Raw genomic sequence first — 72089 nt, forward strand, 5'->3', positions numbered from 1 at the left:
AACGGAGCTTCAAAGGAGTTATGGAAATACTGGGTTCAGTATAAAAATTTTTTCTCATAAAAGGGATTTTGTATCAAAAACACCAAACAGAATCTAACTTTGAAACTGTTTACCAAATGCTGGTACCCTGGTGTAGAGTGTCCAACGTTCTTGAGCTGTTGCATGATTCGCCTAGCGCAGGAAACTTTGGTATGGAGAAAAAGTACAAAAGAGCTTGCGAAAGGTTTTATTGGCCGTGCATGAGAAGGGACGTAAGAAACTGGATAGAACGCTGTGATGTTTGCCTAAAAAGGAAGGCACTAAGCAGAAACATTGGCATTCACTCACAAAATGGAAACCTAGTCATCCATTTTGGCAAGTATCTCTTGATATCATGGGTCCACTTCCCAAGTCTCAGGGAAAAAAGTACATTTTGCTTATCGGTGATCAATTCAGTAAGTGGTACAAAGCCGTAGCGTTACCCAATCAGAAGGCAAAAACTGTGGCAAAAGCGTTTGTTGAACACTGGATAGTAAGATTCGACTGTCCAGTCAACCTACACAGTGACCAAGGGTGAAACTTTATGTCTAAATTGTTTCGTAGTCTTAGCAGTGAACAAGGAATTCAGAGGACATCAACCACATCCTACCACCCACAAGGGAACCCGATGATCGGACGAACAAATCGAACAAAAGAAGAATGCCTCTCCAAATATATAGGACAATACCAACACGAGTGGTCTAATTCTCTACCTTTAGCGATGATGGCATATCGATCATCAATTCATAGTGTAACAAGATACAGCCCAGCGTTTGTGTTACTGGGTTTTCCACTTTCGCTACCTATAGACTGCATCTATAGCAGACCACAGACCACAATATATGCAACACCAAGTGACTATGTTTTCACGATGAAACAGAAATTACAGGAAACGCACCAGTTGAAGCGAGAGTATAAGGATGTAGAACAAGAACGCCAGAAGTCGTATTATGATCGCAGTAAGTGTGGTCCGAGCTATAAAGTTGGCGAAGAAGTGTTAGTTTTCAACCCAACGGTTAAAAAAGGAGAAACAAGAAAACTTACTTCTTTCTATAGAGGACCATACATAATTATTAAAATTATAAACGATTTGAATTTCAAGGTAGAAGATAAAAAAGACGAGGAAAGCTATCAAGGTCCATTATGACCGACTGAAGAAATATAAAATACGAGAAAAACCTTTCACGCCTGAGCCTCAGGCGAAACGAAAAACAACCATTAAGGAGCAGAAGAATAGCGATTGAACAGCTCAGACGATGGCGATATAATTGAAATAGAATGATCAACAGACAGTGAAAGCAATTTAAACACAGAAAATCAATTCGAAGCTGAGGATGCAAACGATTCACTAAATGTTACAAATGAAACGTCTGAGAATGAAGCTAAAGAATCAGAGCAAGAAACCTCTGAAGGGCAAGAGAAGGTACAAAATGTTCCCCATGGAGGAGGTGCGACTTCCACAAAAGCTGCCGAGTACACTGAAAAAAAACCAGCAGAAACAAAAATTTCAAAACCAGAAAAAAACAACAGGAATCTAGTAGTAAAACAAAAAGTACTGAACAAACGATTAATAGTAATCCCAAGGCACCAAAAATGGCTGCAATGTCTAGCAGTTGAATAAAGTCGTTGCCTGAGAGATTAAAAAATTATTTCACTGAGCAAGTTGAGGAGTTCTTTAGCAGCCAGGAAACTGATGATGTTTTGGTTTCAGGAAAATCTAGAAAAAAATAATGGAATCGAAATGAAAGACGAGTTCTTCTGGAGCATCGTGTGATGGAAAATCACCATGTTTGTATCTGGCATTGCTAGCCATTTTTGCTTCTCCTTCACTTTGTATTAAATTATACGGCTATGATTTTGACAATATCGTATCAACAAAAATATATTCTCTGGATCACAGTACAAACTGTGATAACAAAATTCGAGTATTGAAAACAATAGAAGAAGGTAGTTTGATATATGCTGAGGTTCAGCCCGAGATAAAATTAAGATTTTGCATGTATGAAGCGGCATATACTGCGTCTGCACTTAGAAAGTGCAATGTTTATGGCGATGTTGTCTTTATTACCAAAAACTCAAGACTCCTAAATCCATATAACCTTTGAATGAGGGAACCTGTAGGAGCGTTTGGCAAAACAAAAACTTTGCTTTACCAGGTTTTTGAGATAAAACCTTTAAAGTCAACAATTCAGTAACGTGAAAGATTTAACAACGAGCAAGTGAAACTACTTACGCCGAGGAGCATAGCCAGAGCTTCAAGAAAAAAAAATAATTGTGAAGGTGCTTTGTATGCTGAGCATGTAGAGTGGGTTTCACCTACAGGAATTAAATTTATTGGAAATGTGATGATCAATGCAAAACTTTACATCGGAACAATTTGGGGAAAGCTGATACAAAGATACCTCTTAAGCTTTACGGATCCCCCAGGTGAAAACAACCAGAGTTCCAGTTGTTTTTTACACCGAGGAAAGTTCAAAACTGAAAACTGGTAATCTTAAAATAACCATAGAAATGTTTCTTTCCAGCGTTGTTGACACCTTATATTTCGAACTTCTCAAGGAGAGAGAATTTTTTTATGAGAATTAGAACGCTCCAATGCGAGATTCAACGACTAAAAATTCAAACTATGATAGAAATATCAAAAAACATTGTTAGTCCATCGGTAACGCTCTTCGAGAAAGGAACTAACGTCGAAAGAGAAGGATCTGTGTTATTTGTTCATAAATGTGCAAAGATGGTAGCAACAATAACTGAACTTCCTTTTTGCACAGAAGAAGTTCCTGTTTTAGTAGAGGTTCAGAATTTTTCTTCTATTAGATATATGAACCCTATTACAAAAATTTTGTATCATAATTATACAATCGCTGCATGCAACCCGCTGTACCCAAATGTTGTAAAATTAGAAGACGGCAGTTTTCAAAAATATGAAGAAACGCTGAAGAAATTCAATCGTGAGATATATCAATGGTCGATGAATAATAACTTAAATATAAGTGATGAAAACCTGCATCGCAGGCTTTTCTCCATATCAGAGGTAAAACAGAGTCAAATTGCTCGAACAATTCGCCATAATAGTAAAAGAATTATCAGTCGGGAAGCATTCTGAGATTCGGATGGAAAATACGGTCATGAAAATTTTATTCATTGGAACGCTCAGTTCCAAAAACAATTTTTTCTAACAAATGAAATAACAATTTTTTGGTAACTTAAAAACTGGAAACTTATACGTTTTGTTAAAAGCTAAGGACATTGCTGTGTCAGTCTTAACAGTCTACCCCATATTCCAAGTTGTGAAAATTTTGCATCTATTTAGGATTAGTCATTTATGGAGCCTCCTGGCAACAACTGTTGCGGAATCTCGACCCTGTAACGGGAACACGTATGTATAATCAACTAATCAAATTATTTAATGAGCGTCGAAAACAAAAGAAAATGATTGAAGGAGTCCTTGAAAGAGTCGGTTGTGTAAAAAAACGAAAATTAGTTGTCTTGAGTTCAAGACCAAAAAAAATGAAAATGAGTTGTCTTGAGTTCAAGACCAAAAAAAATGAAAATGACTTGTCTTGAGGTCAGGACCAAAAAAAATTAATGAAAATGACTTGTCTGGAGTTCAGGACGGAAAAAAAAGAAAATGACTTGTCTTGAGTTCAAGACCGAAAAAAATTAAAATGAGTTGTCTTGAGTTCAAGACAAAAAAAAATGAAAAAGTGTTGTCTTGAGGTCAAGACCAATAAAAATAAGGGAAAATTCTTTAAATCACGACTGAAAATGTTGAGAAACTTTAGAAGCAAAAATGGTTTCTATTAAACATAGCAGGCAGCGAGACCCCACAAATTGGTGAATATGTGTACTATATGCCAGAAATGTGGAAACTTATTTCGGAGAATTCCCCGAGAGTGTACCGAGTGGAATCTTGTCTGTCACGGACTTGGAAAGTGTCTACACTAGAACTTCTGGCACCCGCCAATATTCGGTCCCAAGCACAGCAGACTGAAGTGGAACTGCAAAACCAGTGCGCGCAGTTAGAGAAATTGAAGAGTACAAACTCTTTACTCCAAAAAGATCTTGTCGAGCTTCGACAAAGACTAGACAAACATTGCGACAGAGCCAAAGAGGCAACAAGAGAAGCATTGGAAAAACTGAGCGCTGAGTGTGAGGCGCTAAGAGATAACCTAAAGGCGGCGGCAGCTAGAAATGCCGAACAAGAGCAGTCAATCGACTTACTTAAGAAGGAGTTGGCCAATCTAAAAGTCAATACCGATAAAAAAAGAGCGAAGCCATGGGTCAAATGGGAAAGAGAATGACCAATTGAGGTCAGAACTTCAGCAGTTGGAAAACTATGACCAGTACTTGGCGAGTGAGTGCCGAAGGAAAGACACTATAATTGATGGCCAAAAGCATTCTTTGAAGAACGAGAAAGCCAAAACGAAGGCCACAGATAAGTGTTTTTTTCGATATTCGGAATAAAAATGTATTGAATCGGCTTGCGAAAAAGATCAGATCAAAAAACACTACCACAAAATGAGCTTGTTGACGCACCCTGATGCTGGTGGAGATGAGGAGTTTTTCAAGAGCATTAACCGAGCATACCAAATACTGATGAACGATGGGGCGCGAGAGGCGTACAAAAATTTCGGGCTGGAAGAGGCAGAGAAAGTCATGAATGACGAAAACTGATACCTAAACTTTTTATATGAAAAGTACAAACTTTTTGTATTTTAAGACAGTCATGCATCAAGAGCTGTAAAATTTTTTTGATTTTATGTGAGTGAGTGGGGCAGTGTGAGTGTCACACGTATGTAAAAAAAAGGGTGTACTAAAAACCTTGGGTTTCAAGGTCAAAGATTTAGTTTAAATTTTAATTTATTACTTGAATAATGACTGACACAATCTTGATAGGTGTCGACAGATTGAAATAGACAAAGCTCGGGCTTCGAGCAATACTAAGAATTGTGACATATCAGTATTTACTTGGTTAATTTACCACGGTGATAGAACCGATATTGGGTACGGACAAAACTGAGGATAAAAATCATTCATTGAACAATAAACCTACCTTCAGAGTTAATAACTCAATTAGATCTTCATTTATTTGAAACCATTCTCTTCTGCATTTATCTACTTATTAATTAAACTTCAATCCTTGTATTTTAACCAAGTACCACGCTCAATTACAAAAGATAATACATATTGCGCACGGGCGGCTGCTATAATACGATTAATGATATGTGAAAATTCGTTTTAAATTTCCTTGAATGATTGATTTTAGTGATTTGCAATTTATTTTCTGGCTTTTCATTTTAGCATTTTGTATTGTTTATAACCTGACGATGAACTCAGAGATCGAAAACGTTCGTAAGAAAGTTTTAAATTGACAATCCTTTTTTAAATCTTGAACAAATTTTAAGGACGACCATTAGGTAAGACTCAAAAGTATTCGAAATGCATCTGGAAAACTCCATTACAACCATCAACTGTGACATTTGAAAAACTTGAAAGAACAAATGACACCAAAAAAGCTGAGTTCTCTACCAAGATACCTAGATAAGCCCGAATCTATAGCATGTGAAATTGAGTTTGCGGAAGTTAATACAATGAAATGCGTTGAAATTAAAGTAAGCAGAATTCTTTACAGTCCAGATCCCTATAAGTCCAGAAGTCCATAATATGAAACTCGCACCAGTATCCCAATTTGAGGTTTAATTGTCCAAAAAAACCTCTCATGAAATGAAAACTGTCAAAACTATCTAAAAAGGCAGTCTGCCTCTCGAGTTTGAAAAATTGCAGCATCGTGCAACGAAATGGATTACAGCACCGAACGTCACTTTTCAGAACCTATGCACAAAATCTCAAGAACTCATCCCTTTTGAATTAAACTACCCTGCCTGTCGTTCGGGAGCAATTTGTCCGGCGTCGTTCGGTATATGTTTCTTCCTGTAAATCTCAATAGGGTTTTTTGCTCGCTATTCCAGATGATATGCCGCTTGCAACAAGAAGAATTAGTCCTGAGAATCTTTCCATCACAGATGCTAACAGTTGGGAAGATTTTTCAAATGCATCATTCACGCAAGTCATCAGACAGTTGGGTGATCTGAGCCATTTGGCTCAAGATATTTTCAAGGAATTAATTGTAAAGGCTGACAATGTCAATCAGAGAACGAATGCACTGCGCAATAGACTCGATGATGTTCAGGCCCAAGTGCTCAAATTGAATCCGTCGGACGAAACCCGTTAGTGAACAAGTTTCTGTTTGGTTAAAACTAGTAAAGTTACGTTTTAGTTGACGTCAGGAATAGTTTTAGCAACTGTACTATTAAAAAGCTTTGTTTTGTTATAATCCTGATACTGATGGTCTGCTCTTGCTGCAATTCAGTGATCCGTGATAATATTCTATGATAAACTTGGTTATTAATTGCTCTCAAACAAAGTTATTTCAATTTTAGTCCGGCTGGCGTTGTTCTGCAACTTTTCATACTGCCAATTTTTCGTTTAGTAGTTTTGTCGTCTGACCTCCGAATTTATGTGACTTTTCATCTCGATAAATGAGATAAACTGGTAAAGGTCGCAAGCATTAAGTTGCCCTCAACCTCGTTTTTCTGTAAGTATGCGATTCACCGAAACTGTTGGAAGGGCGGTTCTAACAGTTTGACCACCCCGCCCCCTCCCTAACTGTTTAGGCGTAAATTTACGACGTGAAGAGGGAATTATTGGTGGTTTGAATATACCACTCCATTCCCCTACCCCACCAATTGAAGAGATAAGCTATCTAAGCGTCAGCGAGGGACTACTAAAGTGATTCAGTCGCCAGGTGTTTGTGATCAATTCGTCCGACGGGCGATACTCTGATAATAATGATAATAGTAAAAGAAAAATTAAGTTTCATGGTAGCCCAAGTAAATTGTCTTATAAAAGTGTAGTGTAAGTGGGTACAGTTCATAATTCATAAGTTAGTCATTGGAGAACAAACTACATTACTCAACAAAAACAAAGCGGGACAAAAATTTGTCGGCTGTTAACAAAATTTTGAAACTCTTTGCTGAAAAGGCAAAATGTGCAGGCGTATCATTTGAGGTCGCAGCAATTTTCCGCGCTTAATAATCGAAGCCCTACAAAACAAACTTCCTAAAAGAAATTCTAGCGAAAAGCAGGTTGACCTGAAACAATTTCAGAAGTTCATGATAAAAGGAAAAATATCGAACGCAATCAAATGCCTAGCAGGAGAGCTCTCATAGGGATCCTATCACCGAAGGATGCAATCAATAGAAAAACTGTACTTGAACTACTCCATGAAAGAGACCCACAACCTTCTCTAGCCAATCGAATTTATTTTGTTGACCTCAAACCATTCCATACCACTCCTCTTTATTTCGAAAAAAACCATCAGCGCAACGGCAGTTAAAAAAGCGGCCATGAAAACCATGGCAGTCATGGTCGGTCGGGTTTAGACGCTAACGATTTCTGACTTGCTTCAAAGAGGACTCAGCAATATTGCAAAAACCTTACCCAAAATTGCCATCAGATTAGCCGCGGAAAAATTCCTGATAAACATTTGGCAGCATATAACGTTTTCCGCCTCATGTAGTTCAATAAAGGTCCTGGCGTTAGAAAACAAAAACCATTTGGCGTCGGAGACGTCTTGCGCTGTATTTTTGGGAAGTGTATCATAATGAGCATTGAAAATGACTTGCAGTTTCCTGGATGCAACAGCCAGCTCTTCGTATGCCAAAAGTGCGGGATTGAATACGCTATACATTCAATGCATTCTGCTTATAATGTGCCTCGAAATGAAGCAGGGCATCCTAATAGATGCCATAAATGTATTCATTTACCTCAATCAACAATTAGCTCTTGAAAATATCAACAGAATTGGTCCTTCTGTATGTTGTGTTGCCCAAAATTCATTCACTGCGTCATTCGACCTGTTTTTAACTGGCACTCGCTTGCAGTCCCGAGAAGGCAGCTCCCAGGGATATCCTTTTGCCATGGAAATGTATGGTGTAGCCATTCTGCCATTGATTGTCCTTATGTGCAGCTCGAGGGTAACGGAAAATTGTACGCGGACGATGGCAGTGCGGTAGGAAGCTTGGAGAGCCTGCTAAAGTTTTCCCGGTTTTACCCGATCATGGCAAGCATTTTGAGTACCTAGTATTTCCTTCAAAAGGCCTGTTGAGTGTAAAAGAGAACGCAAACTCCCGAGCTCGTAAAATTTTCAGAGGAACTGGTGTCGATATTTTAGATGGCTGCCGTGCTTTGAGATCAGTCTTTGGCAGTGTAGTTATCTGAGGCTGTCGCGGTACGAAACGTGAAACTGAGGTTGATAATACCTGGAGTTTTTGTGGGAGAGGCGATGCTAGGCACCTTGATAATGTAGTCATATCAACCTTTTGACTCGGCTGTTAGGTCCTAGCATATTGCTGTAACTTTAATATATAATGCGTTTTTGCTATAAATTGAAATAAGCTGCTGTTATTTATCATAGTGAGCTCAGTTCCGTGCAGTGGGAGGATTATACCCCTTTGTCGCTTGAAGTAAATTTTTGATGCCTTGGGTTGATTTGATCAGGCGCTTTGTAAGATTTTTAAAATATGGTTTTGCAATAAGTACCCAGTTGAATTGTTGTCAAAAATTGCGATTAAGATTTTAAAGGAAATTTTTCCAAGTTATATAGGCCAAAAAACAAAACACCATCGTCGAAAGAACAACGAGCAGAAAGGTGGAGCGAGCAGAAACCAAAATTTGCGCTTTGTAAGATTTTTAAAATATGGGTTTGCAATAAGTACCCAGTTGAATTGTTGTCAACAATTGCGATGTTAAAGGAAATGCTTACAAGTTATATAGGCCAAAAAACAAAACACCATCGTCGAAAGAACAACGAGCAGAAAGGTGGAGCGAGCAGAAACCAAAATTTTTGTATAATACAGGGAAAACTTACGCATTTTATTCTGGCAGACAAAAACCTAAAATGTTGGTTTATCACAGTTTTGAATGAGATCTACTTAACGTTTGTAGCCGAGTTGATAAATTGACTACTATTAAATTATATATAGCAGAAAATCGACGCCAAAATTAAACACGAGTTACGAATTCTGTTCACATTAAACTTTTACTTATATAAAAAGTGAATGTTAGTTCGAATAATATTTTAACACCGGCAAACATTTTTTTAAAAAGTTTTTCGACTCTGAAGCTAGCATGAAAATGAGAAAACTATGATATTATTGCAAATCGAAATTTTGAAGAAAATCTGGTAGAAAAATTATAATATCCGTAGATTAAAAAACCGGAATTTTTAGAGCTGGAATTAATGGAACTTTATTGCAAATAGCAAGTTGTAAATGAGATCTAAACTGTATAAATGTAAAATATCAATGTTAACGCAATTAGTAAAATTGATAAAATTTGGTTAAAGATACATTTTAGTTGATTCTATCCAATTTCATATCAATTTTAACATATGAAGATGAACGCGTCGTAAGAAAAGGTTTGTTTTAGTAGTTAAACCGATTGATTGAATTTGCAAAATTCAAATTAGTTAGTATGTTTGCGGGCTCCGTTTTGTCTAACACTCATTTTTCGTTTAACATTTTCACGGGGCTCATCTCTAAGGGAAATTTTTTGTTCGTGGTTGTGCGGCTCTTCAGTTTTGTGCTTGGTGCCATCTATTGCATTGATTAGCTGTTTAATTGCTTTAAAACGAATTTTGAAGCAATTATCGTAAACGTGGCTCACTTTTTCATGAAAAATTTGTGCTTGACCGTTTTAATGATCATTCTTTCGATTTCACTTCTTAAAGCTTGAGTTCTTGGTTTTTTCGTAACCTGAATTGCGCTTATTCAGAAATTACAATCTTGCTAAAACAAGCGATTGCATCACGAAGTAGCAGATTGCCACGGTAGTGGATTGACTAATGCTGCAGTCGATTTCTACGTAGATCGTGGGTTCGAACCCCTTTTTTGCCTGTTTTTTGCACCCATTAAAAGTTTTCTAGGCTAAAGCCACCTTTGAATTAAATTGCCCCTTCTGGCGTGAGCAATTTTTCCGATAATAGTGAGTTTGTTTAAAATTACCCATAAACGAAGTTCGCTTCAATTATATTAATCCTGTTTGTCTTTTTTGTGATTTTCGTACCTCCAATTTTTCATCTGATCTTTTGTCTGATATTTCTTTTTTCGTCCTCGAAAACGAGATAAACAGGTAAAACCGAGAGGGCATTAAGTTCTCTGAAAGCCTTAAAACTCACCATTTTGTGAGCATGCTATTCACTGAAGTTTTTCATGGTTTAATGAGCTGTTCTAAGAGTTTGACCACATCTAATTTAACCCCCCCCCCCCCCCCTCTATAATGACCCCTCCCACTCCATCTCATTCCACTCGTAACACCGCATGCTAGTTCCCAGTCGAGCTCAACCTTCACCCCCAACCTGCATGCTCACCACTCCACCCCCTCATTGAAGCTAAAGGTAGCCTCTCTAAGCAGCAGCTAGCTACTGACGTAGTCGCTCGCCAGTCGTTTGAGAGTTATTCGCCCGACGTTAATATTAAGCTAAGTGAGTGCTTAGTTTTTTAATTAATCGATTTACATCACTACCTGGATAGCTGCCCAATGAAGAGCCCTAGGCTTTGAGAGTGAACGAAGCGAGAAATTTCAATTTTAGACAGAACTTTTTTGAGTTTTTATAAAAAGATCGGCAACTCCCATCAATTGAGTTCAATATCCGTTGGCTATGCATCGGCTACGTTGCATAATTGGTCCCCATATAAGCCTTAGTGCTGCTACTTGGCATCATTCGACAAGGACCACAAGAACGACCTAGCAACTGGGTTGTTTTTCTGCTGTAGCTTGCGTAGTTTCAGTATTGCTCATAACCTACTTGAAAGCATTTTCAATATTTTTATGGATCCTTTGGCAACTCTTTCGGCAATAATTGATATTTCTGTTGTTTCTGTTGATGTGTCTGTTGTGAAAAAAATTGATTTTGTAATCAAGGAAATGCTATTTTTTATTTCAATTTTCTAACATGTTTTAGTTTCCCGATAGTTTGGTCGCATGATCATCTGGTCGGGGTAACAGAAATTAAGACAGCTTGTCAGTAATCAAAGTATTTAGTTTTCATCCCTTTTTTAAGGCTTAAATGTCTCAAAATACACGAAAACTTTACCGCGGACAAACCTTTTAGTGGCGCGATCCGGGATTATCCAGCTAAGTTTTTTTCTGTTTGTGTGTTAATCAATCGAAGTATCCGTTGCTGGCATATAATAACTATATTTGATTAAATTGTAGTGTGGTGTTTTCTTTAGCTTGAATGAAAATGTATCGCAATTGCTTATTGGCAAAGAAATCATGTTGCTGTTTTTATTTGTCATTATTCTTACAAGTAACTGATATTGTTTTTCAGTGAACTTGTCAGATGTGAACAAGAAGCAGCAATTCAAGGTGATCCAAACTGAACAACTGAGTTTTCTGGTGACTAAGACCAGACCGGAATCGATCAAGGCTATGTACCAATCATGTGAACCTCCACCTGACATTGACAGATGGACTATGTTAGTATAAATGTAAAGTTTCCCAGCTGATATTGACCGTTCCATGTATTTCACGACAAATATTATTTCCTCTCAAACGAAGTCCGGCTGATTTTTATGAACCATGAAATTACGTAGACTGAATTACTTATGGGCTACATGGTGGAGCAACATGATGGATTTCTTTATTTTCAAATCTGAGAGAATTATTCCCTGACATGTCGGAGGGTTCAATTTCAGCCAAACTGCTTACAATTCGCATTCATTTTTTATCAATGTAAAGCTTTTTTGTAAACTTTTTCGGAGCAAAAAAAAGAAAATAGGGGTCACAGTCCTAAAACCAAATAGTAATTTTGAGATATGTCGAAGATAATCGGTTCAAAAACTTCTATAATTTGAAGCAACGAAATTGGCCCGAAATTTGATGGGTCATATTTATTGCAACTTTCGGAGAAAGGTAGAACCTCTGCAATTTTCAGAAAATCAGTACTGTCCAGTTTTTTATGCTTCTGTTAAACAGCATTTGTTACGGACTTGTTAAATAATGATTAATTGCTCGCAAACGAAGTTTGTAGCAATTATATTAGTCCTGTCGGTCTTTTTTATGCGATTTTTCGCTTGACCGATTTTTCGTCTGACGCTTTTGACTTTTCGTCCTCAAAAACGGGATAAACAAGTAGTGCCCAGCGGGCATTAAGTGCTCTTAGAGCCTTTCAGCTCTGTTTCAGCTCAAACTGTTTTGGAGACTTATACTTATGATATGACGGGCGCTTCTTAGAGATTGAAGGAAGACACCCCCACTGTTGACCCTCCCCACCCCCGGTGCACCCCCCCTGTGGCTACCGACGGACAACCCATCTCTAAAAACACGCAATTTTGTACTAATTTTCACAATTTTTTCAAGCTTATTGAAAATTTGTCATTTTTTGAGTTTTTTCAGCCCTAGGTGTCAAGGAACCTTCTCTAGGGTTTTATAATAAATCACTGCATATTTTCTAGTGGTAGTCTTAGAGACCTCCAAGGTTTGATGATAAGTTGTTGCATAGCTTCTATAGTTAATGGTATGGTTAGCAATATTTTAATGTCTCCAGTTTTAACAATTTTTTGATAAATTTTAATTCAAATTTTCGGAAAATTATCATGTTCGGTTTTATGAATCTTTGAGCCGGTGAAACTATTTGAAGCTTGAAATATCGATACTGGATAGTCTCTTGAGACAATGAAATGGTAATGAAGATTTTAATATCTTGAATTTTAGCAAGATTTTGTTAAAATTTACTACTGTTTTCAAAGTTTTTGAATATTTTTGTCCTTTTGTCAGTTTAACGATCATTACTGGCCAACGAAGCTTTTCAAGTCTTGCAGATTGGTTTTTGACATAACTCCAGAGACAAAAAATAGTTTTGAACGTTTTCACTGCGAAATCTGGAAGCTTTTCTTTTAAATTTTGTAATATTTTTCAATAATTTTAATGTTTTAAAATATCAGATTTTATTCGATTTATTTCCTTACAAGGCGAGAAAGCTAAAAGTAGCAGAGTCGAATCAAGCTTAAGGCAGCCTCACTGAACCGTGGCTAGCTACTGACGAAGCCAACTGCTCACCATTCGTTTGAGAATAATTCGCCCGACGTTAGTTGGTTATGTTTATTTTTTCAAGTATTATCAGTTCAAGATATAGCAATCAAGGCTACATTTGTACTTGCAATCAAGGCTTTTTCACTCGTGTTACCGGTCTTATTAGTTCCATAAATCACAAATCGGCAATAAGCAACCCGCGGAAGTCACAAGCAGAGTGTAGAAACATTTCTTTAACTTTTTGTTGTTGCTGTTGAGTCGCTCTGATCCAAAAAAGAAAAATAATGTTTTGAACTGTTTCAATAGAAATTTGATTAAAAAAATGATTTCAAAAGGGCAAAAAAGTTGATCAAATTGTTACGCATAGGAGGTTTTTCTGAAAGTTTCTTTCACAAATCTTCAGTTGTCCATATTATAAGCATTGAAAGAATCAATAATCACATGACTTTCCAAATCCTCGATCTCTTTTAAAACCTCTCTACAGTATCAATGCGCAGACCGCACAGCTGTTTCTTAATATGATTGTCTTGCGTTTAATCGACTCATGGTCCATCTGAGCTTCACTCCCTAAAATGTTTCGTTAATATAATTTTTGTGTTTATCCTGTCTTTTTTTTTGTCACCTTTCTGGAACACTTTATCTGCAAAATAATTGAACTGGCATATAACTGTTGACAGTTGGTGCTCGTTCCCTGAATTGAGAATGAAGCACCGACAATACTCTCCTCTATGTTTCGCGCGACGTGTATCGTTTATCCTGGGTTTTTTGAGACTTGTAATTCGCATTCATTTTTTGTCAATGTAAAGCTTTTTTGTAAACTTCTTGAACAAAAAACAGTACTAAAACCAAATAGTAATTTTGAGATTTGTTGAAAAAATAGTCTGCAATTTTCAGAAACTCAGTGCTGTCCAGTTTTTTATGCTTCTGTTAAACAGCAGTTTTAAAATATCAGATTTTATTCTGTTAAACAGATATGTTTTAAGATATCAGATTTTATTCGATTTATTTACTTACAAGGCGAGAAAACATAAAGTAGCTGAGTCGAATCAAGCTAAAGGCAGTTTCACTGAGCCGTGGCTAGCTACTGACTAAGCCAACTGCTCACTATTCGTTTGAGAGCAATTAGCCCGACGTTAGTCGGTTATGTTTATTTTTTCAAATAATATCAGTTCAAGATATAGCAATCAAGGCTACATTTGTACTTGCAATCAAGGCTTTTTCACTCGTGTTACCGGTCTTATTAGTTCCATAAATCACAAATCGACAATAAGCAACCCGCGGAAGTCACAAGCAGAGTGTAGAAACAGTTCTTTAACTTTTTGTTGTTGCTGTTGAGTCGCTCTGATCCAAAAAAGAAAAATAATGTTTTGAACTGTTTCAATAGAAATTTGATTAAAAAAATAATTTCAAAAGGGCGAAAAAAGTTGATCAAATTGTTACGCATAGGAGGTTTTTCTGAAAGTTTCTTTCCCAAATCTTCGGTTGTCCATATTATAAGCATTGAAAGAATCAATAATCACATGACTGTCCAAATCCTCGATCTCTTTTAAAACCTCTCTACAGTATCAATGCGCAGACTGCACAGCTGTGTCTCAAAATGATTGTCTTGAGTTTAATCGACTCATGGTCCATCTGAGCTTCACTCCCTAAAATGTTTCGTTAATATAATTTTTGTGTTTATCCTGTCTTTTATTTTGTCACCTTTCTGGAACACTTTATCTGCAAAATAATTGAACTTGCATATAACTGTTGACAGTTGGTGCTCGTTCCCTGAATTGAGAATGAAGCACCGACAATACTCTCCTCTATGTTTCGCGCGACGTGTATCGTTTATCCTGGGTTTTTGAGACTTGCAATTCGCATTCATTTTTTGTCAATGAAAAGCTTTTTTGTAAACTTCTTGAACAAAAAAACGGTTCTAAAACCAAATAGTAATTTTGAGATATGTTGAAAAATAATCTGCAATTTTCAGAAACTCAGTGCTGTCCAGTTTTTTATGCTTCTGTTAAACAGCAGTTTTAAAATATCAGATTTTATTCTGTTAAACAGATATGTTTTAAAATATCAGATTTTACTCGATTTATTTACTTACAAGGCGAGAAAACATGAAGTAGCTGAGTCGAATCAAGCTGAAGGCAGCCTCACTGAACCGTGGCTAGCTACTGACTAAGCCAACTGCTCACCATTCGTTTGAGAGCAATTAGCCCGACGTTAGTCGGTTATGTTTATTTTTTCAAGTAATATCAGTTCAAGATATAGCAATCAAGGCTACATTTGTACTCGCAGTTTCTGATGAGCTTTTTGCAAGATGTTGGTTTGAAAAATATACTTTGACTAGTATTCTCGATCCTGATGACATTATTTTTTCTGAATTGTTCATTTAATTTTTTCATTTTTTTTTTTGTTTCTTTTTATTTGTTTCTTGTGGTTATCACCAGCAACAAATGAAAATCAACCGCTTTTTCACTCGTGTTACCGCTCCTTTTAGTTCCCTAAATCACAAATCGACAATAAGCAACCCGCGGAAGTCACAAGCAGAGTGTAGAAACAGTTCTTTAACTTTTGTAGTTGCTGTTGAGTCGCTCTGATCCAAAAAAGAAAAATAATGTTTTGAACTGTTTCAATAGAAATTTGATTAAAAAAATGATTTCAAAAGGGCAAAAAAGTTGATCAATTTGTTACGCATAGGAGGTTTTTCTGAAAGTTTCTTTCACAAATCTTCAGTTGTCCATATTATAAGCATTGAAAGAATCAATAATCACATGACTGTCCAAATCCTCGATATCTTTTAAAACCTCTCTACAGTATCAATGCGCAGACCGCACAGCTGTTTCTTAATATGATTGTCTTGCGTTTAATCGACTGATGGTCCATCTGAGCTTCACTCCGTAAAATGTTTCGTCAATATAATTTTTGTGTTTATCCTGTCTTTTTTTTACCTTTCTTGAACACTTTATTTATCTGCAAAATAATTGAACTTGCATTTAACTGTTGACAGTTGGTGCTCTTTCCCTGAATTGAGAATGAAGCACCGAAAATACTCTCCTCTATATTTCGCGCGACGTGTATCGTTTATCCTGGGTTTTTGAGACTTGCAATTCGCATTCATTTTTTGTCAATGAAAAGCTTTTTTGTAAACTTCTTGAACAAAAAAACGGTTCTAAAACCAAATAGTAATTTTGAGATATGTTGAAAAATAATCTGCAATTTTCAGAAACTCAGCGCTGTCCAGTTTTTTATGCTTCTGTTAAACAGCATTTGTAAGGACTTTTTAAATAATGATTAATTTTTTCACGTAATATCAGTTCAAGATAAAGCAATCAAGGCTACATTTTTTCTCCCAGTTTCTGATTGAGCATTTTAAAGATGTTGGTCTGAAAAACACTTTGACTATTATTCTCGATCGTGATGACATTATTTGTTCTGAATTGTTCATGTAATTTTTTCCCCATGTATGAGAAGAGATATTTTATAGTTGAACAAATCTCCTTTAACAGCTTGAGATTTATACAGCTGAAGAAAAGTTCTCTTTTTTTTCTACTGGCTCAGTGTTGAGTCGGTCTGGATGTTTGTTTTGCAGTCTTAGTAAGCGATTTTAGATTTTTGCAAGCTTTTTGATAATGCTTTTTCTGGACATCCAGTAGTAGCTGACAATTTTTTCAAACGACATTTTTGTCTTTGTCTATACGTTTTGACCTCTAATTATTATCTGAGATAATCTGTGAGATCTTCCTTTGTGAGAGGATTATCTAGTTTTTTGCCAATTTCGGTTTTTTGATGCTATTGAATTGTTTTCTGGACTGACGTTGAGGTCAAGACGCTTCTGCTGTATTTTGATCTATTATAGAGTTGTTTTAGCTTTGGCGTCTATTAAAACAAAGTTGGAGAAAACTGCATCAACTTCCTCTTCTGTTTGTCTTTCTTGGTTCCACTGTCTTGTTTGATATTCAGAGGTCATCACAGGCGAAAAATTTTCAATTGCTCTTAAACGGAGTAAAGCAACCATATTAGTCCTCTGGTTTTTATGCGCCCCATTGGACTTTTTTGGATGCAAAATAGGATGAACAGATAACGATCGGAGGGCATTAAGGGCTCTTAGATCCCTACGCCTTACCAGTCTCGAATAACCGGTCCAACAAAACTTTGAGATAATTTCCTGGTGTGAAGGGCGTTTCTTAAACTTTGGTGTGAAGTTTAAGCTTAAACCCCCCTCAGTCATCCCACCCCCACTCCGGCACCAAAGCTCAACTAGTTGACTACCATGTCGGTTTGGACCCGCCTTTCATCCAGCCCTCCCAACCCTAACCCACCGACGCTTGACCCCTGCCCCACTCCGCGCCCTATGCCGGCGTCTCTAAACGCCAGGTGGATACTGCAGAATTTATCGCTCGCAGGTTATTAGAGATCAATCCACTCGACTTTGGTCAGTTTTGTTTGTTATTTTGAGCTTTTTATTTAGAGTTTTTTAAAATCAAAATCGCCTCAACGTATGTTTTGTCTCTACATCGAAGATTAGACTGTCGAGATATCAAGTTACAAGAATTAGTCTGTCTATATAAATGCAAGAAAACCAAATGATTTCTCGTAAATTTTCAGTGACAACTGATAGCAATTCAACGGAATTCGTTTCTTGTTAATAGCCGCACAGCGATAGCTGGGGCTATTATTGGCCTTCTCTTGGTTTTTTTATTTCGTCGTCTCGATTTTTGTTACTACCATATGACGTCACAACCACTTCAAATCTGCTTTTTGTTCATTCGTTCATTCGTAATTTCAATTGAAGTGCGTGCGTGATGTCATTTTTAGCTCTAAGTGGAACGAGTTTTTATAGCTGCGAAGCTGTAAGCTGAGCGTAGCTATATTGCGGTGCTCTTGGTTTTTTTTGTTACGCCGTCTGACGCTCTTTTTTCGTTTTACATTTGTTCACACAGCAAAGCTGAAAAAGTCAAATTTTCTGAATGACTTCTTCCTCTCACTAACGGCATTTGCGCGCGTGACGTCATTTCTCACTCGCTTTAGCGAAAGTTTTTTGGTTATTTGCGTGATTAGATTATGATCATACGTGACTTACCTCACTCAATAAAATGACTTTTGCACTTTAAAACTTAAGTTTAATTTGAATTTGTTTAAGGTCAAAGGAACTCATATGTGTAATAACGGTTCCTAATGAGAGGCTTCTGTGGAATGAATTTTAACAACCTTTATTGATTTATCGCTGAATGTTTTTTAGCCCAATTTTTTAAACGGCGTCGATTTTTTTTTTTCAATTTAGATCTGTATCTGTTTCTATCTCTATTATATGGCACGCAGGTCTATTCTTTCGCAGCTATTCCGGCAATCTGCCGGATATGTTTTTTATTCATTTGCGTGATTAAATTGTTGGTCACACTTGACTTACCTCACAAAAATGACTTCCTAACTTTGAAATTGCCTTTTATTTACTTCAATTCAAAGAGATAAGGTCAAATGGGTGTGTGTCACTCTAAATGAAGGTTATTAGATAGCAACTAATAGAGACACAAAAACTTATACAGATTTTTATTTAAAGTATAACATCAGCCTTCAATGAGAAGAGTGAATTTTTTTGGTCTGTCTTTTTTACCGTCATTTTGAGACTGCAGATCTACGCAGCTATTGCGGCTATTTTCTGGCAATCTGCCAGCTATGTTTTTTTTAATTATCTGACAATTTACTGTTTTTAAAAGAAAGCAACACCTCCAATTTTTTTTTGATGACTAGCCAAAAAATTTTTGATAATTGAATTTGGAAACCAGTCCCTTAAATTATCAAGATTGAGCCATGTTTCCTCAGAGTTTTTAATCATGCTGGAATATAAACTTTATAGTCGTCTGACTTTTGAGAGATTGATCCAATATTTTGACATGCAGTTTTTTTTGGTTACGATATTGTTTTATTTATCTTTGTTGACGTAGAAATAAGTGCGTTATCAGTTTCTTGCGGTTTTATGCAGTTTCGTTTGTTTTCATTAATATTTTTTACAACTAGTTTGTATTGTAATCTGTATGTTTTTATTTGTTTCTTGTGGATATGACCAGCAACAATATAAACCGTTTTTTCACTCGTGCTACTGGTCTTTTTAGTTCTGTAAATCACAAACCGACAAGAATCAACCTGCAGAAGTCACAAGCAGAGTGTAGAAACAGTTCCTTGACTTTTTGTAGTTGATGTTGAGTCTGTGATAAAAATATAATGATTTGAACCATTTTTTTAGTAGAAGTTTGATAAAGAAAACTTTTGAAAGGTACGAAAAACTGATCGAATTCTTGGGCATAGGAGGATTTTCTGAAAGTTTCGTTCCCAAATTTTCACTTTTCCATGTTATCAGCATTGAAGGAATTAACAATCACGTGATTGTCCATATCCTCGATCTTTTTTAAAACCTCTCTATTGTATCAATACGGAGACTGCACAGTTGTGCCTTGAAATGATCATCCTGCGTTTAATCGACTTATGGTCTATCTGAGCTTCACTCCCTAAAGTGTTTCGTTAATATAATTTTTGTGTTTATCCTGTCTTTTATTTTGTCACCTTTCTTGAACACTTTCTATATCTGCAAAATAATTGAACTTGCATTCAACTGTTGACAGCTGTTGCTGGTTCCTGGAATTTAGAATGTAGTACCGACAATTCTGTCTTCTATATTTTGCGCGATGTGTGTCGGTTATCGTCGGTTTTTTGCGACTTTCATTTTAATAAGAAACTTGTATTAAATTCTCCGCAACGTATAACAAAGTATGTGACTCCGCAGCCGGCATCGAATCAAAATAAACCGCTTCCTCACTCCTGCTACCGGCCTTATTAGTTGCGTAAATCAGAACCGACAATCAGCAACCTGTGAAAGTCACAAGCAGAGTATAGAAATTTTATAGTGGATGCTGAGGTTCTCTGTTAACCGGAAAATTAAAAAAATGTTGATTTTCGAAAGGTTGCATTTTAAAAACAAGGAAAATTATGATAAAATTCTTACGCATAGAAGGTTTCGCTCAAATTTCCTTTCCAAAAACTTTGGTTGGTCATATTATAAACATTATAAACCTCTCTACTTTATTATACCAATGCGGAGACTGCGTCGTTGTGCGTTGCAGTGATCATATCGTGTTTGTTCGATTCGTTTTATATCTGAGCGTCACTCTAAAAATCTTAATTCCTAGCTTTTTAACTATCTGACAGTTGTTGTTTTTAAAGAGAATGCAATAACTCCAACTTCTTTTCGATAGCTAGAAATAGTTTTTTGATAACCAACTTCTGAAGCCAGCTGTTGTAGTTTTGAGCCATGTCTCCTCCGGTTTTTGTGTCCTCCGATTTTTGTATCATGCTGGTAATGTAAACTTATACACCCTCATTTTAGTTTATCCTGTTTTTTGTTTTTCCTCTTTTTGTCTGCAAAATAAATGAAATTGCAGTTTACTGCTGGCAGTTACCTGAATTGAGAATAAGGTGGCACCGATAACACTGTACCCTGGAGTTTAACCGCTTGGAATTTTTCAAACTTTTGCGTAACATCAAAAACTTTGCGACCGTGGATTGACATCTAGAAAAGAATCGTTACGCGTAAGTTTTCCCTGCTCTCGAAATCGAGCTTTGGTAGGAATATAATAAACATTAAGTTTTTCTTTGCGTTAAGACCGTAACAACAAAGGAAGCGTCCGTAACCAAAGGTTTAAAGATCTCTCAAGGTCGAACGCCTGTGTTTCAGTTTTCAGATATTTCAGATATTACAAATTTTTTCAAATGAGCCGGGTAATCAAGTTCCCATCTTTTGAAAATATTTGTTTTGAGCAGGCAAAAAAGAACGGATAAAAATAAAGTGTAAAAATAGTTCGATAGATAAGTGATAAAATCTTAAGATTAGCCCTCTAATAAACACTTGTCTCCTTTAACTGTTACCACCCCATCCAGTTAGCATTTTTGTATTGTGACCTCAATAGGGCCTATTTTTCAGAATTGTTAGAGGAAATATTTGTTGTTCCTATTAAATGTTTGGAATTCCTTAGTTTTTACGAGGAGCTTGTTCTTGTTGTCAACGCAAAGCTGCAATTTGTGAAGCAAAAACATTTTAACTGTGTTTTCTGGTCTTATGTAGCAAAATATTTTAAAAATGAAACGTTAACTTAGCATTGCTCTTTTCTTTTTGAGTGGTTGTAATTTTTTTTTACTTTATTTGGCTCGTTAGTTGCAATTGATTTTCCTTTCAGATATCAAATTAATAGTTTCTGATGGGCAATGACAGAATCTTAATACTTGTTGTGCATGTATAGTTGCATAAGAACTCGAGGCTGATTCTCTTGATTCTCCAAATTGTTGCGGACAGAGAAGTCAGAACGATTCCTTCAATATTATTAGCTTTCTTGGGTGCATTCAGCATGCTATATGTCTCTCTGAATTTAGAAACGGGGAAGTGTCGAGGTTGAAGAAGTACACGGACCCCTCATTCTTCTTCAACATTTGGGCGGCTGAGCTTATGAAGAAAATTGACAAGGCTAATGAACAGATTGACAATAAAAAGGTAAGCAAATCAGTTTCAGTTCCAGTTTATTTTTAGCGGTTGTTATTTTTAAGAATCTGAAGCTATGTCTTTGGTTTTATGACGTCTGTCAGTTATTGCTTCAGTTTGGTCTCCTAGATGGTCGAAACATGCTAAAATTGTACGTTGAAAACTTCGTCGCATCCAACTTAGAATATATATATATATATATATATATATATATATATATATATATATATATATATATATATATATATGTATATGTAAACTTTATATATTCGAATAGCAAAAAATGTGAACTATGTTCAAATGAATGCTGTTTTTAAGGAACAAAAACGGAAAGAATTCAATCGACAGCAGCCAGGCAAAGCGAGAACACTTGCAGAGGAGACTCGGAGACAGTTTGAGCCTAATAGAAAAGCACCAGAGCCCCCATCTGCAAACGACAACTACATTAACATTACCCCCAAGAAAGAATCGGCAGGTGATAAAAATTCGCCCAACACTCCCGAGTTGTTCCCGGCACCACCACCCTCTATTGCAAATCGAGCTGCAGTGTCAAATCCTATTGGAGCTTCTCCAGAGCTGAAACCGAAAAACCAATCTGGACCTCCAAGTGGACCGGCTCCACCGCCTCCGCCTATTCCACCGCCAGTCGGAGCAGCGCCGGCGCCACCTCCCCCTCCACCACCATTGGGACCGGCACCTCCCAAAGCGCCACCTCCAGTTGCAGGAAATGCTCCCCCACCTCCACCGCCGCCGCCTATTGGAGCACCGGTCGGAGGACCGCCTCCACCACCGCCACCTCCTGGTGGACCCCCACCCCCGGGTGGACCTCCTCCACCGCCTCCTCCACCTGCACCTGGAGCTGCTGCTCCCCGACCTCCAGCACCACCAGCTGCCGGAGCTGGTCCTCCTCCTCCCCCTCCGCCACCCCCTCCCCCGGGTGTTGGTGCTCCAGCTGCACCGAGACCTCCACCGCCGCCTGGCCCGGGTGCTACTGGAGCTCCAAAACCACCATCAACGCCTGCAGCACCGCCGCCACCACCCGCTGCAGCGCCATCCGGCGACAGATCTAATTTGTTGGAGCAGATTCAGAGTGGTGTGAAGTTGAGGTCGAGAGAACAACAGAAACCAATAGCACAGAAAGCACCCTCGGCAGCTGACAACCACTCCAATCTCCTGGGCGCCATCAAAAACTGTAAGTGCTTTTATAAAGCTGTGCATTTGATTTGGGTTTGGGGCTTTCGAATTATAGACACCCCCTTCACGAAAAGAAGGTCTTCGTGACCTGATCAGAGTAATGTAATACATCGTGTTTTGTTATAGTTAGCAAAGATAACTTGAAGAAGGTACCTCCGAAAGAGCAAACTAAGCCGAAGGGACCCTCGGCTGGCCCAACGATGGGAGGAACGACAGTGGAGGAGTTGATGCAGAGCTTCAGGACTGCAATCCGATTCACGGAGGATGACGACGACGATGACGAGGATGAAGATCACTGGAATTAGTGACTTTGTTGATCACTCAATTGATTACCTGGTGAGTTCAAATTAAAGCAAAATGTTCGGAAAAAAGTGCTCTTTATCTCCAATTAAAATAAATTTTACAATTCAAAGAATTGCATTGTATTGGGGCGCTGTTTTTTTTAATTTTCTCTCGAATTAAGTTTGAAGCAATTATTGTTTTTCCTGTGTGTGTCTTCAATGGAAAATTACTGCTTGAATAATTTTGCTCTTCTTGTTCTGGAACATTCTCTGACTTCTTGAGTGTCTTTTTCGCGATTGAGGCGGCTATTATTGGGGACATCGTGATTTTTTTTTAATTCGTCTCCATCGATGGTTCCTGCGACCTGACTTCTTGAAATTGACCTTTGCAATTGCAGTGACTTCTAATGCTTTGCAGTTAAAATTTGTGTAAGTGACGTCATTTGATCTGCTTTTAGGTCAATTGCGTGACTTACCTCACTCAAAAAAATTACTTCTGAACTCACTTAATGAACTTTAATTTATTAACATTTGTTAGTAAAGGTCAATAGTGTGTATCTAAGTAGTGTAAAAGGTATATGCCCTAATTCTTGAGTATTGGAGTCTTGAGTTTTTGATTTTGAAAAAGCTCCATTAGGACTTTTTTTACTTATAGATGGTATGTGTCATGAAAATGACAGTCCGAATCTAACCAAAAAGAGTAGTGGTCTTTTAAAGGACTGGTGGTCAATCTGTCTTCCTTATTTCTTTAGTTCTTTCAATTCATGGAGGGCCACAAGCGTCCATCACGGCTATTTTTCGGCGATCTGCCGGGTATGTTCCACAATCCATTCATAGTCCATATTAGCTCTAGTTTATATTTTCTCGAATGAAAGATTCAAATGTGAGTTTTTGCTATTTCGAGAGTGTGATTAAGTAGGATAAGAAACTGACATAATTGCGCTGTTGAAACATGTTTATATAGTGTACGTGTTTTCAAGGTTGATTCCTAAGACTTAATCACAAATTGATTGACTAAGTTCAGCTGCCTCGAAGTTTTGGTGCCTGACATTTTTTGATTGCTCTCGAACAAAGTTTGAAGCAAATGTTTGACGTGTCTTTTTTAATGCAAGCTTTTCGCGTGACCGTTTTTGCGCTTTTGTTATAGACCATTCTTTGGCTTCTGGGTTGAATTTCTGAAGCTTATTTTCTTCTATTTAGGGTCAGTTTTCTTGTATTAAAGTTTATTTCTAAAATGAAAGTGATTGTAAGAGGAAGTCACAAGAGCTTGATAGCCGAATGGTGAATGCTTCTCTCGAGAACTCAGGAGGTCGGGGTCCGAATCGATCCCTGGTCGGATTTCTTGCACCCTTAAAGAGAAATTTATCCAGGCTACACCCCCTGAGTTAAATTGCCCCGCTTGTCGTTCTGTAGCAGTTTGTTGTCGGTTTATTTTTCATCTTTAGTTCTCTAGTAGTTATTGGCATTAATGCTACTCCTTTCTTCTTCTCATTACGAATCAAAAATAATTCCAACTACCGAATGAAATCAAATTAACGTGGGTCATTTATGTGTTTATTTAGGGCTCTGTCAATTGCCGAGGGAAAGCGGTTACATAGGTTGGCTCAGTTCTGCAGTTCAGCTCAAGTAACCAATTTATGCCATCACTTTGTAAGACGTACTGTTAGCTTCAAAACATCTTCAAGCAGGAGATTTGTTTAGCTTAGAAGAATTCATCTGCAATCGTGTCGAACACTGCGAACTGTTTAGAAGCAAGCTTATATGACAATTTTGTAATGTGACAGTCAGAATTTGTATGAACAAATAGAATCAGAAAATAAACCTCGGGTCCTTTAAATTGTTTGAATTGTCATGAATCCTTTAAATCAGAACCAAGAATAGCTCTTAAATTTCTGTGAGATGATTTAGTTTAAGTTTCTTAACTTTTCGTAACATGTTTGCTTTTATCATTTCGTGTATCTGTTGACATCAATCGAGATGGAAAATCAAAACTGAGTAGTGTCTTGATTCAAATTTAAAGAACTAGCAATATCATTTACTTCATAACAAACTTTTGGTTAAAGCCATGAGCGTTTGTAAAGCCATGAGCGTGGAATCATGCTACCTAGTCCAAACTTCCAAAGTTGAAAATGTTGCTGGTAAATATTCCATTTGCTGTTGTGTTCTCTGTACAAAGACTAAGCTGCAGTTGGTCACAGAAGTACCAGCGCTGACCCAGTGCAAAATTAAGTATTAGAAAGCTGAAAATAGGATGTAGGAAACGTTTTTGTTTGCCTATAAACGCTAGTCAGACCAGGCTAAAATTTGATGAATCAATTTATGATTGATAACTGATTGGAATTAGAAGTTTGGTTATCGAGTACTGATTTAAAATTTTCACTCGAGAACGTGCAGTTTTGTAATAACACAATGGGTTGAATCTGTTCTTTCTCAATATCAGAAATTTTTGTTTTCTCTAGAATTAGTATACCATTGCGTATTAAGGTACTTATAAATGGACGTATTCTACCCTCGAAAAGAAACAGATCGAATGATTTCACAGCATGCTAATTTGAATCTGGTTTCATTCCTAGTTTGCAGTATTGGAATTTACCCTCAAATTTGTATTCGTTTACTGATACAATTGATGTTTAATATGTACAAATTGAGAGAAGGAAACTTTGAATTTGAACACATTTGTCGAACTCTTTATTGGCTAAGCAAACAATTTAATGCACATGTTTAATTCTGTTAAGTGTTGTTTAATGTTTAAAGTTCATGTTAGTGTTTGAAGCATGTGAATGTATTTGAAATCTAGGTCAAAATCTAGGAAAACGGTAGTTTGGTCAGATATGGTGTAATAATTTAATGTAACATTACTGAGGTCGAATTAGATGAATTAATTTATTTTTCTGTCTACCTAAATTGAATAATTTGATACATCGGACAAATGTTTTGCCTCTTCAAATTGAAAAATTAATTTATTTGGATGTCTTAGTATGATCCAATTAATTTTTACACACATTCCGTTTTAAGGAAGCAAGGTGAACATCGTAGGTGAATTTTTGAGAATTGAATTCAGTGAGTCCGGAATGAAACGTGTATAGATAATCTTTAAATGCTAGCTCGAACGAAGTTTGAAGCAAATATTGTAAACATTCTTCCGGTTTCACTTATAGTAAATTTGTCACGCTTGACTTCTTGATTTTTAATTGCTCCTGAACGAAGTTCATAGCAATTATTGTAAACGTGTCTTTTTTTATGCAAAATTTTCGCTTTTCGAGTGACTTTTACGCCCTTGACTTTTTGTATTTCGCGTGATCTAAAATTCTCTCTCAATCACAATTTCAAGCAGCTGAACTCATTTGGCGGCAATTTAATACTAAAAGTAAAATGAAAACTGCGCTGAATTTGGTGCCATTTTTACTTTAAATCTTAATTGTGGTATATGTTGACCTCTAATTATAAAACCAACGATCTTGGCACCAAATTTTCCTCTCTAATTTCAAGAGTATAACGGACTGGACTTTTTTACAAGGGTAATTAAATGTTGATGCCACAATTGTAGCGCTCCAGATCTACAAAAAGTCTGAAGAACTTGGCATGAAACAGCGTAAAAATACCAAGTGATGGGGCATTTCAAAGTTTAAGTTCAATATTTCTGTTGCAAGTAGTGTACAGCTTTCCATACTATGCTTATTTTTCCTTTAATCTAAAAGCTAATGGCTAAATGATTGGCAGTATTAGACTAATACACCTCCAGATTTTCATTTAACCAAAATTTTTCTTGATAAATTTTTGAGGTGGCTTTCAAAGAAAAAAAATCTTGAAATTGACAGCCTCATGACGCGCAAGATATACGAAATATTTAAATTTCGATAAAATTACGATGTTGATTGTATATGCAAAACTTCTTCAACAAAATTCAGATAAGCTGAAAATTCTGATTCAACTTGAAATTCACATCATCACAGTTAAACTGAACGTATTAAACGTATTAAGAACATCCATAGATAATCCCACATATCAGTGTTCCATTTTGCCGATATCTTCTGAGAAAAATTGTACATCGTTTTGAAAAATTCCTTCGTTTTGAAAAAATACACCTGTAAACGATTTAACGGCGGAAAATGTTGGAAAAGATGGCTTTTTTACCGTTATTTAATTTGTTTTTGTCATAGTTTTTCCTTATTATTATTTTGGTTTTTTTTTCACGGCGCTAGCGTGATTAAGATTATGATTCTTCTATCTAAAAATAAGCACATTGGGAAAACATTTGACCTAGAAAAGTATTAATCATGGTTACCGAAACAGCATCATTCAAATTTGCTTGCAACCGCTAGAAAAAAAGACACTTCTAATTGAGAAAGATGTTATCCGTGCTGCGCAAATTCCGGTCGCGGCCTTTATGAAAGTAAAAACACATTACAAGTCTTAATTGAGTGTTTCGTACTTTTTTAAATCGAAATCTAATTGCTAGGCAGTAATTGAATTTGAAATAGTATCAGTTTACCACTAGTACTAATTACTTTTTGCTGCGATGATTAATTTGGGACAACAAAAGTTTCCGATATAGTTAGCAAATTTCAATCATTTCATTCTTAAAAGCGAACAAGGCGACTCAGCAATGTGCGATGGCACCTAAGGTTCCGACCCCGCCCATCCACAATTTTGGCATAATTGTCTACCAAATGAGGAACAGATAGAAAACCCAAAAATTATTTGGGAATCCCAAAAAAGCCCAAGTATTTTTTCAAAAAAATTGTGTATGAACAATAAGATAGCCTCCAAAGCAAATATCTTAGTGGAGTAAAAATTGAAGCATTAAATTGCTGTGATATGCCAATATTAAGAAAGCGAGTCAAGACTAACAGCAAAATCAAACAACAACAACAACAACAACAAACATTAATTACATCAAAAACTTTTTGTCCGTTTTAAAAAAACAAAATTTAATATAAAAGTCAACATACCATCAGATGAACCTAAAACTAAACAAAATAACTCATAAATCACCAGAAAAGATATGGACCAGTCCATAAAAAGGTTTGGTTACAATTCGTCAAAAAAGAACAAAAACAGTAAAGTTTAAACATTCGCAAAATTTTTTTTAAAACAATTAACTTCAAAGTAATTAAAACCATTAGAAATTCAATTGAAACTTGCCAGAAAACGCTGTCAAAACCGTCAAGCCGTATTTTGGCCCTCAAAAAATATTTGTTGGCCCATTTGCAAACACCAATAATGTAGTATTTGGCCATTTATTAGTGAGACTAGGTAACAAGTAGACAAAAAAGAGAAGAGGGCAAAAGTATGTAATAATTTTGATTTCTTTTTCGATATAAAATTATATCCAAAGTCATGAAAAACCTTAATTACAAATTGAAATATTTAAATAGGGTCGTTTATTCAACCAAAGGAATTCTTTGAGACCTGCAATTATCCAGAATAATTCTTGCGTCTACAAAAAGAACGTCAAACATGACAAAAATCAAATTCATTTATTTTTTTGTGAAAAACCGGTGTCAAAGTCAGTAAGGTCATAACGCATTAATTACAAAAATAGATTTTGGAACATCAATCTCTTTTGGCACACTCCCTTGACACCCATAAGGTCATATTTGACCTGTAATTAACGAGATTAGGTAACAAAAACAAAAAGAACAAACTTGCGAAGTTAAGTTTTTTTTAGTTTTGGAAAACGATTGTTTTCAAATACATGAAAGCCGTCAGCAATCTACTAAAATCAGAAAATCGGCTAGTCTACTTTTTCATAAGAAGCCAGTAAAACCTATCACTATACGGGAACTTTTATACAACTGAAGTCACAAATTAAAAATGACAGTTAAAGACAAGATTAAAGAATTCAATTAATTTTTTGAAGAAAGAAGTGTCGAGGCCGTTAAAACAATAATCTTTAAGGATTTTAATACGTTCAATAGTGTTTCATTTTGAACGCTAATAATGTGATATGAGAACTGTCAGTAATGTGATAATTTGACTAGAAAACGTGAAAAAATGGCAAATTTCTAAAAACAAAAAAAAATCTGGATTCTAGTTGTATCAAAGCCAGAAAACAATAACTCCAGGCATAAAAACGCAATCGAGACTAAATTTCAAATCAGTAGAAAGAAGATGCATTCTTGTTTTGCTGACACTAAGCTGCAAGTTGACCAAAAAAAATGGAGGAAAATTTCATTAAGCCACCATTTATTTAAAAATCAATTATTTTTAGAAGTCGAATTGATTGTAAACTTTCAAGTAAACAACTAAATGAATTAGCTTGGAGCTGTTTAGAAAGCCAACTGGACCTATCTCTCCTGAGCTTTCATTTGATATGTTCTGTTCTTTATTATTAAAAAAGGTCTTTTTTCAAAAAAAGGACCGACTGATTGCAATCCGAATTCTTTTTGGATTGTAACAGTCCAAGATTGGCCCAAAACTAGCCCTGATAATGCTTATTGTCCGTTAGGAACTATTGATTTTTCGACTATTGTAGATATAGATAATTTGTTAGTTGAAAACTCAGAAAAAATATCTGCATTTTTGATAATAAACGAGTAAAGCTAGCAAAAAACTGCAAAGTTTTAATTACAGAGCAGTCTCAGCGGAAGTTGAAGTAAGAATAGCCCCCTTCTGAGTCTACAAAGACTGTATGAGTGTTGTTTGGGGATGTAGTGCCGGCAAATTTCTATCAAATTGGATTAAAGTAGCTTATTTCGTGCTGTTTTTGATGAAAAAGGCTGAATTTTGAAATATTTAGTCAGAGTTTTTGACCAAAAAAATTAAATCAGAATAATCAACAAGGCTTGTTTGTCCTTAAAAACAAAATCAACGACACTATTCTTAAAAATTTCAACGAATTTTAGCAAAATTGTCGAAAAATTAGTCAAAGATTTCGGAAAATGTTAATAAAACAACATGAATTCACTCTACTTTTCTCATAAGTTTAAACCTCGATAACCTTCCATATTCTACGCGGGACGAGTTTTCTAATGATACCAGTCTCAACTCTCTACGATGAATATATCGATCGGCAAAAATTGACTGAACAAAAAAAACATAGCAGGGCAAGTAGTGACGTACAATTCAAAAAATTTTCATCGACTAAACAGAAAACTTGACCTAGAACGGACTACGAGTGAATTGGGAAGTCAATTTATAAAAAAAATTCAGATAAGAATAAAAACAAAATCAATGTCAAAATGCCGCACGCGAACAAAAAAAACCATAAAACCATTAGCAAGAAAAAGAAATTTGATTCAAGCAAAAGCTAGGCCTACAATGAACTATAAATGGATTGGGAAAACTATTTAGAAAAAAATTCAATCCAAAAAATCGAAAAACAGAAAATCAGGTGAACAGGCCGCATGCGAACTAAAAACCACTAGCGAGGAAGCGAATTTTTGTTCAAACACCGTTTTCTCACCCTACTTTAAAATTAGTGAAGAAATTTCAGGTCGCAAAACCACTCGCTTTTTCGCTCCAATTCCTGTTTAAGCGTGACAAAAATCACTACTCCAATTTGACTTCAGAAATCATGAAAATGTGTGAACAGATCTTAAAAAAAACATAGCCGAAAGAATCCCGGAAGCGACTCGAAGTAGAAATCTGACTATTCTCACTAATCAAATGCATCACCAGCATATTACCAATCGACAGACAGTGTAACCAATTCACAAAGAAAAGTCTGGAGAATTGAAAACTTGACAAAGGACAAAATCAAAAAATAATATTCTGTAGAAATCCAAACAAATTTCTCTATAAAAAGATAACATGCAGCTTCCCATACATAACTCATAGAAATCAATTAGTTATATATTTGGCTAGATCAATCGCCCATCTAGTACTTGCAGAAACGCTAAACAACAAACTAAAAAAAAGACTAAGAAAAACTCTTTAACGAATTAGAGTTTTGTATAATTTGTTTAAATAAAAACTGCCCTGCTAAGCCTTCAAAAGCAAAATCATTGTATCGAAACCTACAAAAATGCTCTTTACTGAGCAAAAGTTACCAACAAAAAACATTAAATTGGAAGAAATAGGCAAAAAGACAAAAAGTGGCCAAAGTTTGCTCTGATTTGTTCAATTTTCATAAAAAAAACAACTCGAAACTAATATCAATCAAAATGAGAGACAACCAAGAGAGCTACAACAACTGATTTTCACTAGAGAACTCCCCAAATGCTATCAAAGTTTGAGGAAGAATATAAGCGACATTTAAAACCAAATTGAACAAAAACGAGAAAAAGGTGTTTTTACAAGAGTTTACAAGATTTTACAAGAAAAATAAAGCGCAATAAAGTTACTTTGAGCAAATAACAATGGGCGAGTCATAACAAGCTAAAAAAAATGTCAACGAATAAAAAAAACGAAAAAAGCAAAAAATTGAAAGTGGTTAAAAAATTCTAAATTTTCTGTCATTTTTCTTCAGAAAAAAATGTTTCATACCAAAAAAAATGTCATTAATTTGTATCCCTCATATTTCTTGAGTAACGAGTTTCTATGCAAATTGCATCTAAAGCAGTAAAACAAAACAGAAGGCCAAAATACATTAAAATTCGTCGAAAAACCAGCAAAACTGATCAAAAACCTCCAAATTTGCATAAAACTCAAATTAACTACTTGAAACTTTCAATTCCTATCAGAACGAGCCCAAATCCAATACAATATCATAATCAAACCTCATAAACAAGAAAAATTGCAAAATCTGCTTTTAAATGCCGCACGTGAACAAAAAAATTTCGCTCGCCCAGAAAAAAATTTTTCACGTGTCAATTTCTCGCTCTCTCAAAAACAGCGGTATGAACAAAAAACCACTCTCTTTTCGCTCCGCTCTTCACTTTTGTTCCCCAACCAAATCACTCCAAATTTTTTCACGCGTTTCATTTCCCGCTTCAAAATTCACTCCAATAAAATTGATTAAAAAAAAGGACTTCTCCAATACTCCTCTTCGAGTCGTAAAAAGACAGCGCCCCAATACAATTCAAATTCTTTGAATTGTAAAAAAACCCATTTGAGTATATAGTTCCTCCCCCCTCAAGAGGGGTCGGAACAAAAAAAGGCATATTTTAATTGAAACTAAAACCATCTTTCAACCCACATCTGCATGAATTTGGCAATAAGAAAGCAGTTTGTTTTTGTACTTGATGATAGCAAGTTCTGTGTCAATTCAATATTCTTTGTGACCCAATTCAAAACCTACCACACCAATATCATTTTTCCCTAAAGTTCGATAAACTAAGGAACCACATAACATTAAATAAGAGTGCTTTGAATGCAATTAGCTAGTCTGAGAGTTACCCAAACCACACATACAAATGTCTTTCAATGCAAAGGATTAATCACAGTCCAAGGCTACTATGCAATGCGATTATTTTTGTTTATTTTCGTTGTTTATGCCAACTATAACACCAGAGTCAAAGCATTTTTTCGCTATTTTTTTCAAGTTTTTGGAAAATTTTTCTCGTTGTTCAGTTGTTTTCATTTTCATAGGATAAAATCTTTTTCGGGCTTGAAAGAGGCTAAATTGGCTTAAACACAGGAATAATTATGATGATCTGGTTACTATTAATTTTTTTGATATTTTTTTAACAACACAGAAATAATTTTTATGATCTGGATATTATTAATTTTTGCTTTTAACTTCAGTTACTTGTTATGATGACCCAGATAAAATTTTTGTTATGAAAACATCACAAATTGCAGTCTCTTCTTATTAATTTTTGCTCTGTTTTTTTTTCTTAAAATTTTTGTTCTTTTTCAATTACTTTCGTTTGAGGGTTCAATGATTTTTTTCAAGCTTAAAACTCTAGTATTGAATAGATGTTAGCATTGCAAGAGCTATAATGAGCGTATTTTCTCACAAATTTTTTCTGCGTTTGGGTGAGCTTCTGCCCTCTAATTGGCTCGTATATACACCTAATTTTTGTTTTAGCCTCCAGTTTTGTTACGTAGTGCTCGGCAAGATGTTGTCGGTTTTTGAGGAAATTGTTGTTTTTTAATCCAACTAAAAATTAGTTAACTTTGTTTTTTTTTGAAAAAATTTTTTCTTGGTTTTCTATCTCGGTTTTCTAAAACCAATTTTTCATCGTATTTTTAGTGGCAAACTGCCAGTTAATTAATAGCTTATCTTGCTGCAGGCTCCTAACTACACAAAAGTGTTTCCCAGGACAATAACGACGGTAAAGTTAAATTCTTTATAGAAAAACCTCTATATCAACCAAATTTTATTTTTTGTGGTTTTGCTTCCGCTTGTCGTTTGTGTCCAAAAAAAATCTTGTTTGATATTTTGTAAACTTGTTTGATATTTCTCAATTTCAATAAGTTGTTTTCTGTTTGGGTTGTTTTATCCTATTCTTCGATTAGGCAATCGAAGAGTTTTTGAGGTTTCTATTCAGTTTTTTAGATTTCAAACCAGGACTTGTCTGGCTAGGTTTTTGCTTTGTTTTGTCATATGCATTTGATATTGAAAAAAGACCAAAGCTTTTTAAATAACAAGTTGATCATTTGAGAAGACGCTTTCAAATACAAAAGGGAACATTTGTTACAAGATCAACGCAACTCTATCTTATTCCCTGAAAAACTTGCTTTAAACAAACTTCAACACAGAATTAAAAGATTTTTTCGAAAACACAAGTTCATTTTGATTATTTGGAAACTTTATAAATTCATTTCATTTTAAATAAAAATTATATGAACTTTTCTCCGAGAAAGTAGTTGAAAAGAATAATTTTAAGCAGTCATTATTCAGTTTTAATTTTTCTTGCAATTGAGATATTGTACTGAATTATATTTCAAAGGAGAATTTTTGAGCTTTTTTAGGAACTTTGTGGATCGGAGTATTTTTTCTTCCTTCAATATTGACCGATCAATAATCTTACGAAAATATAATATGCCGTGTCTTTGATTTTTATTTCAAAACAGAACCAACTTTTTAAATTTTTTGTCTTTTTTGAAATATCCTGAAAACATGGAGCCCATCATTTGTTGCATTTGCACGCTAGTTTTTTTTGAAAATGAGTTTTTTTTAGTCATCTTTTTCAGAAAAAGACTTCATGGGGTATGCTTTTTGGTTTTAATTGCAGCTCAATTAGTGAATGATAGGGGCGTTTAACCAAGTCCAACTACTTTGATACTGGACCAGAATTGGATTCGAACCAGCATCTTTTAATTGCAAGCTTGGTGTTTTAAGCATTACTCCAACTGGTCTCATGCTCCCAATAATGGTAATGTCTTATAAACCCATTATTTTTTCTTCATTGTTCCTCGAAGCTCAATCTTAATCAAAAATTACGTTAGGTTTTTCTCTGTAAAATTTCTAACATTGAATGGAAAAAAGTCAATTTGGTTTTATCATGCAGAAATAAATTGTGATTAATTCTAAAACTCACAAGAACTGCGCCGCTGATGAATTATCTCCTCTGCTTCATTCGTCTTGTTTTTTTGTTTTTATATAGAATATTGGTGAAAATTATTGAACAGATACCTAGATTTAGCTTCAGGCTAACAATTTGAGTCACATCACTTTACTTGACATTTGACAATCAGCTAACAAAAGTTCTTTTTCGGCTTAAATTCACATAATTTTTTCAAAGGGTACCAAAAATATGTCCGGTTTTTCAGGTTTGCAGCAGTGACTAAATTGTTGTTTTCAAGAACTGAAGCTTTCTTATTCTGGATCTGTATCTATTTTTATCACCCGGTGCCAAATGTCATTCACTACACTTTTAATCGGCTTTATTGGGGTATAGTTTTATTATTCTCACTATTCGACAAATGATTTGGGCATTTAGATAATGTAAAAACGATGTAAAACATTAACTCTATAAATAGTTACTTTTTCAAGGAATTGTAACTAGTATTCTGGCTACGGTAACCTGCTTTTTGGTAAATTCAGTGTAGTTTATTGTCGTTTGATCCCGAGTTTTAATACATGTGTTAAGTACGGGATCAATTTGGATTAATAATTCAGTTCCTTGATATCGGTTGAGATCAGATAGAATGAAGAAGATGTGTCTGAGTTTCACCCTGCCTGGGCCAACGACGGCCTCTTCTTTCAAAGCATATATTTATATTAAGAATTGATTAAAAATTGACTTTTTAGTTTAAAGTGACATCAGTACTAGCTTAGGTCAGAAGGAAAATTGTAGCAGAAACCAGGACAAAAGAAAAGGACTTTTGTTCTGATATTTTTGATGACTTGGGCATTTACTACAAATTTGACTGACCTCAAGAACAGCTGTTTTGATTCACAATAGATGACTTAAGACCCTTTTCAGATTAAGTTCACAAGATTGTTAAAGCGTTGCGTTATACTATCGGAAAGTTATGAGCTGCAACGAGCTACATTTGGCTGCAAATTTGATGTTAAAATATCAACTTAAAACCATATTCATTTTTGTAAACAAAGAGGAGTAATGAACTAATCACGAAGAAGTTATTGATATTTGTCAACAAAACATTTCCGCTCAATTTGGATTTTTCCTATCATTTAAATGTTGAGTTCAAAATAACAGCATTGCTGGCTTTATTGTTCAAAAGCATTTATTTGTCTTATAGTTCTGAGCAATAAACGTTGAATGATGAAAAGCTTGACTGTTTTGATTAGTGCTTTAATGGCCAGTTTGGCGGTTGCTTCCTTCATTCAGGAGGAGGGATATGTGGGTGAGTTTTACCACTCAGAGCAGAAGTATGACCCCGAAGAGGCCTATCAGGAGGTAAGAGTTTATCACCGCCAGGCCCCTCTGTCAAATATTTTAAGTGTCTTTTTCAGTTATCACGTTTACTGTACATCCGAAATTATTTCTTCGACGAAAATTAGCTGAGGTTGAATTCCTGATGCGAATTGACTTTCGCATTTTCACAATTTGTCAAGACGAAGAACTCACTTTAAAAACTTACATGGATCATCCCACGCAGCTCTGTTCCCTTTTGCTGACATCTCCTATAACAATACGGTGATATCTAAGAGTTCAATTTCATGAGAAAAAAATTGCTACCACGATTTGAAGAAAACATACCTGTAAACTATTTAGCATTTTTTTTCACAAGTGATTGGGGCGAACAAATTTTTGTGCTGGCACCTCTTGGTTTTAGGTTTTACGATTTTAGTTTTAGAAATGTTCAAATTCTGAACTTTTTCTAAAAATCTTAATTCGAATTGGTGAGGTGACTATTGTAATAAGCTGGCTGTTTGCAACAAAAGTAGTCAATTTAATCGCAAAAGGGAGCTAGCTAAACACTGTTTGTTTTTTGTATGCTTTTCGCAAAAAAAACTGCGTTTTAGAATATCTGCCCTCAGAGAGAAAAAGGCAGCCGACCAATGATCCTGGAGATATCCAAAACAAATGTTTGTTAGCAAATTCTCCGGAAATTAGTAAATTGGACTAGCCAAAATCTTATCCATTCATTCACGAAATCAAAACAAAGAGGCTCGATAATGTGCGACCGCACATAAGGTTCCGACCCCGCTCATCCTCAATTCTGGCATAATTGTCTGCCAAATGAGGAACAGATAGAAAAAGCCAAAAATTCAATTATTTTTCAAAAAAATAGGGTATGAACAAAAAGATAGCCTCCAAAGCAAATAACTCAGTTGAGTATAAAATTACCCTCTAGATTGATGAGATATGCCAATATTAAGAAATCCAGTTAAAACAAACAGCAAAACCCAACAACAACAAACATTAATTTCTTCAAAAACTTTGTCCGTTTTAAAAACAAAAGTTAATAACAAAATCTACATAGCGTCAGATAAAACTGAAACTCGACAAAATAAATTGTAATTCACCGGAAAAGATATGAGACCAGTCCATAATTGTTCTTGGTAACAATTAGACAAAAAAAAACAAAAACAGTAAAACAAAAATTCGCTTATTTTTTTTTTTTAAAAACAATTGATTTCAAAGTAATGAAAACCAATAGAAATCAAATAAAATATATCATAGGTTTACGATTATCAAAATTTCCATAGAAGAGCTTTAACACCTTTCCTTATACACTTTCTAAGTGGTTAAAAAGAACAACAAAAAGAACAAACAAAATTCAATTAAAACTTGCCAGAAAACGTAGTCGAAGCCGTAAAGCCACATTTTGTCCCTCTAAATATGTTCAATTTGGCCTTCTTTAAATGAAAATAATGTATTATGTGACCTAACATGAATGATACCAGGTAAAAAATAGATAAAATTAAAAAAGGGCAAAATTAGGTAACACTTTTGTTTTTTTTTTTCGAAACAAAATCAATTCCATAGTCATGAAAGCAATTAATTACAAACTAAAATAGTTAATTAGTTTTGTCTATTCATCCAAAGGAAGCCCTTGAGAACTGCAATTATCCAGAATATGTCTTATTTCTACAAAAAGAACGTCAAATATGACAAAAAACAAAAATTAAATTACTTTTTTTATGAAAAACCCGTGTCGAAGCCAGTAAAGTCATAATGAATTCTATAAAAAACTTAAATTTTGTGACACCAATCTCTTTTGACAACTTCGTTTGACACCTATAATACTATATTTGAGTTCTAATTAACGAGAATAGGTAATAAATAAACAAAAAAAGAACAAAATTGCGAAGCCAAAGGATTTAAATTTGAAAAAGAATTGTTTTCAAATTCTTGAAAGCCATCAGCTATCTACTAATATCAGAATATTGGCTAATCTGTTTTTCCTGGAAAAACCAATAAAACATGTCAATAATCAGGACATTTCATACGTCTAAAACGCAGAGTAGAAACGACAGTTAAAGACAAAATAAATAAAATCAATTAAATTTTTATGAAAAAAAAAGACGTTAAAACAATAATCTATTTGTTTCAGTAGTTTAATATGTTCAATTGTTTCATTTGTTGAACGCCAATAATGTGATATGTGATCTGTCAATTTTGTGATAATATGACAAAACTAGAAAACGTGAAAGATGGGCAAATATCTAAAAATAAAAAAATGTGGAATCTACTAATATCAAAAACACAAGAACATAACTCAAGGATTAAAACCGCAAAAAATAAATTGAATTTTAATTCAGTAGAAAGAAAAAGCGTACTTTGTTTGCTGACACTAAGCTACAAATTAAGAGAAAAATGAAGACAAATTTCAATAAGCCATTTTTACTTAAAAATCAAATTTTTTTAAAGGTCAATGCGACCATAAGTTTTTGGTTAAAAAACTAAATGCATTAGTGTTGAGGATCTGCTTAGGAAGTTTTGAGCTTTGATTTTAGTTGTTCTGTTCTTTAATTAATATAAAAAAGATCGATTTTAAATAAATGACGGACTGATTACAATCCGAATTCTTTTTGGATTTTAACAGTCCGACATTGGTCGATGCTAGCCCTGCTAATGCTGTTCGTCCTTTAGGAACACAATTTTTTGAATGCAATGGATATGGATAATTTGTTACTTAAATAAACAAAAATAAATGCTCCGTTTTAAATAATCAACGAGTAAAGTTAGCAAATAAACGGCAAAATTTTAACTGCAGAGCACTCTCAACGGAAGTTGAAGCAAGAATAGGCCCTTTTTCAGTTTAAAAAGATTGTGTTTGTGCTTTTGGGTGTGTAAATTCGGCAAATTTAACCAAAGTGGATTAAAGAAGCTTATTTGGTGCTGGTTTTGATGAAAAAGGCTGAATTTTGAACTAATTAGCCTAAATTTTTGACAAAAAATATAAATAAAAATAGTTGAAAATAGTTTTTTTTGTCTTTAAAAATGAAATCATTAACACTATTGTTCAACACTTTAACAATTTTAAGCAAAATTGACGACATTTTAGGCAAAAATTCCGGAAAATGTGAATAAAAACAACGGAAATCACTCTACTTTTCTCAGAAGTTTAAACCTCGATAACTCCCTGTAAAAAACAAAATAAAAAATCTTTTTAATTCCATATTCTATGCTGGATGAATTTTCTAATGATGACAGTCTCCACTCTCTACGATGAATATATCGATCGGCGAAAATTGTCTGAACAAGAAAAAACATTTGAGTAGATAGTCCCTCCCCCCTCAAGAGGGGTCGGAACAAATAGTACAAAAATTAAAGTACTGATTAATACTTTTTTAGTCATTACTGACTGATTAACCCAATAAAAGCATGGCAATCATTGTCTAAAAATGATACGATGTTAGTAGCCGTCTAGCATTAGTACTGAATATTTGTTGCTGCGATGATGATTTAAGCAAGAACTCATCACAACAAAAATTTCCCATCCAGTTAACAATTTACAATCAAATTGTTCATGAAAACAAAAAAGGTTCAGAAATTGTTTGAAATTAGAGTATTTTTACATAACTCTACGGAATTTCCTAAATAAAAACTAGGCAATGATTTTTTAAACTAATGGTCATATAAAATTACTTATAACTTGAGTACTTATACTCATTATCAGCAAATTCCGCTTTTCCCCAATAAAGCAGGAATAATTTTTGAACAACACTTTCGTCTCCATCTAAAACTAACTGAACACTTGTTGATGCGATAATCAATTCTGCGAAATCATAAAAAAAACTACTCTAAAATTTAAAACAAGCAAGGAGCACCAAAAGATGATGTAAGAATCCTTTGAAGGCAGTTCGTTGGGCTGAGAGAACCCCTAATATCTTTTAATACCGTTTTCGTCATGAAAGGGATTAATTTTCCCCGTATTTGATCATGTGAAATTCATTTGAAAAAAAGGGAAATTAAAAGTTTTTTAAATTGATTTTTCTAAATCTGAGACAGCAGCTTTCAAATTCTTGTTGGAAAAATGTCCTGTTTTTTGCATTTTTTTCCTAAAAATTCTGTTCATTTTTTTCAAAATCGCATCTTTCTTCTCGAGGGCAACGCGACTTTATTTTTTTTTCTGTAAAAAACTGACGAATGAGAAACGCTTGCACACATAATTAACAGGAGTTTTTGAAATCATAAGGCCTTTTTGAGCAATTAAAAAGTTGTAAAACATTTCCAGTTTGTGTGAAGTAGATTTGCGTTTAAATTATTTCAAGCCGATAGTTTAAAAGAATAAATTTATGCAATTAACTAGCTCAAATATATTTCAGAGGAGAATAATTTGAGCAGAAGTTGTCAGGATCGTAATTTAGGAACTTTATGCAAGCCTGGATTTTTGATCCTTCAATTTTGACTAAGCGATAGTTTTTTGGAGACATGCAATTGTGGTATAATTGAAATATTATTTAAAAATTGAACCAATCCTTTAAAAAGTTTATTAGATTTTTGAGTTTTCGTGAAAAAGGAATTTTTTGATGTCGGGGCGTTTAGTTTTGTTCAAAAAATGTTTTTTAAGCACTGCATTTGCATTTTCCAGTGTTAAGTTAAACTACTTTTACAGTGGCTCTGAAAACAGAAAATATCAGTTTACTGGATAACAAAAAAAATTACCTCAAGGTAAAAGATTATACGCTCTATGCAGTTTGGTTTTTATTAAATCTCAGCTCTTGATTGTTAAGGGCGTCTCGAGCAAACTTCTCTTATTTGCAAATTTTTTGGGTCTGGGACCTTAACCTGGGCTCTGTTCCGATAGTTTGATTCTTTGTGTGGTCTATTGAATGATATCCCAGTTTACAAAAGTGGAATTGTTGGAAAAATGCCGATAGTTTTCCAGGTTATGTACGGGGTGCCGGAGTATGAATCGGATCTCAATTACGACAACAAGGAGGTCTCCCCAGATCAGGACGAGGACGAGGAAGAAGACGAAGACGAAGACAAAGCCCCTCAACTGGATGATCTGGAAATAGATGAGGAACCCATCATTCCCCAGTGTGACTATCAGGTGAGACCAGGTGGATATGGGGAACTGAAGTTCGTGTCCCCAGATATTCAGAGGTTCCTGGACTGGAAGATCTTTGGGAGATCGTACCTTGCCAATGAGTTGGGTCCCATGAAGGGAATCAGCTACCGACTCCAGACCGTGGCTGGGAAAAATATCCTCATAAAGGTAGCGCTGATATTTTATGAAGAAAACACTGATATTTTGTTACCCTGATGTTGATTTCAAGTTTTTTTTCCATATGGTCCATAAAAATGATGACACAATCAATTGACAAACACACAAAAACTAAGAGCTTGCTTCAAAAGTAGTTGCGGTAAAGTTGGTGGATATCGACAACAGATTCGGAAATTCAAGTTGAAATTTAAAATTCCCAGGAGCCATGAAATCAGAGAACCAAACAGGCATAAGCCAGACTGACTTGGGTCGCAGACAGGGGGAGTGATGCGACCCAAATTGATAGTCTTAAAGTTCCTGTTCCGTCTTCTAGTTGTCCTTCGCCGTATTTTGGTCTGTTTAGTTTGGCCAGTGCCCACATTTTTTGCTAACTAATGTTTAGAGAAGAAATGAGTAATTGATAAACTGTGCAATTTCCCAGAGCAATTTTGAAAAGACCGGAAGTGCAATGCGATCAACATCGAAATGACCGAATACAGAGAAGAGAAATTTTTGAAATGTGTTGCCATGACATTTTTGCAACTAGGTATAAACAGGTAATGGACTAGGCTTCTTTAAAAAAAAGCAAGCCAAAATTTGTTGCATTTGTACGAACGTGATGAAAATCTAAAACAAAAACGATACTACCTACGTTATCTTGGAGGCTTCATTGGCGATGAAACAACCATGAAAGAATTTGTTCGCGAAAAAGTCAAAAATTGGCAGGCTAAGATTCAACTTTTGAGCGCTGCAGCCAATTTCTGCCCTCATGAGAGTTTCTCGGTGTTCAGTAAATCAGTCCAGACCGAATGGAAATTTCTGATGAGAGTTGTCCCAGGTTGCGATGAAATTTTGAAACCACTAGAAGATTCGATAAAAAAACCAGTTCATATCAACCATAACTAACATTTATAATCTGAGTAAACCTCAACGTAGCCTGTTCAGTTTGTCTGCTAAGAATGGAGGATTAGGTATTCCAGAGCCAGTGGTAAAAGCAAGTGAGCATTTTGAAATGTCCAAGAAAACAACTTCACAGATTTCGGATTCTATTTTGAATGGAACGACATTGGACATCGACGAACACAAAACTCACGTTCGCAGCAGCAAAAAAAGTTTCAGCTGGAAAACGAGTCCCAGAGTCCCAGCAGAGTAACACATATAAGGGTTTGTTAGAACAAGCATGCACATCAGAGAGAAAAAGAATGGAACGGAATTTCAAAACGGGAAACTCTTGTTGGTTAACAGCACAAGTGTCAGAGAGAGACAATTTTGTTTTGTCGAAGAACGAATTCCAGGATTCCATGGCGCTAAGATACGGTTTACTCCTAACAAATCTCCCTGTGAAATGTGACGGCTGTGGTGAAGACTTACATGTTCAGCATGCCCTAATCTGCAAAAAAGGAGGCCTGATTACACAAAGGCATAAGGAAATTAGAGATTTATTGGGAGACTTATCGTGCCTTTCATGAACTTACACTCAAAAAGAGCCAGTAATTCGTGAACATTAAGAGAATCAGAAAGCGTTAACAGCCGATCTTCTCATAAGAGGTGTCTGGAGCCCGCAAGAAATTGCCTCGTTTGATATTCGTGTCACAGACACTGAGGCAAAATCTTACAGCAACAGAAATCCAGAGGATGTGTTGGAAAGCTGTGCTGACGAAAGGAGAAAAAAATACTCCGAGGCTTGCCATGAAAAACATATAGCTTTTACTCCGTTAATTTTCAGTGCTGACGGCATGATGGCGAGCGAGAGCAAAATTTTTCTCAGAAGACTGGCGGACAGACTTGCTTCTAAGTGGGACAAACCCTACAGCATTATCATGGACTGGGTCAAACTGAGATTGAATTTTGCCATCTTAGTTTCGCTATGAAGATGGAGCGTTTATACCTTGATGAAATATGTTGACGTTCCAGTTGTAATCGGATAAAAGTTATCAAATATTTATCACGAAACTTGAGAGCGCAGCGTACTTGCACTGGCATGGATTCAAAAATCTATTTTATAAGTCACCCAATCAGCAGGGACAATAAATTTTAACGCCAATTATTAGCGCTCTGACGTTTTGTCACCCAATGAGTGGGGGAATCAACCTAAAATCAAATTGACGATGGTGCGAGCAACTTCAAATGGGCTCAATTTGAAAAGGTCATCAACCCGAAAAACTACATTATGTATCCAGAAGAAAGCCCTCTAGCTAAATTAATGCATAAGATCACATGTTTTCGTTCTTACCTGATCTAAGTGGGGAGAACAATAGCATATTGTAGGAGGCCTATTTCTTGTGAAGAAAAGAAACTGACTGCTGATATTAGATTAAATAAACTGGCAATCTGTTGTGTTGATGACAATATCATGTTAACCAATTTAATTGTCAGTTGATCGTTTAAACAAAACGATACTACCTGCGTAGAAAAAAACATAATTTTGCATTTTTCATTGTTGAAAAAGGTAATCAAAACAATTTTCATGAATTACTGTGTTAATTATTCACATTTTTTGAAACTACCAAAATACACTGCCTGGAACTGTAGATATGATAGTAAGTACACCACAGGTAATGTAGTGTTTACTTTCATTATTAAGCTAAATCTGCTTAGTTAGCAAATAGTAATCCCGAAGATAAACTGTTATTTGCAGCAACCTGAAAATTGTTCGGCTACAGTAATCGAATTAGATTTTATAATTTGCAAAAGTTGAGTTATCATCAACGCTCTTATCAGCAAAATCTACTTGTTTTTGTTAGAACGATTTGATTTAATCATGCAAAGCAAAATTTTGCTCATCCTATCTGAACGAATTTTTTTTGAGACTATTAGAAAATCAACGCAGCAGTGACCTATGGTATAGCGTATATGCAGTTACGAAGGCCTGCGGCATGAATTGAAAACCAGCCCCATTTGAAACTGCGAAATCAATCTCGAGGCATTAAAACTTCCTTTGCGGTGAATGAGAGAGCAGCCGTTAGATTTTGACCACCAACCCACACAATTGCTCAGAAAATGAAAAAAAGATAGGAGGACAAATCCTGACACAATCTAACAATTTTCACTGAATAACCAAAAGAATAGACCTCGAGTAAACAATAAATGGATTGGGAAAAACCACTTAGAAAAAAATCCGATCAAAAAGTTAAAAACAAATAAAAATCAAAGTCAAATCGCCTATTGTAAAAAAAAATCAGAATCGAGAAAGCAAATTATTGTGCAAGCACCTTTTCTTCTTTGTACCTGGAAGTTGGAGTGAAAAAAAGTAACGCCACAAAACCACTAGTTTTTTTCGTTCCTCTTGTTTTCAGCGTGACCAAAATAAATTCTCTAATTTCTAATTTGACTTCAAAAATCATTAAGATGTGTATAAAAATCGTAAAAAAACATAACCGGAAGGATTCCGTAAACGACTCAAAGTCATCTGTACCGAAAATTATAGCTTCGTGGTTACTGATGAACTCTACTTTTACAGAACTCTACTTTGATTACAGAACTCAACTTTGATTACAGATCTCGTCAAAGCAAAAAAAAATGACCGTCTCATCTCAAATAAGAGAAGAAAAATTACCCAAAAAAGCAAATTAATATTAGAAAGTAAAAGTTCAATTTAATTTTAATGCAGAACAAGCACCTATACAAATATAAAATTCCTCCTGCTATCGAGACCATGGAATCGTTTGCACGATATCAGGCAAGCCATCGTAAGCTCACAAAAGTCTCGTTGTTAAAAATAGAAAGCTGGAGAAAATCAAGAGAAAAGCACCAACTTCCAAGTTTTTTTTAAAAATTTACTTCAAAAGCGGGGCTGCATTCTACCGAAAAATTTGAATTTTCAATAAAGCATTTCTAATAATTTTTTATGTATGTTGCTAATCTAAAAGATCTATTGGCAAAAGAGCTAACAATACAAAAAGACCCAAGAAAACGGTTAGTTTTCGTTCGAAAACGGCAATCAATAAACAGAAAAACCAACAATTAGCTCACATAAAAAAATCATTGAACAAAAACGAAATGAAGGACAAAGTCAAAAATATTAATCGCTTCAAGATTGTTGGAATGAAATATCCACAAAAATGCCTATGCGCAAATGCTTATGTGGTCGATTTTTGAGCACGAGGACTAATTAAAATGTTTTCAGAAAAAAAATTCAGAAAAATTTTTAATTATTCCTTGTGCTTTGACCACCTGAAAGAAAAAACCCAAAAAATTTAGAGAAATGTGTTCTTTGTGGCAGTAAAAAGTGCCCTGTAGAGCTCAACTATAGCGAGAAACAAAAAATCAGAAGAGAGAAAAAATGAAAAAAAAACAGATGAAAATAGGGATACAAAATATAGTTAATATCATATAAACGGAAAAGTTTTCATTCATTACAGTTATAAAAAACAAATTAATTCAAATTTACTATAAATTTAATTACAGAGCTCTGCAAATGCTGTGAAAAGTTGAAGAACACAAAAACTGCTTTAAGGCATTCAACATGGCAAGATGGTAATGGCAGTAGCTCAAATTTGAATCCAAAAGTGTATTATTTGCATCAAAATGCTTCCAAACACGCTGTTAAAACTTTAGGTAAATGACAGAAACAGCTTTAGCTGAAATAATTGGAGCTTAAACAAAGGAAGTTTAAAACTGTCGCAGGTAAATGAAATTGCTCGTTTTTGTTCGCATCTACTCGGTTTCACTTAAAGAATCTACATAAACAGGAAACCATTCTCTTTTCACTGCTCATCAGAATTTTGACCTAATCAATCTTTTTCTATCCTGCTTTTACGCTTTTTTTCTGTTTTGAATACAGTCGAACATAATTTCCCAAAAAGAGACACTCCAACATTATTCCGCTTCGAGTTGCAAAAAACGCAAGAGACGCCTACAATTGTCCCTGTCAAGAAAAGCTTTATTTTAATTAACTGGATCCAATGAGGCGGCTAATAATACTTATAAATATTAAGTCAAAAAATGAAGAAAATGGCCCAAAAAACCGACGGAACTAAGATATAAAAAAAGATTCAATTATTTGTTTTTAAAATGTAAGTACTCATATCATCCAAAATATTTTTACGCAATTAAAAATATCAAACTTCTCACATGGCAATAATAAAGAGTTGGCATGGTTGGAAACTTCTTAACAACTGTTATCATTTGGTAACTAAAAACAGTTTGAGCAAAGGGCGTCAATTCCCAATTATTGCGATGAAGCAAAACAATCGCCAAAACCTTGTTGAAATAACTTAAAAGTTTGCATTCTGGAAAACCCAAAATGTGAAATAACGATTGATTACAAAAAAATTTATCTGAACAAAAAACATCTTAGACAAAGACTGCTTGAAGATGCCGCCTGTGAACCAAAAAACGTGATCGCTTGCAGAAAATTTCTTCATACCACATTTTTTCGCTCTCTTAAAAACGGATGTATGAAGAAAAAACTACTCTCCAATTTTGTTCAACATTTAAACCGCTCCAAAATTTTTCACCCGTTTCATTTACAGCTTCAAAATTTACTCCAAAAAAACTGTTTAAAAAAACTTTTAAAAAAACTGTTTAAAAAAACTAAAAGAAAGGACGATGCTAAAGAACTAAATTACAAAGTGAAAGAACTTTTGAACAATTTGTGTTAGAAGGTTGAGAGAGAAAAACCTAATGTAAATTGTGCATAAGATAAGCTTGACAAGAAGCTCTATTTGTTCAACGTATACTTGGCTAGAGAAATGAAGCCTTGAGGAACATGAAAGAACGTGAGAATGGGTTATAAGAGACGCCCAAGTTCGAGAGCTTAAGACCAATTGGTGTTAATGGGTAGCACACTAGGCTTGCAAGTAAGAGATGCTGGTTCGAATCCAGTACTGGTCCATTTTCACAGTAGTTGCACCTGCGTAGACCCCTAACAATTTGCAAAAGGATTGATTTCTTGCTCGCTTCTGGAGCCTGTCATAGTTCTCATATAGGCCGCTGCACTTGACGACAATCAGGAACCAAAATTATATGTATGAACTATGTAGGAGTAATTGACGAATAGTTTTCTTGAATATAACAACCGCTTGAATATCCAGACAGATTTGAAACCTTTGACACGACCTGGAGATGGAACTTGAAGCCTTTCTTGACAAAATTGTGAGAGTGGGTTGGAACTTTCTGTGCCCAAACAAACACACACGAGACATCTTGTCTGTCTGAATGAAAACTTCATTTGAAGACCGTGCTGCAATTTTCCTTCATAAGAAAGGTCTCATTTTATGTGTGATTCGCCGAGTGTATTTAAAATTTATGAATTAAGCTTACTGAAGTAGGACTTTCCAAAATTCTTTGATAAAAAATGTTTTGCTGCCCAAAGGTCAATTTTCTGTTTGCGTTTGCTGTGATGGTGGCAATGTGTTGAATCGTCGTAGTTTTTTTTATTATTTTACCAGTATGTTCTAAGTATGTTTGTCCAATTCTATTGATAAATAAAAACAGTGGAAGCACTTTTAAACTGATTACTTAGGCACTGTCACTGACTGACCAAGTTGTCCACTTTGAATTCTACCTGCCTGTGACTGGAGGAGAGCCCAGGTTGAAGATGATGCACTACGCAACTCACGACACATGTCTTGAACCAATCTACTAAACAATAGCCAGCCAATCATAATCAAGCAGCTTATCATAATCAACTTAGCAGCCAATTAGAATGAAGCATCAAATCACGTCGCAGCCAATCACAGACATGGAAACTAAATTGAGAATAGATAAAGCATTAGAACTCACATTTTGACTAGTGATTTTTTAAATGAAGTATGTAGTGTTAGCATTAGATATATACCACTTTATTCTGGAAAATGATGCAAAAAATCATAAATAGCATATTTGAATTAACACTTGTAATTTTTATCACTCCCCAGGATCAGGTGCGCGACCCAAACCGGATCTGATCAGACCGAATTGGGTCGCACACGGGGGGTAAACCGCGACCACTCCACAGAGTCTGGCAGCACTGTCTACGGACTGGATAGTCTGATCAGGACGCCATCCAGAGTCTGCACGGTCTGATCAAGGCACTACCTACGGTCTGGACAGTCTGATCAGAGCCCCGCCCGGAGTCTGGATAGTCTGACTAAGAGGTCCAATCCAAACTGACCAGTCCCCTGAAAAGAAGAAGAGATAGTTAACCCCCGGGGGGACTGTTTTTGAAGAGCACTTCCCAATGTTACTTGATGAACATAAAAGACCACGATAAAGACTAAGTTCTGTTATTGCCGTTGAGCTAAAAATTTTGCTTTCTTCAGAACTGACAGTTTTTACTGAAGAACCCAAAAACCCTATACATAGAATGACGTCTAATTTTCCGAAAATAATAAATTATACCAATCAATGATTACTGCTACTTAAAAAGTTAAAAGTGTCATTTGTGTACCACCAGTCCGCCACCGAAGTGGGTATGGCACCCACAGTACGCTACTCAATAGGTCTGGCACCCCCAGTGCGCAACTCACGTCGGTCTGGCACCCCCCGTGCACGACTCAAATCTGTCTGAACAGAGTCGATATTTTTTGGATAGTCTGATCAGAGCCGGCTTGGGTCGCGCACTTCATCCTGGTTCCAGTGTAAAAAAAACCCTAGCAGTCTATTGTTAAATAGTTTTTATTTTATTTTTCAACTTAAACCATTTCAATCGGTTTGGCACATATATTCATAAAATTGATAGATTTGAGCACTAGAATTACAACTGTCCGAGAAAAAACTCAATATAATACGCGTTTTAATGTTTTTTTGACCAAAAACTTATATATCGAAAGCGATATGAAAACATCTTCTATTGTGTCTTCTATTGAAAACATCTTCTAGAAAATTTCTGCTCTTAAACATCGATTTTGTTGCTTCTTACTGTCAATGCACATTTTTTCACCACCTAGAATAATTTTTTGTCAAATTTTTGACGTCTATTGCATTTTATAAGCAGGTTTATTGAAAAGCGCTACAATAATGATCACTGATTAAATCTTTATTTCATATTGGTACAATTTCTTCACTCTGTGACGACTATTGCAGCAACATTTGATTGATTTTACGCTAACCATTTAAAATCACGCAGCAGAATGTAAAATTTTGCCGCAGAACGTACACTGTATTTTTTTAGCCAACCGTGATTACCACATTAGTTAATCTATAATCAAATTCTTAAAATTATTTACTAGCAAGACTGCTGGCGCATTTGTCCAACAAGCCAGAAAAACGAGCAAAGAAAAATGAATGAAGTAGTTAAATTTTGTGCTGAGCTTTTGTCGTTCTCTGGAAAAATTGTTTCCTATAGTTCCTGTGTACATCAAGAGTTTCACGAAGAATTTGTATTCAGTTCCAGATTAGCATTAGCGCAGTAAATAACTAAAAGGTATTACATTTTATAACATCATTGTAAGTGTTCTAAAAAGAAGAAACTCAGGTTTTTTTTTCTCCTTTTACTAATTTTTAGCCTCTTTTGTTAAAATATTGGCTCGTTCAACTACAAAACATCTTTAAGACTATAAACACATAAAGCACAAAAAGTTGAAGCGAAAATCCCTCAAAATGTTTTTTTTGTCTTTTGAATAGATTTCTTTTTACAGCGTTAGAAAGAACTTTCCACTTTGTTTGGTTTTGAACAATTTTGTTTCATTAGTTTACATATAATTTTTTTCCTAAATTTTAATCAAAAATTACATGCGTAAACAAAAAAAGAAAAGAAGGAAAAAAAGCTGGCCTCGCATATATATTCCTTCATTTTGAATAAAAATTGGAACAAATGTGACAACCCAACATTGGTATTGGCTAACTCCGTATACTGCTAAAGATTTAGAGCTTTGAGGACTCGCACGTACTATCTCCAAAACCTCGTCCAGGCATGCTACCGTTGCACCAATGTTCTGCCGAAGCAGAAACTTTGTTAGCTTCATATACCACAACCTGGGTTATAACACATTTACTTATAATCGCATTTAGAAGCCATTTGTTTTCTTAATCAGCAATTACAATTGCAAGGGCTTTTCGTTTAATAGTTTACAAACTAGGCGTTCTTTCATTAACCGTTATTTGACGTGTTACCATTGTTTTTCAAAAATTTGAAGCACTACTTTACGAGTATACAAGTGGTCGAGAGTGTTGAATATAGTCTCAAGTAATTAGCCAATTTTGGACTAAGTATAAGCCGGGCTTTAAGTCAATGAGCAGTTCTTAAAAAGCCTTACTATTCATTACATACTCGATTCATCAAAAATGCCGATGCATAATTAAGTTTATGATGTGAAGGGCTATTGTTTGAGTTTCGAACTCACCACTCCATACGATCCCCCTAAAATTTTGGCGTAGGGGGATCGTGGAGTGGTGAGTTCGAAACTCAAACAATAGCCCTTCACATCATAAACTTAATTATGCATCGGCATTTTTGATGAATCGAGTAAGTAATGAATAGTAAGGCGTTTTAAGAACTGCTCATTGACTTAAAGCCCGGCTTTTCTAATTCATCTTGTTTCTCATGAGAAAAAGTGGCGAAAATTTGTTGGTCGAACCAAAGTGGGCCGTACAAAACATTGCATAAGAAAGCTTTCGAAAACATTAGTACCGTGATTGATTTTTTTCTTGGATTGATATCTTGCAAGATTCTTGCAAGATTTGAATCCGCTCATCACCAGGGAGGACAAACCCGACTAAAAAACTTGCTAAAAATCTTTGCTTCAGAGCAACTAAACATTTCGGGGCAATTGGATATACAGAAAGTTAGTGAAAACATAAATGACAATTAAATCAAGGGCGCTTTTTTAATGATCATTTAGTAAGTGTTATGGTTGCTACACAGGTTTCTTGTCGGCGTGAACAGCAAGCCTTTGTTGTGAACAGCCGAGTATTTATTTAGTTTTTTAATGGGGTTTCTTTTGGCATCGTCGGAAGTATAGACAACAAGAGCAATTAGACACATTTTGCGTCCTAATCTAATTAATATTGGGTATGGTTAGTTTTGTGTAGTTTGTCAGATGGCATACAATTGATTGTACTCTTTTTTCTCTATATTTAACCAAATTGATCTGATATGAAAATGACTATATTGGTATTGATTATTGCATCAGATTCTACATCATAACATTTTATGAAATCAATTAGTTTTTCACTAATTTCCACTGTCCAGCTTAACTATTATGATTCTCAAAGTTGCTTTGAAGTATTTTTATGTGAACAGACTTGGGCTTGAAAGTAAATTTGTACAAATGAAACTTGATAGTCCTCAATTGCTAATATATGTGACCTTGATTGACACGGACGGATATTTGTGTTAAATTTGGCATGTTTTATGACCAGATAAATGGGCGATGCGAGGCCAAAATTATGTCGGTCGAGCCTATTGTATGGCGGTGGGTGTCTAGCGTGGTGGGTGTCTATGGGTTAATTATGTTCATCTATTTCACTAAATCTACTCAAAAACTTAATATTGCAACTTGATTCTAAAAATAGCTAATTAACTTCTTTCAAGATATGTTGAGGTTTTGTGTTATATTCTTACTCATATAAACAGGTGCACAAATCTCAAATAAAACTAAGAAAAACGGCTTTTGTTATCCATAAACAGAGTTCATTGCATGCTTTAATTTTTGTATTGAAAGGTAATCTTTTCTGAACTATAAAGCATTTTTAATACACAACACATTAAGCTCAGTTAACTTTTATTCAAATATTGTTTTTCTCACTGACGTTTGAAGTCAGATATATAGATTGATTTTTTTCACCTTGGCTGACTAAAACAACTAATAAAAACCAGCCAAGTGCATGCGAGGACAATCTAATGACTTTTCAAAAGTCCTCTGCGAGTTATGAACAAAACGTGAACACATTTAAACTTTTGTTGTTATTGTTTATTGTTGGCTCACAGCGTTTGTTTTTTTTTTATATGTGAAAGAATGTAAACCAAAAGTTGTTTTTATCGTGTTCGATCAAGTTATGTGATGTTGTCATAATGATTCTAAATTTGGAATCGTCTTTAATGGTAACACGATTATTTGGAAGTTTAACTGCAAGCATATGGTGTATATATAAAATGACATGAATCTATAAATAAAAGTTCTCGATTAAATTCTCGGTCTCTTTTTATAATTTTTTTTTGTGTTTTTTCTCCAAATTGAAGTCAACCCAATTGAGCTGGTGGAAAAAAATGGTTAAATAAATTTAAATTTCGACTTCAATTTGCTAAAAAAAGGGAAGCCCACCGCATGGGTTACTATAAATCACAACACCCATTTTAATCAATTATAATAGAACGCATGTTTATGTATCTAATTCTGGAAGCCTCAATATTTCTAGTAAAAAACAATCGATGCTTTATGAATAATTTGCATTTATTACAAACATGATTGCAAAGAAAGCGCTCCATAGGATCAATAGACGTTTTCATGTGATTATCTTGAAGGAAAGTATCATAGAACTCTTAAATATTATGTTAAAATCTATCAATTGACGTTGTATAATATAGGACTATGATGGCAATTTTTCCCCGGGTCTACAAATTTAAAGAGTTTATTAAAGACTGTCGATATAATAAGCGCACAAATATTTCAAGTTTAGGATCTTTCAATGATTTCAATTCTTAATATAGTTCACTGTTTAATCTTTTAACGTTCTCACCATTTTCCTCTTGAATTATGAATTTGCATTAAATAATATAGTATTTAATTCACACATGAGGTCTGTTTCCTATACCACGGAGAAAGGATTTATCAATTGTAGATTGTAATTCTGCTAAAAAAGAGAGGGCGGAGAAAGGGGAGAGGGGGGGAGGGCGATGGGTGTTTTCATGATGGTTAAAGTTTTCATGATGAGCAACAATTACTCTATGTCTGATCATATCTGATAGACCCAGTTTAGATTGACTATTGGTATATGCACAATGGGCTCCTTCTAAGCCTCCTCCTCGGGTTCTGGTCCCTCCTCCTCTTCTATTCCAGCTCCTCCCTCGTTGAAGTCTCCCTCCTCCTCATCGTCTGCAGTGGCATCCTGGTACTGTTGGTACTCGGACACCAAGTCGTTCATGTTGCTTTCCGCTTCCGTGAACTCCATCTCGTCCATACCTAAATGCCAAACATGACCACATTTTGGACTAATGTAATAACCCAGCGTGTGGTATATAGAGCAGGCCAAGCTGCTACTGCTGCTGAAATTTGGCCAAATGGTAACATGCTGGGAGGAGGAACTGGAGATAAATTAATTTATGCTAAATTAAGTGGAACTGTCTCGGCACAAACATAAATTTCAAGATTCATTTTTTGTTTCAATTCTGATCTTTTTTGGTTAAAATTTTTAATGATACAATTGTATTGGTTTATAACTGAATCTCCCCGCAGAGGGGAACCCAGGTTTAGACCTCGACTTATGACAAGACAATGATCGAGCAATGAAAAGAGTTCTTTTCCTCGACTTTAATGAGGCACCTCAACTTACTGTCTGTGTAATTTTTAGTCACTAAAGCCTCCTTCCCCGCTACAATTTTGAGTCTCTTCACAAATCGAGGTCTAATCCGGGGGGGGGGGGGGGCTAACTTTGCTTAATTTGATTCATTACTATTAATATTTAATCCGTCCTTACCTTCGCCTGTGTACCAGTGCAAGAAAGCCTTCCTTCTGAACATGGCCGTGAACTGTTCACTCACTCGCTTGAACAGCTCCTGGATAGCAGTGCTGTTCCCAATGAACGTCGCCGACATCTTCAATCCCCTCGGAGGAATATCACAAACAGCTGTCTTTACATTGTTCGGAATCCACTCCACGAAATAGCTGCTGTTCTTATTCTGAATGTTCAACATCTGTTCGTCAACCTCTTTCATTGACATCTTGCCTCTAAACATGGCCGCCACCGTAAGATAGCGGCCATGTCTCGGATCACAAGCTGCCATCATGTTCTTCGCATCAAACATCTGTTGCGTCAGCTCCGGTACGCTCAAAGCCCGGTATTGCTGGGAACCTCTGGAGGTCAACGGGGCGAATCCAGGCATGAAAAAATGAAGACGGGGGAATGGAACCATGTTCACAGCCAGTTTCCTGAGGTCAGCATTTAGTTGACCTGGGAACCGGAGACAAGTTGTGACTCCGGACATCGTTGCCGATACCAGGTGGTTCAGATCTCCATACGTTGGGGTTGTAAGCTTCAGAGTTCGAAAGCAAATGTCGTACAATGCTTCGTTATCAATACAATATGTCTCGTCGGTGTTCTCGACCAATTGATGAACCGACAATGTCGCATTGTAGGGTTCCACGACAGTGTCGGACACTTTTGGTGACGGCATGACCGAGAAAGTGTTCATGATTCTGTCAGGGTACTCTTCTCTAATTTTGGATATGAGTAGGGTTCCCATTCCGGACCCTGTACCCCCTCCAAGAGAGTGGGTTAGCTGGAACCCTTGGAGACAGTCGCATGACTCGGATTCTTTGCGAACGACGTCCAGCACTGCGTCGACCAATTCTGCACCCTCTGTGTAGTGACCTTTAGCCCAGTTGTTTCCGGCACCTGACTGACCTAAAAAAAACCTGTTATCAAATTTGTCTTCAAAAGTTGAGGTCTTATGCGTTTGGTAGAACTTTTATCTCAGTGTATAAGTTTCTCAATCCGTTTTTGTACCTATTTTGAGTGAATTGGTTTACATTTTGTCGTATTATTAATTTTAGCGACTCACGCAGTTTGTACTATCATTGCACATAAAAGATATAATATAAGATATAATATAGATATAATATAGTTCTTCAGAGATTATTTTAATGGATAAGGATTTTAATTTGATCCAAAAACAAACACAAAAACAGAAATTTCGCAAATGTGGTTAAGTGCCAACAGATTAATGATCACATACAATAATTACAGATAGAAACTCAAAAACAGATAGTTTACCGTAGACAACAACGCAATGATTTTCCTGTACCATTTAAAAGTCTTCGCAAAATTTTTTTAAGTTTAGAAGGCAAAAACTGCAGAGAAATGTACATAGAATATTACTCTGACAAAACTTACCAAATACAAAGTTGTCGGGTTTGAAAATCTGTCCGAAGGGCCCACTTCTTACGGAATCCATAGTACCTGGTTCCAGATCCACCAGCACTGCTCTGGGCACGTACTTGCCCCCTGTGGCCTCATTGTAGTACACACTTATCCTATCCAGTTGGAGGTCTGAGTCCCCGTGGTAACTTCCAGTAGGATCCACCCCATGTTCGTCTGAGATCACCTCCCAGAACTTACATCACAAACGTGAGTTATATTTTCGAAAGTAGATTTTAAAATCGAACTGGTGATAGTATTTACCTAGTCAGTATTTTCAGTCGAAATTCAATTAAAACTATGTTAGAACTGTTTCAAATAGAAATTTTTTGAACTATATAAAATTGTTTTTAACTAATCAAAACTCAAGATGCTATGATTCTACAGCATATACTTGTATAAAATACGTTCGAGCAATCTTAAATTTAGCACAGAATGTGAACGCAACATTGTTGGGCTCATTAAGACCCGCACTTTATTATAAACTTCAATGAAAGTTAGGTTTTAATAGAAAATAATACGTATAAAACGAGCTATAATGCGCAAATAAGTTGTTGTTGTTGCTCTTTGCAGTTAACTAGCAAAATATGTTTAAATTGAGCATAATGCTGAAATTTCGTTTTTGTATTTCCAATTGTTCACTATAACATGTTTCAGGTGTATTGTAATTGGGTGATAGTCTCGCAGAATTATTGCTTCAATTTTGAAGCTGAACTATTACGTCACCCAATGGGAGGGGATTTTTTTTATAAATTGATTCTTCTCTTCAACCAATGAGAGGAGAGTTGAACAAATTGCCCGAGAAAATGAAAAAAGAAGGGAGCAATTGATGAAATTAAGGAACGGGAGGGGGGACGGTAAAACTCATTTAGTAGACTGTCGATTTAAATTTTAGTTGTAAACCCTTTTCAATCGAACTATTAGATCCTGACTTGTAAAATACGCATTTTGAAATCAGCATTTGAGAAATGGTGGACATTGAATCAATATTGGTCCAAAAAATTAAAAACTATAAAAGCGAAACTGAAAGCATTTCTTTTAATTCAAAAAGTAACCGAAGAAATGTGTAGCCTCCCGGACTTGAGTCTCAGAGCATTTCAGCGCTTAACCAGCACATTTCAAGAATAAAAACATAAATCAGTTCTGAAGCATTGCATCTTCAGAATATTTTAGGTTCCTTTATGCGCAGTTTTTCTTCAGTATGATTATAGTGGGGTCAAAGAGTTAGCCTATGTAGAATTTCTCCGGTGTAGTCTGAAAATTACTATGTGTCACAGCAGCATAAAATTAGTTTTCTATTGCTTACAAGTGGTAATTGCTGAAATAATATACACGCTCTTTATTCTTAAGGTAGACTGTAAATAATTACCATAAATCCCATTTAGCTCACTGTTTACGACTTGCTACGCAAATTAAGAAATACAAGTACCCACGCGGACGTTCTTATTGCATATAAAGCAGACCTTATTGGCGAGAGTTAGACTGAACATTTTATTTGTCATGCAGTAAACTTTACTCTGAAAATCAAGACTAGCCAGTGTAAATTATGATATGAACATAGTACTGACCTTCCAGAAAAAAAAATGAATTTAGACTGATTCAGCTCTGGATTACTCTGCCACCAACCTCGTGGCTCAAATTTGTCGCAATATTCATCCAAATTATATAGAGTGGAAAATATTCACTTCCAGTTATTAATTGGATGCGTATTCACATAAGCAAATGGAACTGAAGAATTTTTTTCAATTAATAGGAAGTAAACATCTTTTTCCTATTTGACTAATTTTGTGTTTTGAACTACCCTATAACGATAATTTATTGAAACTCAATTTTTAATTAGCAAATTGATTGATTTGTTGATTTCCATTGATTTTATGAATTACGTATTATAGTCTCCAACAATTTTTCAAAAAATATGATGAGTTTGGAAACAATTGAGCGTTTAATAGTTTTGTTTTGATAATATCTTCAATTGCCATTTTATGTCACCGCATTTTTTCAGCAAGTCCATGTAATAATTGTCCTAAAATTTTTCTTTACTTCTTGTTTACTTTGATCCTTTCGTTGAAGCATTGTGCAGATTTGATCACATTGCCACTTATAGTAAAAAAAATGTCCGAGTTGAGAAAAGCGTTACTAATGTTTAAATCATTATCAATAAAAAACAACGTAAAACAACAATTTTAGCAATTTTTGCCCTGATCGAAACAAAAATCATTGTGCATGAAATTGTTCTCTGACGCCACCGAAATTGGCAGAAAGCAAAACCGAATATTTTCTATCAATTTAAATTCCATATATAAATTTTTTCAAAAAATTTTACGACAACTTAAAAAAACTATGTTGGAATTCTTGGAATTTTGCACGCAACCGTTGTATGAAATTTTGTCCTGTTATATGGACAGCAGAAAAAAATACAAAGAGTGGTTGATGATTTAAACTTCTTTTAAATCGTCCAGAATTTTTAAATTTAAACACGAGTTTTTATATATTAACAATTCTTGTTTTCAGAATTTGTCTTGAGACTTCTGTTAAACCCCGATGATTTTGAGCGTTATCTAATTGATCATTTTCTTTGATTCACAACTTGTAAAATATGACATTAGAAAATTTGTCTGTCTCAGTGAAAGCATGAATATCTTGGTGATACAATTGCTGTGATCTAGCGTTAGACAAACATGAAGTCTGCAAAATTATCTTATAATAGAACAAATTTTCGACATGATTATGTACCATCACAATAGACTTAATCTGATTTATCAATGCATCATCAAGATTCGCGTTTAATCATTTTGTTCTATAAGTTGCCATTTGTCAACTCTTTTTGTCTATATAAGATCTCATATGGTATAACGTAAGCAAATTTTTTTTTATAGAACGTTTATAGTGCGTTGAACATTTTGATCAATTTTTTTCTATCGTGTATGAGTACACTGTTTTCTCGAGAAAAACAAATAATTGGATTTGTATACGCAGACTTTTGAGATTTTACAGGACAATTTTGCACAAAAAATCTTTTGTCTTACCTTTGCTCCGATTTGGTTTCCACACTGGCCAGCTTGTATGTGAACAATTTCTCTCATCTTGTAGCTATTACTACTCAAAACAATACAATACAATAAAAATAGGGAATGTTATGGTTTGTTGCTGAACTATACAACTATGGAAAACTTTTTCAACTGCTTAAGCAAGTCACAATTCAAACAATAAAATTATGGATATATAGCGAGTTAGTCTTAGTTGTTGTTTTGCTTCGCAAATTGTGTACTAACAGATGCGACCCACAAAAATTGACTGATTAAACAAATTTTATCTCAAACTTTCAAAACAACAATACATTTATTGAACAATGTTATCAATGTTTTTTGTGCAAATTTGTTTGTGTTTGCAATTTTTATGGAGCATATATTTTGTTAATGAGTAATGCTATATATGTAAACATGTAAAACACTAGTACCAAGTTGTAAATCAGTTGAAAACCAAGTGCAGTTATAACCAGTGTTGGTTATAAGTTGGTATGTTTTGAGATGGGGAGTTGAGTCGGTTGCCACAGATGTTAAATCGGGATGTTGAAGTTGTGAATTCTCTGCACATAACTGAGTTTAAGCATGTAAACAATGATATTAAACTGAGACAAGAAAACTAAACGCATCAATGACTAATAGTGGTATCATAGCAACATGATATTCAGAACTTTGCAGCCATGAAAGCATATTTTTTACTAAAAATTTATTTTTCTTGCTAGTTAATTTTATTGTGTTATCACGATTCGTTGATAGTAATGATTAGCCTTAACATTGCATAATATTGCGTTAACTTTTTATACTGAAACGAAATTTTATATATTTTTGTGGATCATAATTGACGCAACATCTATTTGTAAAGGAAAGCTAACGAGTTTGACCGGGAAAAATTGTACCAGTTCATAATTAAGGACCCTGGGCGAAAAAAGTATAACAAAAGTTTTCAAGCATTTGTTAAAGCACATTGACTGTTATAGTAATAAGTTGAAATCAACTTTTGTCTCTATCTTAGACTCAAATTTGTATTCAATTGCTGGACCAACTGAGCAAGCAACTAATTCCTCAAATCAATTCATTACTTTTTACCCGATAAAGTAATGGCAAAACAACCAACCATCCAACGTTGGCAACATGTTTTTAAATGCACAATCCATTTTTTAGATTTGCATGAAAACAATTCGATAGTTTGCGAATATGATTGTAACATTCTTGCATCTTCTATTAAGCTACAATTCGTTAAAATTTTTGTCTCTAAATTCTGTTGAGAGATCAAGTCTAAATATATTTAATTTTAACACAAAACTGCCGTTAACTTTAATGCAAAGAGGGCTCCCTTTAGTCGACATTTTGTTTGCTTGAAAGCTTTTTGCAATTTTTAAGCCCAAAATCGCTTTTTTGCGACTTTGAGAAAGAAAAGGTTTCCTGCAACATAGTTGTAATATGGCTTATGCCTAAACTTATCTTAACCTAAGCAGAGGTTGAAGATGATAACAGTTCGACACAATAGTTCATAGACTCGGCCAAGCAGCACATTAGCTATGCTGCAAAAAAAAAATTGCAAAAGAGGTCGGTCCTTACTCAAGTACAAAAACGATCCATTAGAAAACAGATTGCATGCATTCTCAAGATTTGAATCCCTGTCATTTTTGTGACAATAAATTAAACTGCATTTTCTCGAAACGCCTTACAATCAAATTTTATTTGATATTTTCAAATGGTTATGGGCTTGATATAAACTTGGGCAGTTTCAAGTGCTCAAGTATAAAATTTTGCAATTTATTTTTACTTGCTCAATTTCATTATGACATTAAAATGATTGCATGGGAACTTTATAGAACAGCTGAACGCGACAGTTCGTCAATTTGTTAGTAACCAGATAGCACAAAACAGTTTTCAATTAAAAATTTTTAAAAAATTATGTTGCATTTTGTTGCGGTTCCAGCTGAACTGTCAGTGTTGCAACGCGACTAATATTATAATTATACAATCGTCGGCGGGAATTTTAAATTTGGCTTGGAGTAAAAAAAGCTATCATGCATAATTTCTTGAATACATACTATCATACATACATGTTGATAGCAAGTTGAAAACCCAATTGTTTGGGCTTCAGTAATCCAATTGAAAACCCAATGGTGTGGGTTCCAATATTCCAAATGAAAACCTGATTGCCTGGGTATTAATTTTTCTTTTACTTGATAACCCGATTGTGTGGGTTCTACTAATCTAATTGAAAATCCGATTGTGTGGGTTTTGATTCACATAATAAATCAACATAAGAGTGAAGAGGGGCCAATAATCTGAGAGTTGCTGTGATTCAAAACTTGGATTATTACTTTGAACTGATAACTAATAGCTTGAGTCTGCTATTAACCAAGCAGAGTGTTCTAAATAAATGTTTCATACATAAAACATCAATTTTTCAGTAACGAGATACGCTTACTTTTCTCAACAGAGGTTAAACTGAATAAAATTCAACGGCTGATGCTTTTTAATATCTGGCTGCTAACAAAATAATTAGCCGGTAAAAATTTTTCCTGGCTAGCTCTTGCTGTTTATGTGCTTTTCTAAATTGAAATTTGGGTCTGAAAATTTAGTTTTGTTGATTTTATGAGTCAAACATTGCACTTTTCCACTTCTTATCCTTTCATTATTGTTCTAGAGGTTTTTAGTAGAAATTCCTTTTAATTTCAGGGTGGTACAATTTAAAATTTTAAGAGTTGGAAGCTAAAGATTAAATCACACAAAATACTGCAACCAAATTATATGATAAAGTGCTCGAGATGTCAAGTTAAATTACTCGAAATTTTGATAAAGATTAGCTCTGAAAATTTTTATGACTTTTTTTACCGAATCAAACAAAGATAACAATCAGCAACTCACATCTGAAAACTTTGGGGTCAGTTCAATTACGAATCAAAAAAGAGATCTTCAAGATCACTTCAATGAAACTAGAATCTTGATTAGAATTCTGTCAAAAATTTTCATTCGACATTTCACGAAGAGAACTTCCGATTGAGCGAATTTCGTGTCGGAAGAAGTGGAAAAACTTAGTACCAAAATAATAAGTTAGTGTTAGGGGAGTGATAAATTTCCCTAATTAGTACCCTACATAGCGCCTACAAGGACATGACGACGTTTTCTTGATAAGGTAAACTAAATTCATCACTTAATTTAATTCCTACCGCTCAATAAGCCAGTTGATATTTCAGTAGCTTTCAGTTTATATTTTATTACTTTCCTCGTGAAAGTTCTGAGGTTTTGTAACATTTATCAACGAGGAGGCTTTGAGGTTTAAGAATAAAGTTGTCAAAATTGTGCTCAGTTTTTGACAGAATTGCTTCTTGTTGACCACATAGAGAAGTTAGTGTAGGCCAGGGGGGGGGGTCTGGTAGCCAGCTAATGAACATAGTCCGTCATACTACGTTGATTGTGGAACAGACGGGGCGCGGTTCTTGATAGGATGACTTTTTCAGCAGACTGTTTGGGAGCGATAGTGGAGAGTAGGGTGAGTTTGGGAAGTGGGTATTTTGGGGTGGGTATGTTTGGGGGTGTGGTGGGTGTCGTTGTGCGTTTATCTTCTGTCTCACATGTCATCTTGTACATTTTAGATATCACCACAATCAGTAGACATCATTGATCACAAATAATACACAATTAATTCAATTTGTTCACGCACACACATAATGCGTGAGTTAATATTAAAAGTCACTCAATGAAATTCAGATGTGTAATAATTGAATGCCTAAAGTGTGGATGAAATCTTTAATTGTCAAGACATGACACCCAAAACAGAGAACAAAAACGCAGTAGATTTTAAGTACACAGGAAGTAAAGACCCATCCATTGTGTGGGTCAAAATTGATATGGAAATGAGGGAATTGAATGAGTGAACGTCTGGATAATCACTCAGGGCTCAAATGTATAGGTCAATATCAAAAATGTAAATAACTGAACATTCTATGATGTAAGTTACCTGAGATTTCATATTGACCAAACCAGCAATAATCACAAATTGTGAAAGTTAATCACAAATTTTCTTCAAAAAAGTTATCATTGATTACGTCTCGCGAGAATATGTAATCTGTCAGACCGGACAGATTTGTTTACATTATTATATTTTTTTGGAAAAGTTGGGACAACTTACCGGTCTATAAGACACAGAAATGACAGTCACAGCGTTCGCTGTTATATAACACTCCAACTTGTTAAACGGAGTATGTTTGGCCTTCAATTAAACGGAGTATGTAACCAAACAACTATTAGGATTTACAAAAAAATAAAATTGTATTAAATCTATCTGAATTCCGAGACAATTTTGAACAATTTCAGTCGTTTTTTAAATCTATTTCACCAGTTCATGTTGTCGAACTTTAAACTCCGAGTACTGTTGAGATCTGATTAGCTAATATGCAATTCGCTAAAGTAATGTTCATTTTGTGTATTGACAAGATTGATCAAAATTGCACATCGATTTTGACGATTGCGACCAACAAATTCAAATAAACCACACCGATATGCCGTTTATCAAATGTAATATTGAAAGTGATATGCAATAGTTCCTACATATATCTTGGTTTTAGAACTTTCGCTAATTGATAGTCAAAAAGTTGTCTATATGAGATACGGTGACCAATTTCTCAATCGAATTATGATCAATTTGAACTAATATTACAGGAAGTTACGTAATAATTCGATACACACCATCTAAATGTTTCAAAGTTCAAGCTAAACTTCCTTTAGCTGTTGACAATTTTTCGACACAATTACGAAAGTTGAACGCATGTCAATATCTAATCAATGGTATCAAAATTCTGAAGTACAAATTGTTTGAGAAAAACTAAATTTGGTTCTTACTCACGATTTAGTCCAGTTGAAACGTTGAAATTTTGTTGGCAAGACGAAATATTGGTTGGCAATTGGGTCTTGTTCAGCAATACTGAGAACAATGTCCTAAGGGGGAAGGAATATTGATTTAATACAGAGGCGAAATTGAAAACAGTTTTCGAGGCGGAAAAGTTGTTATTTTTGTGTGATTGTTGATTTTTGATTATTGAAAGAGTTTTTCGCGTTTGATTTTGTTGATTTTGATTAGGATTGTTGATATTGTTGTTGTTTTGATGTTTGCTGTTGATATGAATTGTAGAATATGAGAGTGAAACTAGGGAAGGGGTGACAAGGGAGGCAGAAATCGGGGGAAAAGAAGGAGCCAGAAAAAAAGACAGGGAGAGGGAGAAATGAAGCAACTGATCGTGAGAGTGAGGAAGAGAATTATGATTTTGGTTGGGGGATTAGAAATTAAGCATAATCAAATATGAGCGAGCTATTTAGCGGCGGCTGCAGTTTTTCTATTCAATTTAATCTTTTATTTATAACAATACCGAATGCTCTTTTCATTTATAGTCGCTTTTCATAATTTATAGAATACAGTCATATACGATTCAGGTGAATTTTCAGCTATTATGACTATCACCACCGCAAAATCACACATATACACATACACACACACATGTGTGTGTGAGTGTGTATATTAGCGTAACCGATCTGAAGAACGTAATAAACAAGAATGCGGCGCATCGCAAATAACAGCTTAAGAGAGCAGCCGGCCTAGCAGCATTATTCTCAAATGTGGTCGGCTGTATGTACGGGGAAAAAGAGCAATATAGCAAAGAATAGTAAAAAATAACATTTTAGCCAAAAAGCAGATGTAAATAATATATTTGTAAGACTTAACAAGCGCAAAGAGCGAGCGAGCATTCTTGATTCTTATAACATACACAGGCGACGTTAGCGAGCGAGCTAGCTAACTATCGAGATAGAGAGAAATAGAAAGATGCTTTTTCGAGTGAGGGGCTGTAAAAAATTAGAGTGTTTTTGTATACGCAATTGATTAGGAATCGTACCTGGGAATTTTTTAACTACAGTAGTGTACAATATACAAAAGACAACTAGTGTATAGTGGTTATATAGGATTAGAGTACTGCAATTCTAGTGTGTACGTGTATGTGTGTGTATATGTGGTGAAAAATGAGAAGTAAATAGTATTGTAGTGTAGTAGTTATTTTGATTTTGTTTGTCTAAATCTAATAAAAAATTAAACCCTTTCGGGGCAGGTGAAAGCGACTAAGCAGGCCGTTTGTTCTGCCAGTAGTTTTATTGCACGCTCTTCTATTTAAAAGCCGTATGTTTTAGCCCTTGCGCAGGTGCGCCTACAGAATTCTCTCTCTACTTTTCTGTTCCTCTCTTCTCTCAAAAACCAGGCAAAATCCAAAATCTATACATCTATATACACTTTTGCCATGCTCATGAAAAATGCATTGAAATGAAACGTGTTTTACTCAAAGCTAAAAACGCACCGATTTTTGTATGTTTTTCTCTTTAAATTATTGTTTCCGAATTGTGTATGTACATATCTGATATGTTTGCGTAGCTCTCCTTAAACAGCTAATGTGTTCACATTTAATTGGTAGATCCACTTTCACAGACCACATTTTTATCATTAAAAATTGATCACCTTCATCGCCAGAATTCTGAATGATTGACAAAAAGTAAACGTTGAACAAATCAATTCTGACCACAGATAAAAGTGAACTTTGACAACTGCGAATTTATCTCTAAAATATGAATCTCAAAATTGTACATTTAATTTTTGAAAAGTTTCAGGTTTTTAATAAAAGGCAGAACAAATTTGAATGCTACGATTGAAATGTATAATTTGTAGAGAATATTATAACTATAACCTTGGTGTTAGAAAATGTTTTGCTTCAAAGTGTTCATAATCAGTGTATATAAATAACTTCTGAAACTAACATAAAAACAGCATAAAATAAAAAAGGCATGTTTATAACCATCATTTTGCCTCGAGTAAAAACTCGCGCATCTATAAAAATTGTTTTCTTTAAATCTGCATGACAGATATTGTTTCTAAAATGCTTACGATGCATATGTTTCCCAGTTTCCAGAAATGGTCGCCTATGGAAAAATAGTTCCAGATGCAACAAAAAACGACCGAAAAACCCCCAAGGAAAAATTTAGCAAAAAAGCCACAAATTAAAAAAAAGAGTGGGCGAGATCTCCAAAATCAGGTTTCACTAGCATATAGGTAGCAGGCGTTCATTTATCTCATCAAAAGAGCGGGGTAAGCTGACAAAAAATATTTTATCATGCAAATCAGTACGTTTTTCCTAGTACTTGAAGTAAATCTAGATCAAATTTGATTCTTATATTTTTCATAATTGAGTGATTATCAGGATATCATTTAGTATATTTGATGCCCTACTGTTGTCTTTCATAATTTATGTACCAAACGGTTTCACAAAAATTTAAATTTCTACTTCCGCTCCAAACTTTATCTGATTGCCAGTTAATGATATATATCATTTCAGCTTCCAAATTACCAGTAAATTCTGTAATTGCAATTCACAATCAGTTCGGTGTATATTTTGGCTGAGGAAAGTTAAACAACATTGGCTGAATTATCAAATGATCCGAGCACTGCCATGTCTGAGCTCCTCGATCGAAATTTCTAACAGTCAAAAGCATCCTTTGGCTCCTTGCTCATGTGTTCTCATTTCTATCTTTTTAAAAACAAGGAGAATCGGTAACGTACGTTCGCACAAAATGTTCCGACCCCACTCATCTCCATTTTATACTTAATGCTCCACCAAACGAGGAACAGATAGAATTTTTTCAAAGAATCAAATATTGTTCAACAAATCACTAAATGAAAGTAATGCCACAAAAAACTCAAATTTTAATTAGACTCAAAACTAGAAAACAGAATAACAAAATGATTATGGTACCAGATAACACCCAACCAAACAAATTGAGCTCCATATTGCTGAAAAGGTATGAAACCTTTTTTAATGAGATTTCGTAAGTAGTGGATAAAACAAGGGTACAGTTTGTTTTACATTCACCTCAAATATTATATCTATATACATGCTCTCCGAATCTATCCCCAGTACGGCTATATCTATATTTTTGTAAATAAACACACAATCAGCATTTATTTTTTTAAACCTAAAAGAAGAAATATGTTTATAAAGCTTAAACATATTTCAAGGTAATATAACTCCGCTTCATTATAATGTTAACTCATATGGTCAATTCTATCTTTCTCTATAATGGCAACTTTTTATATAAAACATACATAACGTTGTTCAGTACATTTATAACATCATTTTTTCCACTGTTTATCTCTACAATTAGGACATTTTGAAAGCAATTCTTTTATTTGGAAAATTCATCTTTCCCCTAAAGAAATGGATATCAACAGAAGCAACGAATGTATTATCTGCAATTTATCTTTCAATTCGATGAAAGAGTTTCTCAAACGAATTTCAACAAGCGAACATTTAGAAAGAACCAGAGAGTTGATTGATGATGAAGATGAAGACTCTCTTATTTATGAAGCTGAGAAAACATGAGAGATTGAACGTAAGAGATTTTTGTATTACTGATAAAGCTGGAAATTACATTGAAGATATAGATGAAGCAATTAATTACTCGGTAGAAGAAAATAGAAACTGTTACCAGTTTGGAAAAGTTAAGAGTTTTAAATATAAGATTACAGCAGAGTGTGAGTACAAAAGAGATTTAAAGAAGAAATTAAAATCAAGAAATTGTTCTTCAACGCGGTCTATATTATTAACAAGGCTATATATGATTACGGTGACTTCAAACAATGACTAGATTTCCAAAAAAATATGAGGGTAAGGGCTAATACTTTGATTTTCTCGGATTAAGAAGCATTCAGTTGAGAATTGAACCATCTAAAGCATCTATTGGTAGCTATATACATTTGCCACCAGATCTAAAGAAACTCTAGATCATTATTAAAAATGTTCAATTACAAATATAACTGTCTACAAATATCTGTTACCGCTTGACTACATTCTGCTAGAGATCTTGCAACAAGCGAGAGTAATCTAACTTTAGCCCGTCAACAAAAAGAAGATGACTTTACCTATACAATAAGTATAAGGGAACTATATAAAATTAACATATGGCTATATACAAATTGTCGTGAGAGTAAAGTAGAATTATTTAAGCCAGTCGATGATATTAAGGATGACATTAAGGATGTCAGAATATTAGATTGGGAAAATGGTGAAGTAGAAGACTGTGCTCCTATTAAAACAATATAAATTTCAATAAATCACCCAAATAAGAACCATCACAAATACCGTTATTGTAGTAATTGTACATATTGGTTCAGTTCACAACTTATTATGATGAACAAATATGTAGCTACTCATTTAAACCGCAGATTGTTTGCCCCACTATGAAGAAACACATTACTTTTATAAATGAACACAAACGTCAAAAAATAAAAAAAGTTTATAACTGCTGATATAAAATATTTTGTTGTCAACATCACAACACATGCTGAAACATCGACAAAGTCTTACAGTAACAAAGATGTAAAAGTTGAACATATACCAGTAAGTCTAGGCTACATGTGGCAAAGCATCATCGAAGATGTTGGACACCCCACCAGCAAAGATGCCCCCCAGATGGACGAAGTCATGTTTAACAATAATCTCAAAAACTATTTCGGTCTTGACTGAATCAACAGGTCTGCTAAAGATCTATTAGTATTAGAAGGTGAGAACTATTCCAAGTACAAAAAATCATGAAGTTTAATGAAGAAGATAAACTAAATCACGAACCCAATAACGCCTTTCATATATCTAGTGAAACATGTTTTTAATAAAGTAAGAGATCACTGTCATAAAACTGGTAAATATAGAGGGCCAGCGTGTAAAATATGTAATCTAAGATATAAACACGAAAACTTCATTCCTTTTATTTTCCATAATGGTTCCGGCTATGATTTCAATTTACAATATAGTGAAATATTTAAACAGAATAATGATAAGAGATAAGTTGATAACATACCACTAGCTGTTGGTAAGTCTAAGATGTTAACTACTGCTTATCTTAAATTCTTAGACAGTTATAACTTTCTAGCTATGCCTCTAAATAAAATGGAAGAGAAAAATGGGTGTAAAACTAAAACACTATATCCATATGAATATTTTGTTTAGGCTTGTGGGGAACCATGACGATGTCGTACCAAGAAGTTATCGGTAATCGAAAAATAGAAGACTTCAAATCCTCTCTCTCTCTCTTTCTTTCTTTTTCTCTCTCTCTCTCTATAATAAACTACCAACACAAGAAGAAGTAGATATGTTTAATAATAAAAGCAGACATCAAACTGCTGGATCTAACTTTGGAGTATATACAGAATGATCTGGAAATATTAGACTATTGCATGAAAGAATGATTATGTTAAACTAAGTATGGATGTATTCAAGCTCAATCCTCTTCACTATGTAAGTCTCCCTGGTTTTAATTTTGATTACTGGTTACTGTCAATTGGTACTATATTAGATACATTACAAGATAAACAAATGTTAGATGATTTTTTTGAAGCAAAGAGATGTGGTATATGTGGTATAAAGGGTGGTAGATTAGTCAACACCAGTGAAAGTAACAACCCCATCTGGTATATAGACGCAAAAAACCTAAATGGCGATGGAATGATGCAAAAGCTACCTTATAAAGACTTCAAGTATAGTAAAACATCTCTTGATAAAACTTTAGTTACTCCAGATGATAATGATTTTGATTATTATATAATTTGTGATATTGATTACATTGATGACTGTAAAATTAAAAAAGAGCAACTATCTCCAATTCCTAATTAAAGAAAGATAAATGATAATGATTTGGGTTGTAGAGAAAGAGAGAAAGGTTGAGTAAGAACAGAGAAACTAATCTCAGACCCAGATATTAAATATGAATATATATGGTTCTTTATTGAATGTTGAAGTTTTATGCTAAGGTTGTTGCAAAATAACTAGAATACATAGTGTCTTAAATTTAAACAGGGTTATCTATGTTAAGATTATAATGAAATCAATACAAAAAAATAATAACAGCTAAAACTGAAGCAGAGAAGGGTGTCAGCCCATTAATTGCCAACTCACTATATGGTAGAGTGTGCATGAGTTCTCTAAACTTCCTTGAAAGTACGTTCGTGAATGATGAAGCAAAGATAATGAAAAGTATGATTAAATCAAATTTTAAGAATATAACTAAATATAAACTTTATAGGCAACTTGGATATACAAAGAATAAGAAGAATATGATGCACCAATATATGTAGATGCTACTATATTAGAATTGAGTAAATTACACATGATTTTTTCTATGATGTTTTCTATAATATCTAAAAACCATCAATAAAAATTTTACAACTACATTACATGGATACTTATAATTTTGTACTGAGTTGCTCTGAAGGTAAAGTTGGTGATGAGCATACGGACCTAAACAATCTAGACACACAAGACCACACCAACAAAAAAGTACCAGGTAAACTCAAACATGAATTTGGAAGTAAAACTATAGAGGAGTTTGTAACTCTATCGCCCAAAACAAATATTTTTAAATATTGTGGTAAAAACAGAGCCAAAGAGAAGGGAATAAAGAAATGTAACAATGCTAAGCAGGAAGACCAGTAAAATGCACTAATAAAAAACACAGAGGGAACTATAGAGGAGCGTAAAATACAAAAAGTAGGAGATAATATGACAACAACGAAATCAAGTGAGACTAGACTATATTCCTTCAATGATAATAGATTTCGTTTAAATAGTATTAAAAACAATCCTCACGATGATAATCTATATCTTTTTAAAAGAGATTTAATAAATAAAATGTATACTGCTCCAATAGAGCTTTTATATAAAACTAGGACATGGGTTAGAGAAAAATATTGATAATGACAAAGATCCGCAAAGCGGTTTCGCAGATCAGGAAAGAGCCACCGGCCTTGGTTCCCCAACCTGTTTCAGAGATAAAGACCTATTAATAATTAATATTAAAGAGTTAACAGTTAATGATGAGCGTGAACTAATCCTTGCCTTTGTTACACTATAAAAGGATTTATCTTAAAATTAAAATTTATTTTCATCTCAATTTCGATTTTTTATCTTAATATTATATTTTTATCTTCATATTGGTTATGGTCTTAATAATAATTTTTACCTTAACATTAGTTATAGTCCTAATATTGATAATAGTATTACCTAAAATTAAAACCAAAACTAAAAATAAAACTAAAAACCATGCTAGAAATTAAACATGAAAATGACTAAACTAAAATTACTTATAGAATTAAACAATCTAGAAAAAGTAAAGAGAATAAACAGATTGAAGATAATTTAAAACATCAAGAACATTATGGTGAAATAGAGGAATTATTTGATCCAGTAACTAAAATTTTAAATACTAATGATGAAGCATAGCAAACTCATAGTGAAACAATGCAAGCTCTTCAAAACCAAACCACACTTTAGCAGCACTACTTGATGGTGAAACGTGGTTAGCTCATAATACTAATTCGGTACCAACGGAAAAGCAGGTCTCTTGATGAACGAGCTGCTCTCTTATCACCTACACATATTCCCGCTGTTACATTAAATGATGATAGAGGTAAAACATTTACTGTGGACAATGATAAGATTGACATTTCATTACTAATCGGTAAAAAACGAATAAACAATTCGAATTAAAGTCAGTTGAATCAAATTCAAACAAGTTTAAAATAAATGGTATACATATATCTCTAGTACCTCATGGTATAAAAAGAAAAGTTAAAATCTATGAGTTTTCTAAGGGCTCTGCTATGTTTATTACTAATAAAGATGTAATTGAAAGAGACATAAAAGGCGATGAAAACAAAATAAAACAATTTCCCAGGGATAACGTTATAAACAAGGAGGAGATACTAAAAAAATAGATCAAAACTTATAAGAATATTGTCAATTAGTATTGCATCATCAAGAAGGGTTTCTACTAGCGAAGATAAATTAGGTTGACGTGATACTAGTGGTTTTGGAAAAGGGGTTGAAGAAAGAGAAGAAGAAGAAGAAGAAGAGGTAGAAGAAGAAGAAGAGAATATTACTAGAGCGGCAAAGATGTAAAAGCTAGTGGTCTTAGCAAGGGCCTGCGGCCTTGGATTTCCAAAGCCAACCCCGACAATTAAACAGAAGAATTAGAATTACTAATGTTAGAATCAAAGGGCGGTCATAATGGATTACAAGATGAGATGTTTAAGATATCTAAACACTTAATATCAATGAATATTATTTGTCAAGAACAACTAGATAATGCGAACAATTATTAAACAAGAACAATTGTTTTTAATTATGGTAAATGAGTGAAGCTAAGACTACATCCATGGTGAAACATGGTAGAAGACATATCAGTGAAAGGGGCTCCGCCCTTTGTTCACCAACCGCTTCGCAGATGAACACGCCCGCAACTATGTTGGTGAGTGAAGTTCCTGAAAAGCAGAGAGTCAAACTTACAAACACAAATAAAATTGAACAATAACTACCAGCTAAAGAAGTATTTGGTCCTCAGATAACAAAGTTTAGAAGTGAAAAAATAATAACGTTATATAAAAATGAAGCATAGTCAACCGACTCTTTTGAGTAGTCATCTTCGTGTAAATACAACAATATTTATAAGTTTCACAAATAATTATAAGGATTTACAAAATATATCTGAGCTATACTTTTAAACAGTAAACCTGGGATATCTATAACTAATGGCTCCAAAAATTCTTATCAGAAGGGAGAAAACCAGAAAAATTATGTGCTGATAGAAGTAGCGGGTTTTAAAATAAAAAATTTTAATCTTTACTCAAGGAAACTGAAATATTTTCTACATCAAGTGATTTAAAGGCCGTATTTGTAGAAAGATTTAATAGAACATTATTACACATAATTAACAAACAAATATTTGTAAATGGTGATGGTAATTGGGTAAATTTCTTAAATGATGTTGTTGTAACATATAATAGTATTAAACATACAACAATTATTATGACATTCTCATTCAGTTTTTCAGTTTTAAGAATATTAAGTCCAAACACGGTGATGTTGTTAGGAATATTGATAAACGCAACATTTTCACTAAAGGATATAAATCTAATTCGAATACATAGTTGTTTAAAATAAATCTGGTTTTAGAATCAATCGC

At 34.7% G+C, this 72089-nt stretch overlaps 3 protein-coding genes across 3 annotated transcripts; 2 read left to right on the forward strand and 1 right to left on the reverse strand.

Annotated features, from left to right (window-relative positions):
• The first annotated feature begins 5972 nt into the window (after positions 1-5972).
• Positions 5973-26110, forward strand: LOC142351432 (uncharacterized). Its single transcript, XM_075403437.1, has 6 exons — positions 5973-6248; positions 11414-11561; positions 21526-21643; positions 21950-22823; positions 22952-23161; positions 24669-26110. Exons 1-5 carry the CDS (start codon positions 5996-5998, stop codon positions 23128-23130), a joined length of 1572 nt encoding a protein of 523 aa, XP_075259552.1. The 5' UTR covers positions 5973-5995; the 3' UTR covers positions 23131-23161; positions 24669-26110.
• A 9451-nt stretch (positions 26111-35561) lies between these two features.
• On the forward strand, positions 35562-47859 carry LOC142352154 (uncharacterized). Its single transcript, XM_075404553.1, has 3 exons — positions 35562-35804; positions 40690-41022; positions 47477-47859. The coding sequence occupies exons 1-3, from the start codon at positions 35667-35669 to the stop codon at positions 47597-47599; spliced, it is 594 nt and encodes a 197-aa protein (XP_075260668.1). The 5' UTR covers positions 35562-35666; the 3' UTR covers positions 47600-47859.
• A 4283-nt stretch (positions 47860-52142) lies between these two features.
• On the reverse strand, positions 52143-58690 carry LOC142351963 (tubulin beta chain-like). Its single transcript, XM_075404253.1, has 4 exons — positions 58035-58690; positions 54985-55204; positions 53569-54495; positions 52143-53054 (listed from the first exon to the last, which is right to left on the reverse strand). The coding sequence occupies exons 1-4, from the start codon at positions 58089-58091 to the stop codon at positions 52885-52887; spliced, it is 1374 nt and encodes a 457-aa protein (XP_075260368.1). The 5' UTR covers positions 58092-58690; the 3' UTR covers positions 52143-52884.
• Between the last annotated feature and the right edge of the window lie 13399 nt (positions 58691-72089).

Source organism: Convolutriloba macropyga, chromosome 13 (genome assembly GCF_964194025.1).
Source record: "Convolutriloba macropyga chromosome 13, txConMacr16.3, whole genome shotgun sequence".
Taxonomy (NCBI): domain Eukaryota; kingdom Metazoa; phylum Xenacoelomorpha; order Acoela; family Convolutidae; genus Convolutriloba; species Convolutriloba macropyga.

Excerpts from the sequence above, each read along its gene's own strand:
- LOC142352154 (XM_075404553.1), top strand. The coding sequence starts at position 35,667 with ATGATGAAAAGCTTGACTGTTTTGATTAGTGCTTTAATGGCCAGTTTG. Across the intron at positions 35,805-40,689 it reads CCGAAGAGGCCTATCAGGAG|GTTATGTACGGGGTGCCGGA; the intron begins GTAAGAGTTTAT and ends ATAGTTTTCCAG. Across the intron at positions 41,023-47,476 it reads GGAAAAATATCCTCATAAAG|GCACTGTCACTGACTGACCA; the intron begins GTAGCGCTGATA and ends CTGATTACTTAG.
- LOC142351432 (XM_075403437.1), top strand. The coding sequence starts at position 5,996 with ATGCCGCTTGCAACAAGAAGAATTAGTCCTGAGAATCTTTCCATCACA. Across the intron at positions 6,249-11,413 it reads GAATCCGTCGGACGAAACCC|TGAACTTGTCAGATGTGAAC; the intron begins GTTAGTGAACAA and ends ATTGTTTTTCAG. Across the intron at positions 22,824-22,951 it reads CCTGGGCGCCATCAAAAACT|TTAGCAAAGATAACTTGAAG; the intron begins GTAAGTGCTTTT and ends GTTTTGTTATAG.
- LOC142351963 (XM_075404253.1), bottom strand. The coding sequence starts at position 58,091 with ATGAGAGAAATTGTTCACATACAAGCTGGCCAGTGTGGAAACCAAATC. Across the intron at positions 55,205-58,034 it reads GAAACCAAATCGGAGCAAAG|TTCTGGGAGGTGATCTCAGA; the intron begins GTAAGACAAAAG and ends TTGTGATGTAAG. Across the intron at positions 53,055-53,568 it reads GCACTGGTACACAGGCGAAG|GTATGGACGAGATGGAGTTC; the intron begins GTAAGGACGGAT and ends TTTGGCATTTAG.